At 33.8% G+C, this 72,089-nt stretch overlaps 2 protein-coding genes across 7 annotated transcripts; one reads left to right on the top strand and one right to left on the bottom strand.

Annotated features, from left to right (window-relative positions):
* The first annotated feature begins 41,444 nt into the window (after positions 1 to 41,444).
* On the top strand, positions 41,445 to 49,867 carry LOC139897475 (GCN5-related N-acetyltransferase 6, chloroplastic-like). 4 transcript variants are annotated; one of them, XM_071880173.1, is made up of 10 exons: positions 41,445 to 41,603; positions 42,443 to 42,698; positions 42,879 to 43,101; positions 45,464 to 45,516; positions 46,129 to 46,171; positions 46,538 to 46,609; positions 47,229 to 47,333; positions 48,023 to 48,179; positions 48,488 to 48,564; positions 49,627 to 49,867. In XM_071880173.1, the coding sequence occupies exons 2-10, from the start codon at positions 42,586 to 42,588 to the stop codon at positions 49,681 to 49,683; spliced, it is 900 nt and encodes a 299-aa protein (XP_071736274.1). In that variant the 5' UTR covers positions 41,445 to 41,603; positions 42,443 to 42,585; the 3' UTR covers positions 49,684 to 49,867. The 4 variants fall into 4 exon arrangements, with proteins under 4 accessions (XP_071736274.1, XP_071736275.1, XP_071736276.1 ...); XM_071880174.1 differs by having other exon boundaries at positions 48,026 to 48,179; XM_071880175.1 differs by having other exon boundaries at positions 46,135 to 46,171.
* Positions 49,868 to 50,224: 357 nt separating this feature from the next.
* Positions 50,225 to 57,159, bottom strand: LOC139897476 (CBL-interacting protein kinase 32-like). 3 transcript variants are annotated; one of them, XM_071880178.1, is made up of 15 exons: positions 57,004 to 57,159; positions 55,185 to 55,376; positions 54,965 to 55,027; positions 54,769 to 54,840; positions 54,548 to 54,655; positions 54,384 to 54,464; positions 54,238 to 54,291; positions 53,583 to 53,708; positions 53,406 to 53,495; positions 52,884 to 53,006; positions 52,077 to 52,187; positions 51,519 to 51,632; positions 51,386 to 51,442; positions 51,193 to 51,267; positions 50,225 to 50,502 (listed from the first exon to the last, which is right to left on the bottom strand). In XM_071880178.1, the coding sequence occupies exons 2-15, from the start codon at positions 55,356 to 55,358 to the stop codon at positions 50,428 to 50,430; spliced, it is 1,323 nt and encodes a 440-aa protein (XP_071736279.1). In that variant the 5' UTR covers positions 55,359 to 55,376; positions 57,004 to 57,159; the 3' UTR covers positions 50,225 to 50,427. The 3 variants fall into 3 exon arrangements, with proteins under 3 accessions (XP_071736279.1, XP_071736278.1, XP_071736280.1); XM_071880177.1 differs by lacking the exon at positions 57,004 to 57,159 and adding an exon at positions 56,732 to 56,949; XM_071880179.1 differs by lacking the exon at positions 57,004 to 57,159 and adding an exon at positions 55,656 to 55,672.
* Positions 57,160 to 72,089: the final 14,930 nt, after the last annotated feature.

The following is a 72,089-nucleotide window of genomic DNA, read 5'->3' on the forward strand; positions in this document are numbered from 1 at the left end:
TCAAGAACTTTCAAGCCATCCAAGATCCTTTGAAGCTAGATCATTTCTTGTCACTTCCAGTAGGTTTACCTACTAAACTTGAGGTAGTAATGATGTTCATAACATCATTCGATTCATATATATAAAACTATCTTATTCGAAGGTTTAAACTCGTAATCACTAGAACATAGTTTAGTTAATTCTAAACTTGTTCGCAAACAAAAGTTAATCCTTCTAACTTGACTTTTAAAATTAACTACACACATGTTCTATATCTATATGATATGCTAACTTAATGATTTAAAACCTGGAAACATGAAAAACACCGTAAAACCGGATTTACGCCGTCGTAGTAACACCGCGGGCTGTTTTGGGTTAGTTAATTAATAACTATGATAAACTTTGATTTAAAAGTTGTTATTCTGAGAAAATGATTTTTATTATGAACATGAAACTATATCCAAAAATTATGGTTAAACTCAAAGTGGAAGTATGTTTTCTAAAATGGTCATCTAGACGTCGTTCTTTCGACTGAAATGGCTACCTTTACAAAAACGACTTGTAACTTATTTTTCCGACTATAAACCTATAATTTTCTATTTAGATTCATAAAATAGAGTTCAATATGAAACCATAGCAATTTGATTCACTCAAAACGGATTTAAAATGAAGAAGTTATGGGTAAAACAAGATTGGATAATTTTTCTCATTTTAGCTACGTGAAAATTGGTAACAAATCTATTCCAACCATAACTTAATCAACTTGTATTGTATATTATGTAATCTTGAGATACCATAGACACGTATACAATGTTTCGACCTATCATGTCGACACATCTATATATATTTCGGAACAACCATAGACACTCTATATGTGAATGTTGGAGTTAGCTATACAGGGTTGAGGTTGATTCCAAAATATATATAGTTTGAGTTGTGATCAATACTGAGATACGTATACACTGGGTCGTGGATTGATTCAAGATAATATTTATCGATTTATTTCTGTACATCTAACTGTGGACAACTAGTTGTAGGTTACTAACGAGGACAGCTGACTTAATAAACTTAAAACATCAAAATATATTAAAAGTGTTGTAAATATATTTTAAACATACTTTGATATATATGTATATATTGTTATAGGTTCGTGAATCAACCAGTGGTCAAGTCTTACTTCTCGACGAAGTAAAAATCTGTGAAAGTGAGTTATAGTCCCACTTTTAAAATCTAATATTTTTGGGATGAGAATACATGCAGGTTTTATAAATGATTTACAAAATAGACACAAGTACGTGAAACTACATTCTATGGTTGAATTATCGAAATCGAATATGCCCCTTTTTATTAAGTCTGGTAATCTAAGAATTAGGGAACAGACACCCTAATTGACGCGAATCCTAAAGATAGATCTATTGGGCTTAACAAACCCCATCTAAAGTACCGGATGCTTTAGTACTTCGAAATTTATATCATATCCGAAGGGTGTCCCGGAATGATGGGGATATTCTTACATATATATGCATCTTGTTAATGTCAGTTACCAGGTGTTCACCATATGAATGATTTTTATCTCTATGTATGGGATGTGTATTGAAATATGAAATCTTGTGGTCTATTGTTACGATTTGATATATATAGGTTAAACCTATAACTCACCAATATTTTTGTTGACGTTTAAAGCATGTTTATTCTCAGGTGAATACTAAGAGCTTCCGCTGTTGCATACTAAAATAAGGACAAGATTTGGAGTCCATGTTTGTATGATATTGTGTAAAAACTGCATTCAAGAAACTGATTTCGATGTAACATATTTGTATTGTAAACCATTATGTAATGGTCGTGTGTAAACAGGATATTTTAGATTATCATTATTTGATAATCTACGTAAAGCTTTTTAAACCTTTATTTATGAAATAAAGGTTATGGTTTGTTTTAAAAATGAATGCAGTCTTTGAAAAACGTCTCATATAGAGGTCAAAACCTTGCAACGAAATCAATTAATATGGAACGTTTTTAATCAATAAGAACGGGACATTTCAGTTGGTATCAGAGCGTTGGTCTTAGAGAACCAGAAAATTTGCATTAGGGTGTCTTATCGAGTTTGTTAGGATGCATTAGTGAGTCTGGACTTCGACCGTGTTTTCTTTAAAAATGATTGCTTAACATTTTTGTTGGAAACTATATATTTTTAACATAGGAATATTATGTGATATATTAATCTCTTAACGTGTTTGATATTATGTGATAGATGTCTACCTCTAGAACAAGTCCCATTGACTCACCTAATAATAATGAAGAGTCAAATGTAAATTGGAATGATTCGTGGACTGATTCACAAGTTCCCGAAGAGGAACCGGAAGAAGAGTCGGAACCGGAAGAAGAATCGGAACCGGAAGAAGAATCGAAACCGGAAGAAGAAATAGAACCGGTGGGGGAAATAATAAAACGGTTAAGTAAAAGAGAATCCTCAACCAACCGACCAAGGTTAATTATGGTCAATGGTGTTTCCGCCAAGGAAGCAAAATATTGGGAGGATTACCAATTCTCCGATGAATCGGATTCCGACGAGAATTCCGATGATGTTATAGAAATTACCCCAACTGAATTTAAAAAGGTAAAAGAAAATAATAAGGGAAAGGGCATAAAAATAGAAAAATCTAATTCCAACCCCGATGAACTTTATATGTATCGTCAACCCCCGAAGTCCTTAAGTTGTAACAATGACCCGGGAACCTCTAAACCACCAGGTTTTTCTAAACCAATGTGGACAACGACGGCTCGTATTAGGGGAACATCATATATCCCTAGAAACTTGGCAAAACGAACCAAAACCGAACAAGAAGAAACGAGCGAGTCGGAATAAGATAGTTGTATTCGTGTGGTGTAATATATGTAATATAGTGTGCTTATGCTTTATGATATATGTAAAAATTGCTTGTATTAATAAGTATTTTTTTTATGAATCTAACTCTTGTCTATTTTACAGTATAAAAACACAAAATGGATAGACAACCCAATATTTTAAGAGACCTACCCGGAGACATGATTGATGAAATCTTGTCTAGAGTCGGTCAGAATTCCTCGGCACAACTATTTAAGGTGAGATCAGTTTGTAAGACATTCGAAGAACGTTCCAAGAATGCCTTGGTTTATAAAAGGCTTTCGTTCGAAAGATGGGGGATATCACATTGAGAAATCCATAAGTTACGATGTGTTTACTTTGACGCATATATTGCGGGGAACCCAAATGCTATTTTACGCAACGGGTTAAGAAATTATTTTGACTCAGTATATCCGAATATAGGACTTCGTGATTTAGAAAAAGTGGCTAACATGCAACATAAAGAAGCATGTTATGCTTACGGGTTAGTAATGTTCGCTTCTCACCAAAGTGAGAACAAGAACATCGGGCTACAACTATTAAACAAAACGTTCCCACAAGTGACGGAGTCGGTAATTGGAGTAAGAAATGAGGTTTTTAGGTTATTACGAGACTGTTGGTCATTACGTAACCCTCGTCCCTTTGACGACGTTACAACACGCTGTCTTATCAACAGCCATAACGGTTATGTTCCACAAGACCAAGGATGGGAAGTAGTCCTAGTAAAACCAGAATGCATGACTTGTTTCTGGACATATGAATTACGTGTCTTTATTGCCTTTGCTGAACGACTTGTGTACTAGCTAGAATTATCTTCACAACTATCATGTATCAAAGTTATTGTGTGCTATATTTCATGCTTTATGTAAAATAAGCGGTATTGTAAGTTTGTAAAATATTGTATAAAAGTTTGAACGCGAAATATTATTACAATCAGTTTTTCATATAGAATTGTAGTAGTTGAATTGTATATTAGCTACTAAGTATGAACTTAACGGGTAGGTACTACCCGAATTTAAACTTATAAAACGCTAATATGAAGAAAAAGCTTTTATAAATGAGTTCATATTATGCTACGAAATACTATTAACTACTCTTAATATTCTGTATGATTAACTTGTTCCATTTGACTATTTTGAAGGAAATGGCACCGACTACTCAACACACCGTGAATATGAATGAAGAGGAATTCCGTACTTTTCTAGCTTCAAACATAGCCGCAGTACAGGCTGCGCTACATACCAACAATAACCTTGGATCTGGCAGTACAGGAAATCGTGTAGGATGCACCTACAAAGAATTCACTGCCTGCAAACCTTTGGAATTTGATGGAACCGAAGGACCGATCGGATTGAAATGGTGGACCGAGAAGGTCGAATCGGTGTTTGCCATAAGTAAGTGTACTGAAGAGGACAAAGTGAAGTACGCTACGCATACCTTCACAGGTTCTGCGTTAACATGGTGGAATACCTATCTAGAGCAAGTGGGACAAGATGATGCGTACGCACTACCGTGGTCAGCATTCAAGCACTTGATGAACGAGAAGTACCGTCCCAGAACCGAGGTCAATAAGCTCAAGACAGAACTTAGAGGGTTACAAACCCAAGGATTTGATATTACCACGTACGAAAGACGATTCACAGAATTGTGCCTATTGTGTCCGGGAGCATTCGAAGATGAGGAAGAGAAGATCGACGCATTTGTGAAAGGATTACCGGAAAGAATCCAAGAAGATATAAGTTCACACGAGCCCGCCTCCATACAACAGGCATGTAGAATGGCTCACAAACTAGTGAACCAGATTGAAGAAAGAATTAAAGAACAGACTGCTGAAGAGGCCAATGTGAAGCAAGTCAAAAGAAAGTGGGAGGAAAACGGTGATAAGAATCACCAATACAACAACAACAGCAATTACAACAATAATTGCAACAATTATCCCAACAATCTCAACATCAATCGCAACTACAATAAATGGCCCAACAACAACAACAACAACAACAACAACAATAACAACAGCAACTACAACAATCATCCCAACAATAATAATAACCGCAACAACAACAACAATCAGAAGCAGCTATGCCAAAGGTGTGAAAAGTATCACTCGGGGTTCTGCACCAAATTTTGCAACAAGTGTAAAAGAAATGGTCATAGCGCGGCGAAGTGTGAGGTCTACGGACCAGGGGTTAATAGAACGAAAGGAACAAATGGTGTCGGAACGAGTAATGGCAGAGCAAGTAGTGTCGGAGCAAGTTATGCCAATGTAGTTTGTTATAAATGTGGAAAACCGGGCCACATTATTAGAAATTGCCCGAACCAGGAGAACACGAATGGACAAGGCCGCGGAAGAGTTTTCAATATTAATGCGGCAGAGGCACAGGAAGACCCGGAGCTTGTTACGGGTACGTTTCTTATTGACAATAAATCTGCTTACGTTTTATTTGATTCGGGTGTGGATAGAAGCTATATGAGTAGAGATTTTTGTGCTAAATTAAGTTGTCCATTGACGCCTTTGGATAGTAAATTTTTACTCGAATTAGCAAATGGTAAATTAATTTCAGCAGATAATATATGTCGGAATCGGGAAATTAAACTGGTTAGCCAAACATTTAAGATTGATTTGATACCAGTAGAGTTAGGGAGTTTTGATGTGATAATCGGTATGGACTGGTTGAAAGAAGTGAAAGCAGAGATCGTTTGTTACAAAAATGCAATTCGCATTAAACAAGAAAAAGGAAAACCCTTAATGGTGTACGGAGAAAAGGGCAACACGAAGCTACATATTATTAGTAATTTGAAGGCACAAAAACTAATAAGAAAAGGTTGCTATGCTGTTCTAGCACACGTCGAGAAAGTACAAACTGAAGAAAAGAGCATCAATGATGTTCCCATTGCAAAAAAATTTCCCTATGTATTTCCGAAAGAATTACCGGGATTACCCCCACAGCGATCCGTTGAATTTCAAATAGATCTTGTACCAGGAGCTGCACCAATAGCTCGTGCTCCTTACAGACTCGCACCCAGCAAGATGAAAGAACTGCAAAGCCAATTACAAGAACTTTTAGAGCGTGGTTTCATTCGACCAAGCACATCACCGTGGGGAGCTCCTGTTTTGTTTGTCAAGAAGAAAGATGGTACATTCAGGTTGTGTATCGACTACCGAGAGTTGAACAAACTTACCATCAAGAACCGCTACCCACTACAGAGAATCAACGACTTATTTGATCAACTACAAGGCTCGTCTGTTTATTCAAATATTGACTTACGTTCCGGGTATCATCAAATGCGGGTGAAAGAAGATGATATTCCAAAGACTGCTTTCAGAACACGTTACGGTCATTACGAGTTTATGGTCATGCCGTTTGGTTTAACTAATGCACCAGCTATGTTCATGGACCTTATGAACCGAGTGTGTGGATCATACCTTGACAAGTTTGTCATTGTTTTCATTGATGACATACTTATTTACTCAAAGAATGACCAAGAACACGGTGAACATTTGAGAAAGGTGTTAGAAGTATTGAGGAAGGAAGAATTGTACGCTAAGTTTTCAAAGTGTGCATTTTGGTTGGAAGAAGTTCAATTCCTCGGTCACATAGTGAACAAAGAAGGTATTAAGGTGGATCTGGCAAAGATAGAAACTGTTGAAAAGTGGGAAACCCCGAAAACTCCGAAACACATACGACAGTTTTTAGGACTAGCTGGTTACTACAGAAGGTTCATCCAAGACTTTTCCAGAATAACAAAACCCTTGACTGCATTAACGCATAAAGGGAAGAAATTTGAATGGAATGATGAACAAGAGAAAGCGTTTCAGTTATTGAAGAAAAAGCTAACTACGGCACCTATATTGTCATTGCCTGAAGGGAATGATGATTTTGTGATTTATTGTGACGCATCAAAGCAAGGTCTCGGTTGTGTATTAATGCAATGAACGAAGGTGATTGCTTATGCGTCTAGACAATTGAAGATTCACGAACAAAATTATACGACGCATGATTTGGAATTAGGCGCGGTTGTTTTTGCATTAAAGACTTGGAGGCACTACTTATATGGGGTCAAAAGTATTATATATACCGACCACAAAAGTCTTCAACACATATTTAATCAGAAACAACTGAATATGAGGCAGCGTAGGTGGATTGAATTATTGAATGATTACGACTTTGAGATTCGTTACCACCCGGGGAAGGCAAATGTGGTAGCCGATGCCTTGAGCAGGAAGGACAGAGAACCCATTCGAGTAAAATCTATGAATATAATGATTCATAATAACTTTACTACTCAAATAAAGGAGGCGCAACAAGGAGTTTTAAAAGAGGGAAATTTAAAGGATGAAATACCCAAAGGATCGGAGAAACATCTTAATATTCGGGAAGACGGAACCCGGTATAGGGCTGAAAGGATTTGGGTACCAAAATTTGGAGATATGAGAGAAATGGTACTTAGAGAAGCTCATAAAACCAGATACTCAATACATCCTGGAACGGGGAAGATGTACAAGGATCTCAGGAAATATTTTTGGTGGCCGGGTATGAAAGCCGATGTTGCTAAATACGTAGGAGAATGTTTGACGTGTTCTAAGGTCAAAGCTGAGCATCAGAAACCATCAGGTCTACTTCAACAACCCGAAATCCCGGAATGGAAATGGGAAAACATTACCATGGATTTCATCACTAAATTGCCAAGGACTGCAAGTGGTTTTGATACTATTTGGGTAATAGTTGATCGTCTCACTAAATCAGCACATTTTCTGCCAATAAGAGAAGATGACATGATGGAGAAGTTAGCACGAATGTATTTGAAGGAAGTCGTCTCCAGACATGGAATACCAATCTCTATTATCTCTGATAGGGATGGCAGATTTATTTCAAGATTCTGGCAGACATTACAGCAAGCATTAGGAACTCGTCTAGACATGAGTACTGCCTATCATCCACAAACTAATGGGCAGAGCGAAAGGACGATACAAACGCTTGAAGACATGCTACGAGCATGTGTTATTGATTTCGGAAACAGTTGGGATCGACATCTACCATTAGCAGAATTTTCCTACAACAACAGCTACCATTCAAGCATTGAGATGGCGCCATTTGAAGCACTTTATGGTAGAAAGTGCAAGTCTCCGATTTGTTGGAGTGAAGTGGGGGATTGACAGATTACGGGTCCGGAGATTATACAAGAAACTACCGAGAAGATCATCCAAATTCAACAACGGTTGAAAACCGCCCAAAGTCGACAAAAGAGCTACGCTGACATTAAAAGAAAAGATATAGAATTTGAAATTGGAGAGATGGTCATGCTTAAAGTTGCACCTTGGAAAGGCGTTGTTCGATTTGGTAAACGAGGGAAATTAAATCCAAGGTATATTGGACCATTCAAGATTATTGATCGTGTCGGACCAGTAACTTACCGGCTTGAGTTACCTCAACAACTCGCGGCTGTACATAACACTTTTCACGTCTCGAATTTGAAGAAATGTTTTGCTAAAGAAGATCTCACTATTCTGTTAGATGAAATCCAAATCAACGAAAAACTCCAATTCATCGAAGAACCCGTCGAAATAATGGATCGTGAGGTTAAAAGACTTAAGCAAAACAAGATACCAATTGTTAAGGTTCGATGGAATGCTCGTAGAGGACCCGAGTTCACCTGGGAGCATGAAGATCAGATGAAGAAGAAATACCCGCATCTATTTCCAGAAGATTCGTCAACACCTTCAACAGCTTAAAATTTCGAGACGAAATTTATTTAACGGGTAGGTACTGTAGTGACCCGAACTTTTCCATGTTTATATATATTAATTGAGATTGATATTTACATGATTAAATGTTTCCAACATGTTAAGTAATCAAACTTGTTAAGACTTGATTAATTGAAATATGTTTCATATAGACAATTGACCACCCAAGTTGACCGGCGATTCACGAACGTTAAAACTTGTTAAAATGACATGACGATATATATATGGATATACATATGGTTAACATGAGATTATGATAAGTAAGTATCTCTATAAGTATATTAACAATGAGTTATATACATATAAACAAGACTACTAACTTAAGGATTTTGAAACGAGACATATATGTAACGATTATCGTTGTAACGACATTTAAATGTATATATATCATATTAAGATATATTAATATATCATAATATCATGATAATATAATAATTTAACATCTCATTAGATATAATAAACAATGGGTTAACAACATTAATTGAGATCGTTAACTTAAAGGTTTCAAAACAACACTTACATGTAACGACTAACGATGACTTAACGACTCAGTTAAAATGTATATACATGTAGTGTATTTAGATGCATTAAAATACTTTTGGAAGACTTCAAGACATATATCAAAACACTCATACTTAACGAAAATGGTTACAGTTACTTTTCCATTCTTTTCTTTCATCAAGAATTCTAGTCGTATTCTTACCCGTATTATACACAGCTTCAAAACGTACTTACTATGAGTATATACCAATAGGAACTAGCATGGGATTCCACTCTTGATTATGTCATGTATGACTAATCAATTTTAACTTCTACCATGAGCTAGTCAACTAACTAGAACTCCTTTTAACCCCACTCACCACTCACCAATTACCACTCATCATTCACCCCATTTCACTTCCAATTCTCTTTCTAATTCTCTCTCAACACACACACACACACACACTATTATGAACGTATTTTTCCAGTAGTTAATCATCATCTTCATCAAAAATCACTTCAAGAATCAAGCTATAATCATCATAGGAAGAACACTTCAAGAACACTTCAAAAATCCCTTCAAGTTTACGAATTTACTTCCAAGCTTTCTAATCCATTCCAAGTAATCATCTAAGATCAAGAAACCTTTGTTATATACAGTAGGTTATCTTTCTTATTCAAGGTAATATTCATATTCAAACTTTGATTCAATTTCTATAACTATAAACTATCTTAATTCGAGTAAAAATCTTACTTGAACTTGTTTTTGTGTCATGATCCTACTTCAAGAACTTTCAAGCCATCCAAGATCCTTTGAAGCTAGATCATTTCTTGTCACTTCCAGTAGGTTTACCTACTAAACTTGAGGTAGTAATGATGTTCATAACATCATTTGATTCATATATATAAAACTATCTTATTCGAAGGTTTAAACTCGTAATCACTAGAACATAGTTTAGTTAATTCTAAACTTGTTCGCAAACAAAAGTTAATCCTTCTAACTTGACTTTTAAAATTAACTACACACATGTTCTATATCTATATGATATGCTAACTTAATGATTTAAAACCTGGAAACACGAAAAACACCGTAAAACCGGATTTAAGCCGTCGTAGTAACACCGCGGGCTGTTTTGGGTTAGTTAATTAAAAACTATGATAAACTTTGATTTAAAAGTTGTTATTCTGAGAAAATGATTTTTATTATGAACATGAAACTATATCCAAAAATTATGGTTAAACTCAAAGTGGAAGTATGTTTTCTAAAATGGTCATCTAGACGTCGTTCTTTCGACTGAAATGACTACCTTTACAAAAACGACTTGTAACTTATTTTTCCGACTATAAACCTATAATTTTCTATTTATATTCATAAAATAGAGTTCAATATGAAACCATAGCAATTTGATTCACTCAAAACGGATTTAAAATGAAGAAGTTATGGGTAAAACAAGATTGGATAATTTTTCTCATTTTAGCTACGTGAAAATTGGTAACAAATCTATTCCAACCATAACTTAATCAACTTGTATTGTATATTATGTAATCTTGAGATACCATAGACACGTATACAATGTTTCGACCTATCATGTCGACACATCTATATATATATTTCGGAACAACCATATACACTCTATATGTGAATGTTGGAGTTAGCTATACAGGGTTGAGGTTGATTCCAAAATATATATAGTTTGAGTTGTGATCAATACTGAGATACGTATACACTGGGTCGTGGATTGATTCAAGATAATATTTATCGATTTATTTCTGTACATCTAACTGTGGACAACTAGTTGTAGGTTACTAACGAGGACAGCTGACTTAATAAACTTAAAACATTAAAATATATTAAAAGTGTTGTAAATATATTTTAAACATACTTTGATATATATGTATGTATTGTTATAGGTTCGTGAATCAACCAGTGGCCAAGTCTTACTTCCCGACGAAGTAAAAATCTGTGAAAGTGAGTTATAGTCCCACTTTTAAAATCTAATATTTTTGGGATGAGAATACATGCAGGTTTTATAAATGATTTACAAAATAGACACAAGTACATGAAACTACATTCTATGGTTGAATTATCGAAATCGAATATGCCCCTTTTTATTAAGTCTGGTAATCTAAGAATTAGGAAACAGACACCCTAATTGACGCGAATCCTAAAGATAGATCTATTGGGCTTAACAAACCCCATCTAAAGTACCGGATGCTTTAGTACTTCGAAATTTATATCATATCCGAAGGGTGTCCCGGAATGATGGGGATATTCTTACATATATATGCATCTTATTAATGTCGGTTACCAGGTGTTCACCATATGAATGATTTTTATCTCTATGTATGGGATGTGTATTGAAATATGAAATCTTGTGGTCTATTGTTACGATTTGATATATATAGGTTAAACCTATAACTCACCAACATTTTTGTTGACGTTTAAAGCATGTTTATTCTTAGGTGAATACTAAGAGCTTCCGCTGTTGCATACTAAAATAAGGACAAGATTTGGAGTCCATGTTTGTATGATATTGTGTAAAAACTGCATTCAAGAAACTGATTTCGATGTAACATATTTGTATTGTAAACCATTATGTAATGGTCGTGTGTAAACAGGATATTTTAGATTATCATTATTTGATAATCTACGTAAAGCTTTTTAAACCTTTATTTATGAAATAAAGGTTATGGTTTGTTTTAAAAATGAATGCAGTCTTTGAAAAACGTCTCATATAGAGGTCAAAACCTCGCAACGAAATCAATTAATATGGAACGTTTTTAATCAATAAGAACGGGACATTTCAGTTATGATGGTCAAGACTTGGTTAAGATGATGTAGATACATCAATGAGTTGTACACTTGAAGCTATATGCATCAAGGACGAGAACCATGATGAACATCAAGCACCAAGACCACCGGAACTCACTTAAACTTACTGTTTCTGTCCAAAACCTACTGACCTGCTATTTCTGTAACAGAACAGTAGACTTGGGCTATTCTAACCATGATTTTCAAATATATATTTTCGAGTAGATAACTTTTCATATAGGACTCGTCTTAATCCGGGTTACGGTATATGATTTATGGCCCTCCGATCGTCACTATGTCCTTTAACGTTGTGCAGAAATTTCTGACCTACTCGCACTTTGACCGTCGCCACGGTCAAACCAAGACGAGTTAGCTTCTGAAATTTTTACCACACTTAAGGGACTCATAGACGGAGCCATGGCCACTGGTCTCACCTTAATTCAGTAAGGGTAGAGGCCGTGGTGACTGACTGAAGTCAGCCTTTGTTGTAAACTACTTTCATAAACGAAACTTACTTTACGCCTTTTGTTTGATGATGAATGATGATGACCCTTAAGACCTTATTTACATACTTTTAAACCTATTAAGACGATTTACTGACTTAGTACTATTTGACTTAGGTTGAGGACCTTCGGACCGATTACTTGCACACCTTTTTCGAACCGACTTTACGACTACATTATCATTGTGAGTTATAGCATTCCCTTTTTTTACTTTAACTTATTTTGGAAACTGAGAATACATGCGGATTTTATGTTTTACATACTAGGCACGAGTACTTAAACTTATATATGTGTGGGTTATACAACGGCATAAACATTCCCTTTAGCTCGGTAACGTTTAATCATTGGTTTTTAAACCGTGAACGCGAATCTTAGATATGGATCCATAGGGTTTGACATCCCCACTCGGGCTAGTCGCGCTAGCATTTAACGAGTGTTTAATACTTCGTAAACATACACACTTACCAAGTGTACTTTCAGAGGGTATAAATGTTAAGTTAGTTACCAAGTGCCCACGGTTAACATATACTTTATCATACTGTTTTGAAACGCTCTTTGTAGCACTGAAATCTCGTGGCCTACCTTACATACTGTTATACTTAAACTATAGCTCACCAACCTTTGTGTTGACGTTTTTAAGCATGTTTTTCTCAAGTGCTTGAGGTTAGCTTCCGCTGTACACTAGTCGTGCTGTAGACACCCGCTGCTTAGAGTTGCTATCGCATGAACAACTTTATTTTGCATTCAAACATTCGTACTTTTGAACTATGACTTGTAACGACCATTGTGGTCACATACACTTGTTATTTGCTTCTACTTAGTGAAGCATGCTTTTGGATTGTATAACATTCGATGTTGGTTTAGACATCACTTTATTTATGAATGCAAACTCTTTTTGAAAACGCATATAGTACTTAACCTTGTAATGATCCTGTTGTTGATGATTCGTACACGATGGTTTTGTACGGGGCATCACAATAATGAAAATACCTTCAGTTTATTTTTAAGGGCAATGATATATACACTTAGGAGACCCAAAAGGTAATGTATAGTTGTATACCATAGCATCTTTCTTTTATTACTTGTGATAATGTCTTTATCATATCGTTAATTTTTTTATTTTTCGGCAAAAATAGAAATATCATTAACAAAACGAGAAACATATCAAAAGTGTAACACCCCGTTTTTCCTTTGGCATGTTGCTTTGGTCGACATACGAAGTCCAAAGGTGCGTATTCGATCTTTATCGGGTAAATCTTTGAAAATCTAAGAACTCGGTGATCCATGGGTTGTACTTTCAAAAACTCTAACTTATTCGTGATAGGGCCCATAATCATTTGCTAAAAACTCTTGACATCTTTGATTTCAACGACATAACCAAATACACCCCAAGTCGAAACTGAAACAATTGGATGTTTCGACTTCTCAACCATTTAAATAACTTAACCGCTTTTGTAACAACCCTCACTTTTCGACTTCTAAATTACTGAATTAACTCTAGGGTTATATGTCTGACTATATGTATTAAGGGTTGTTATATACAATTAAATATTGACCGAATAGTAATTTTTAGTCAACAATGTACGCTTAAATAAATAATATATTATTAATTTATATAATTTGACATAATTTAACTAAGTATATAAACTTTGTATCACTTTTATTATTTAGTTAATGTGTTATATATTTAACTATATAATAAATCTAATTATATATAAATGTAATAATATTTACAAACTTACTAAAACTATAGTTTAATAATTAAAATCATAATTATTATTAAAAATATAAAATACCGAATTATTTATTATTTTTATTCAAAATTTGTATTTATTAATTAAATAAAATAAAAAAATTAAAAAAAATATTATTGACAAATATTCTTGAAAAAGCATTAAATCAATTTGTTTATTTATATAAAAAAAATCCTTAAAATAAATGAAAAAAATAAATAAATAAATAAATAAATAAATAAATTACTTTTTAATTAAAAATTGTAATGGAAAAACTACTTTTATTATTTTATTTTGTGCATTATCCCATGACCTAACATTTAATACTTTTTAATTTTAAAATCCCATTAAGAATTAAAATCCTTCTTTTTCTTTTAATTATTTTATTCTTTTTACCTAATTTTTTCAAGTATAAATACCCCTCATTTCTCATTCAAACTCACACCAAAATTTCTCTCATTCTCTCTTTGAAGAATTACTACTAGTAAGTATTCTTTTCTTACTTTTTATTTTTTTTACTTTTTACTTTTTACTTCGGTTATTATTTTTACCGAAATATGTAAATAATGTTATAAATTATATGCAATTAAAAATAAAATAAATAACATGTATACACTATTACTATTACTAGCACCTATAATCTACTACTTATATTGTAACATAAAAACATTTTGGGATATGTATTAGAGATGTATAGATCTTCGAACTTTCTTGACGAATGGTTTCTATGAGATTCTAGGCAGAGGGTTTGGATTTCCGATTTAAAGGGTCCTATGACTCAAGCCCCTAGATCTAAATTAGCCATTCGAAGGAAAAGGGGTGATTGGAAGCTTATCTAATACGGCAAGTATCCTAAAATGGAAAACATTGATAAAAGTAGAAACTCTCTAGTCATAGAAACTTAGTAAAATAAGAAACTTTCTAAAAATGAAAACTTTATAAAAATAGTAACTTACTAGAAATAGAAACTTAGTAAAACAAACTATACTTAAACACATACTTAAACTTAAACATGGGCAAAACACTTAACTACTCTTAAATGTCAATAGGTTGACTTTCCTGCTCACTCGTTCAACTCTTTATTCCGAGGAATAACTCTCTCTCTACTTACTAAGGTGAATTCATAGCCCCTATTTATTGCTAGCAAACTTACTTACTTTTACTTGGGGTGAGACACATGCTGTTTTTACTTTTTACACTTTAGACACAAGTACCAAACTGTTAAACTATGCTATACCCGGCTATGTCCGACTAAGTCCCTACAGTGATATTTTTAATTGCTGTGGCATGCTTAATTATTGGGGTTAGGCCTATCGGGAGTAACGTCCCTGATACATTTGACCAAGTCATTGTATTACTTAATAATGAAATTAAACCGACAAGGACAGACACAACTTGTCATGGGGCAAACTTGAACGTTTAGTCTAAATATCACGCATTGGCATAACTTTTTGATCCTGCGGGAAATCAACTTTACAAACTAAATCTTGTGGTCTAAAAAAAAAACGACAAACTTTTTGTTAAACCTATGAACTTCACTCAACCTTTTTGGTTGACACTTTAGCATGTTTTGTCTCAGGTGTTGTTTGATTTAAACTCTTATACTTACTGCTTATGTGATGCTACTTGGACATAAGATCAAGAGATATCGCATTTATTACTTCTGTATGTGAACATTTACGATATTGTTATTCCTGTCATTGTAACGACATTTCATTTTCCGATGCGTACTCATTAAAGTTAAATTCATCATTTAGTATTGTTCTCGTTTATTATAATATGTTGGTATGTTTTGATAATAGTGACGTTTTTTCCAGACCCTATTGGGAGGACGTTACAGATTGGTATCAGAGCATAACCAGGCTGTTATAGAGAACCAGGATTGCATTTTTATGTGTGCCTTACTTGTTAGCTAGGGTGCCTTAGCAATCTAGGAAACTATAACCTTTCCTGCCTTAGAATTAAAGCACTTAGGATTGCCCCATAATCTTAACGATTATGCTTTAATAAACTTGACTTAAAGATTCTAATCAAAATATCCTTCCTAATGTTAGGATGTCTAATTATCATCAAACGACCAAAATGAATCTTTTCAAGCCAACCGAAAAAGATACTGAAAGGTCTTCCACAGAAAGACCAGTCCAAAGTCCACCTTATGGCTTTGGTGGTCCTCCCTCACTAAATTATAGCCTAAATACTACTCTAAAGTTACATGGGTCTCCTGAATACTATCCAACCCCGAGGAATAAAGACAAGAGGAAATTTTTTGAAGAAACTGGGCCGCCAAAGAAAAGATCCCGATCTCCTTTCTACGATGAAGTTGATGCCAAGTACGAGCTCATGAATCTGCGAAAAACTACCGATGACCTAATTCGCCATATTGCAAGGATCGATTTTCAAATGAAGGAAAAAGACCTAGCAATCAAGAAGCTCATGGAGGAAAATGCTGAACTAAAGAAAGAGATAAAGTTGGTGAAGTATGAAGGTGATAGAAATACCCGATGGGGGAAGCAATCTCTCTCTTGCCTAAGAGAAGATGTTGACCTTAGATTGAAGATGGAGGAAAACCGTGTGAATAATCAACTTTCTATAAGGGACCACAAGTACCATGTAATCAACAATGAAGTTTCTAACCTTTATGATAATCTCGAGTTCCTGCATGAGAAACAAAAGGCGAAGAATGAGAAAGTTGAGAAGTTTATGAAGAAGGTTGAGGATGAGAAGAAGGAATATGAATCTTAATATTCTTTAGTTATCTTTATATTTTCCATCTATGTAAAGGTTATGCCTTAAAACTATTTCTATTTCCGAATCATATATTAAAAGGCTTATTTAATGCCTAGTTCCTTAATAAAATAAAGTGTTATATTTATATCATGTGATATTAATACTTTATCTTATTCCTACTTGTAATTGCTCAAATTTGTTAACTTATCCGACTTATGTTCACTTTTATGTAGTGACATCATGGTTCGTTCAGCTGCACCTACCGTTAACAATGTTGTGTTAACTACTGAACAATTCCAACAGTTACTCGCTGCCGCCCAAGGCAACGCCCAAGCTAATCATGCTAATACTCAACCGAAACCTTGTTCCTACAAGGATTTTTCAAACTGTCATCCTCCTGCATTTAAGGGGACTGAAGAAGCTGTCGAACTAGTCCGTTGGTTCGAGAAGATGGAATCTATTTTCCGTATTTGCAACTGTGGTGATAACGATCGAGTAAAGTATGCCACTAGCTCATTGGGTGGCAATGCTTTAACTTGGTGGACTGCTCATGCCAAGTCCGTAGGAATTGATAATGCTAATGCAATTCCATGGGATGAACTCAAAAGCATGATGGTCAACAAATTCTGTCCTCGAAGTCAAGTTCAGAAACTTGAAGCTGAGTTCTGGGAACTCAAGGTCAAGGGTACTGACATTGAGAACTATACCAATCGTTGTCTGGAGCTTTCTACTCTATGTCCTGAAATGTTTCCTACTGAAGCTAGAAGAATTGAGCGGTATATTGAAGGTCTTTCCGAGGATGTTCAAGGGAATGTTATTGCTGCTGAGAAGGTTACTTTGGATGCTGTGATTCTCATGGCACAAAATCTCATGTTGGCCAAGAGAAGAAGGGCGTCGACCAATAAGCAAGTTGAAACCAAGGGTAATGATGGTAAGAGGAAGTTTGAGCCATCTCAAGGTTCGGCTCAGAATGATAATAAGAAGCATGCGGATGGTACAAGGTCGAATTATAAGGGTACTTATCCTTTCTGTATTCGTTGTGAGAGGCATCACCCGGGGAAGTGTACTGCGGTTTGTGCGTTGTGTAAGAAAGTGGGACACGTTGCTAAGACATGTAAGACTCCTCTGAAGGATAAGGCTATTGTTCCGACCAAAGCTCCTCCTACATGCTATACTTGTGGAGAGAAGGGACACATTAGTCCGAATTGTCCTAAGAAGAAAGATAATCCCGCTACTGGAGCTAATGCTACTGCTGCGAAGGGTCGTGCGTTTGTTATTACTGCTGCTGAAGCCCGAGATGAAGATGAAGTTATCACGGGTACGTATCTTGTCAATAATTTCTATGCAACTATTTTATTTGATACTGGTGTCGACAGAAGTTACGTGTCTAGTGATTTTTGTACCCTATTTGCTGAAAAGCCTCAACCCTTAGAAACTAAAAGATTAGTAGAAGTAGCCAATGGAAAGGTCATGCAAGTCGATAAAATCTATAAAAACTGCAACCTAATCTTAGCCGATAAAGAATTTAAGATAGACCTTTTGCCGGTCAAACTCGGAAGTTTTGACGTCGTAGTTGGTATGGATTGGTTACGTCCATTACATGCTGCTATCATGTGTTACGATAAAACTGTTAATGTTCCATTGGGGAATGGAGATACTCTCATCATCCAAGGTGAAAAGAGTGGTTCTAATCTCAATATCATCTCCTATATCAAAACCCGCAAATACCTTATGAAAGGTTATCCAGCCATTCTAGCCCACGTTAAGCTGATCGAATCGGAAGAGAAGCGTATTGAAGATGTACCAGTGGTTAGAGACTATCCCGATGTGTTTCCCGAAGATCTTCCTGGTCTTCCACCTCCTCGACAAGTTGAATTTCAAATTGATTTAGCTCCCGGTGCTGCTCCTATTGCTAAAGCACCATACCGTTTAGCACCTTCCGAAATGAAGGAACTTTCCAACCAGCTCCAAGAACTATTGAATAAAGGTTTCATTCGTCCAAGCTCGTCCCCATGGGGAGCTCCTATTCTATTTGTTAAAAAGAAGGATGGTACGTTAAGGATGTGCATTGATTACCGCGAACTTAACAAGCTTACTATCAAGAACCGTTATCCGTTGCCACGTATTGATGATCTATTCGACCAACTTCAAGGGTCAAGTGTTTATTCAAAGATTGATTTGAGGTCCGGATATCACCAACTTAGAGTCAAGGAATCTGATATTCCTAAGACTACTTTTCGCACTCGTTATGGGCACTATGAATTCTGTGTCATGCCTTTTGGTTTGACCAATGCTCCTGCCGTTTTCATGGATCTCATGAACCGTGTCTGCAAACCTTATCTCGATAAATTCGTCATTGTTTTCATTGATGACATTTTGATCTACTCCAAGAGTGAGAAGGAACATGAGCAACATCTGCGCGTGATTCTTGAACTCTTATGAAAGGAACAACTCTACGCTAAGTTTTCTAAGTGCGAGTTTTGGCTCAAAACCGTACAATTCCTCGGACACGTTGTTGATAGTAATGGTATACATGTCGATCCAGCTAAGATTACCGCTATCCAGAATTGGGAGATATCAAAGACTGCGAAGCATATTCGTCAATTTTTGGGACTTGCCGGTTATTATCGGAGATTCATAAAGGATTTTTCCCTTCTTGCCAAACCTCTTACGAAGCTAACTCAAAAAGGGAAGAAGTTTGAGTGGTCCGAAGAACAGGAATCCGCTTTCAAGATTCTGAAAGAGAAGTTGACCACAGACCCGATTCTATCTTTACCTGAAGGTACTGACGATTTTGTTGTTTCCTGCGATGCCTCAAAGCAAGGCTTTGGTTGTGTTTTAATGCAACGTGAAAAGGTTATTGCCTACGCATCTAGACAGTTGAAGAAACACGAGGAGAACTATACCACACACGACCTTGAGTTAGGTGCCGTGGTATTTGCATTAAAGATATGGAGACATTATCTATATGGTACCCAGTTTACGGTGTACACTGACCATAAAAGTCTTCGACACATCTTTAATCAAAAACAGCAGAATATGAGGCAAAGCAGATGGCTCGAGTTATTGAACGATTATGACTGTAAGATGGAATATCATCCTGGCAAGGCAAACGTAGTTGCCGATGCCCTCAGTCGAAAAGACGATGTTAAACGTGTTCGTGCCTTAAACCTGAAAATCAAATCAAATCTTATATCAAGAATCTGTGAAGCTCAACTGGAAGCTATTAAACCAACACTCATCGAAGGTGAAGGACCTATCGGTTTCGAGAACCAACTCCAAGTGAAAGCTAATGGTATACGGTACTTTGGCAACAGAATTTGGGTTCCTCGCTTCGGTAATCTCCGTGAACTAGTCTTGGATGAAGCGCATAAGACTAGGTATTATATTCATCCGGGTTCCAGTAAGATGTACCACGATGTGAAGGAATTCTACTGGTGGCCTAATATGAAAGCCGACATTGCTACTTATGTTAGTAAGTGTCTCACTTGTTTGAAAGTCAAGGCTGAACATCAAAAGCCTTCTGGTCTGTTGACACAACCCTTTATTCCGCAGTGGAAGTGGGAATGTATCGCTATGGACTTTATTACTAAATTGCCTAAGACTTCTAGTGGCAATGATACTATATGGGTCATAGTAGATCGTCTTACTAAATCTGCTCATTTTTTACCGATCAAGGAGAATGACAAGATGGAGAGATTGTCACAATTGTATATCAAAGAAATTGTCTCTCGTCATGGTGTTCCTATATCAATCATATCCGATCGCGATAGTAGATTCACTTCCAGATTCTGGAAATCCTTACAAACTGCTCTTGGAACTCAACTCGACATGAGTACTGCTTATCATCCGCAAATCGATGGTCAAAGTGGATGAACCATTCAAACATTGGAAGATATGCTTCGCGCTTGTGTTATCGACTTCGGCAAAGGCTGGGATAGACATTTGCCTTTGGTTGAATTCTCTTACAATAATAGTTACCACTCAAGTATTAAGGCTGCACCTTTTAAGGCCTTATACGGACGAAAATGTAGATCCCCACTGTGCTGGGATGAATTAGAGGACAGACAGTTAACTGGTCCTGAAATCATACACGAGACAACCGAAAAGATAGTTCAGATTAAGAAACGAATAGAAACTGCCCGCAGCCGACAGAAGAGCTATGCTAATAAAGGTCGGAAAGATTTGGAATTCCAAGTTGGTGACAAAGTCATGTTGAAAGTATCCCCTTGGAAAGGCGTCGTTCGTTTTGGTAAACGAAGCAAACTAAGTCCGCGTTTTGTTGGACCCTTCAAGATTACTGAAAGGATCGGACCCGTGGCTTATTGATGTTATGCGAGGTGTATATAAAATAGTTATTAATTTTAGCAGAAAACACTATTAAATACGATACAATTTTACACAAGATATTTATTTATTTATAGAATGGATATACTTAAACCTTGCTACAACACTTATAGGCAGTGTACCTAATCGTACAGTAGTGTAGTTTTTAGTAAGTCCGGTTCGTTCCACAGGGAAATCTTTAAACAAAGCTCAACGCTATATTAGTTTACTTTTATTAAAAATACAAATATATATATAAGTAATATTATTATTATAAAGGGGGGTTTTTACCGTTTAATGACCGATTTGTCGATTTTAAGACTTTAGTCGCAGTTAAAACCTAATTTAAAATATAAAATAAATACAAGACTTAAATTAAAGCGTAAAGTAAATAACGATAATGAAATTGCGAATAATAAAAGTGCGATAAAATAAACTTACGATAATTAAAAAGTACGATAATTAAAAGTGCGATTAAATAACAATAAATAAAAGTGCGATAATTAGAAGTGCAATTAAATATAAAATAAAGGAAATTAAATATGAAATAAAAGAATTATGCTTATTTAAACTTCCGTAATCATGATGTTTGACGTGTTGATTTTAGTTTTATGCCCATGGGTTAATTGTCCTTTGTCCTGGATTATTTAATATGTCCGTCTGGTTTTTGTCCATAACAGTCCATCAGTCATAAATATAAATTGCAAGTGTCCTTGTCAAATTATTATTATACCCGAAGTTAAATATTCCAACTAATTGGGGATTCGAATTGTAACAAGGTTTTAATACTTTGTTTAATGAATACACCAGGTTATCGACTGCGTGTAAACCAAGGTTTTACTACTTTGTTAACAATTACACCAATTACCCTTGAATGTAATTTCACCCCTGTTTTAATTATTCTAGTGGCTATTAATCCATTCCCGTGTCCGGTTAAATGAACGATTATTCGTACATATAAATACCCCGCCCATCGTGTCTGATTGAGTGTATATGGTAATTTATAGGGACGCCCAATTGTAAATCTTTATATTAACATTAACAAACTTTCATTTAGTTAAACAAATATAAAGCCCATTAATAGCCCATAGTCTAATTTCCACAAGTGTCGTTCTTTTGTCCAAACCCCAATTATTGTACAAAGCCCAATTACCCAATTTTAGTAATTAGCCCAACATCATGATTACTTCATTTTAAATAAGCATAATAATAACTTAGCTACGAGACATTAATATAAAAAGGTTGAACATAACTTACAATGATTAAAAATAGCGTAGCGTTACACGGACAGAATTTCGACTTACACCCTTACAATATTCGCTAACATACCCTTATTATTAGAATTATAATTAAAATTAAAATTAAAATATAAATTATATATATATATATATATATCGTATAGATAGAGAAGAGAGAAAATAGAATATGAAAATTGATCAGAATTCGGTTTGCTTTATAGCCAGAGTTGAAATTTGGGGCTCCGCGACTCGCGGCAAAATGCTCTTCAAACTCCGCGAGTCGCGGAGAATGTATTTACAGCTCACACCCTTGGAGTTTCTTGCTGCCGACGGTTTTAATAATATATATATATAATATATATATAATTAATATAATTAATTATATATTATATTATATTTATATACATAGTTAACTTGTAATTTTTAGTCCGTTGCGTCGAGCGTTAAGAGTTGACTCTGGTCCCGGTTCCGGATTTTCGAACGTCCTTGCGTACAATTTTATATTTTGTACTTTGCGTTTTGAATCTTGTACTCTTGTAATTTCGAGACGTTTCTTATCAATAATTGGAACCTTTTTGATTGTCTTTTGTACTTTTGAGCTTTTTGGTCGTTTGCGTCTTCAATTTGTCGAATCTGTCTTTTGTCTTCACCTTTTATTATTTAAACGAATATCACTTGTAAATAGAACAATTGCAACTAAAAGCTTGTCTTTCTTGAGGAATAATGCTATGAAATATATGTTTGTTTTTAGCATTATCAAATATTCCCACACTTGAGCGTTGCTTGTCCTCAAGCAATATCGTCTTGAAATACAAGAATCACTTCTTTATTCTTCACACTTTGTACATCAGTGATTTCTATACGGCGGTATAAACAATGGTAGTAACGATATGGTTTACAGTCCCACATGACTATAAAAATTTAGATCCATTAAGGAAATTGGATCTTTATGAAAACATTTGATCTTTTGAAATCTAGTTTTTACCCTAGATAAGTTTTCTGGGATAACCCTTTACCGGTGTTTGCAAAATATTTTTGTGGGTTTGGTGGGTTTTAGATTTGAAAATTTTAGCTCAAAACTTGCGGTTTTGTGTCACCCACTTGCTAACCTTGTATTAGGAAAGCAACACGTCCAGTTTACTTGTTCCGTATATTACCTTTCGGCAAACTACCGTCCGGTTGTAAAGGAAAGCGTTGAACAAGCAACTGTTAAGGCAATGTCCCGTGACATGCTTTTGATTATGGTCTATAACATGTCGGACGCAATTACTATCCTTGGTAGGAGCAATAGTAAAGCTCACCCTTATAATTTTTCGGTCTGGCACAAGGTCCTGTCTTTGACCATGCTATGCAACCACCGTTCTTACGCTTGACACCCGATTTGGTTCAGGTGACCTAATGAATTCCAGGTGAATTCCTAGGATTTTACGTTCAATGGTAATGAACGCATTGAAAATAGGGTTTTCAGAAAACAAATCGGTTTGTAATTTTGATCAAAATATTTTCTCGTTTAAGCTCGAGTTTAGATATCATTGAATTCCATGAGTTTGTAATTCTCAATCTTTAAGGTCAATCTCTAGGATTGAGTAATATCAGTCTTAAAAGCTGATTTTTAATCTTTAAGGAGATTATCCTTTCTGGGGATCTGATTCATTAGTCTTATCAAGCTAATTTGCACGGTGCCTCCCCATTGTACGAGATAAATCCTTCTCATGGTTAGGATAAATCTGACCACTTGGCGACCCTGTTTAATGCTGAGGTCCGTGGATTTCCTGCTGATTTTAGAGATGACTTTTCTAGATTTTTCGTCAACCTACAGCTGGTCTGGACGACAACTTCATGACCTAAATCAAGAAGCGCGTTTCTTTTTCGGAAGACTTTACTTCCTTTTAATGATGGAATTGATTCATCATGTAGATCCATCTCTTCTTTTCTTTCATCGGGTAAAACAGTTTAGTTTAGTCCAAAGCAAAAGTATTTTCAGTTATTTGTTACAGATATATGTGACATATGTTTAAGATAACTTGGTAAATTTTCCCACACTTGGCTTTTTATTTTTCCTTTTTATCGTCCTCTATTCCATTTTAAATGAATTTTAACATTTTAGTTTGTTTCTCAATTTATGTCCTTTCCGAGGTAACAATAATTTCGGTGTTAAAACCTAGTTTTATCGTTCATAAATATGTATAAACATGATTTGAATTCATTTAATTGAAAAATTTTACTAGAATTGGGTAGTCAGTATATAAGACTAGGGCTGTTCTTTTTTATCAGAGAGCACTAGATTCTAATACAACTACTGCTTTACTAGTATTTTTAATGGTAACCAAGTGTATAAAGTAAAAAAAATTTTAAAATCCGAAAGAATTTAACCCCTTCCCACACTTAAGATCTTGCAATGCCCTCATTTGCAAGAAATCAGTAACAATTTAAATTATTGAGGGTGATTTGTGTGAAAATGATTAAATTTTTACCAAAGTTTCCAAATATATTGGCGTTTGTTTGCTGAATAATAAATGGTGCACATCATTTGTTCATTCCGTCTTGTTGTTATTTCACATATATTTTGCATCTTGTCGTCAAAATTAGTTGCTTTTGCTGAACTTAATGCCAGTCTTTGAAAATGCGTTGTTTTACCCTGTTGTGTACATAAGATAAACTGCAAACATATATACATATTTTTGAAGTTTGGTATATTACCCCACATTCAAAAATTATTAAAGTCTAAGAATAAAAGTTAGATAATTATAAAAATGATTACAATATTAACAAAAGTATTAAACATATCAATAATTACAAATTACAAAATAAAAAAAAATAATAAGTAAACTAAGGATGATATTGGTACCAATAGGGGTTCCAGGCATAACCATAAGTGCTATAGAATGCTTCGGCAGGGTCATACGTAGGATATGGTGGCTGCATCTCTATAGACCAAGGAGGGAAGATGGGTTTCGGTGTAGGAATATAGTTTCTACCTATATGTTGGCAATGAGCTATGATCTGGTTCTGATGAACTTGCCAATCTTCAAATGCTCTCTGTCTAGCATTTTCGTATTCCTGAGAAGCTATAAACCTATGCATTTCTTGCATCTCATTCCCCCCTCCTACATTACCTTGCTGCTGGTTTCTCTCCACCTGTGGATGTCTACCATGGTATCGTACTGCGGCGTTATTTCGCCTCTTCAAAACTTTCACACCATGGTATACATTTAAACCTATAGTATCGCGGGGTTCCGGCTCTTCTAGTAATAATCCCCCCCGACTTATATCCACACCGAGATATTCACCAATCAAAGTAATAAAAATACCACCTCCTATTATGCTATGTGGTCGCATCCCCCGAACCATAGCTGATAAATAATAACCCACACAATATGGTATACTTACAGCGCTCTGTGGGTCTCGAATACACATATGGTAAAACAAATCCTGTTCATTTACTTTTTCTTTGTTCTTACCCCTTTGTGTAATCGAATTAGCTAAAAACCTATGTATCACTCTTAATTCGGCTCTATCTATATCCAAATAAGAGTAATTTCCCCCTTTGAAACGGTGATGGCTTGTCATTTGACTCCACACACCGTGTGTATCAAAATTCTCATCTATCTTTCTACCGTTTAGTATCAATCCTCTACAATCGGCAGACGCTAACTCCTCAGGCGTATATATACGTAAAGCCTGAGCCATGTCCAGTAAAGACATGTGGCGCATCGAACCGCCTAACAAAAATCTAATAAAAGAACGATCGGTTAAACTAGCTACCCGATCATTCAACTCTATACTACATAACAATTCTTCACACCATACTTTATATACAGGTCTGCGTATGGTGAATAAACATATCCAGTCATTAAAAGAAGAATTACCATACCTCTGTACAAGTAATTCCCTAATTGGCCCGGCCAATTCTACAGCTTCTAAGGGTACCCATTCTATAACCCTCGGTACCTCAACAACCTTAGAGTGAAGAGTATGCAAACCCCGTTGATATTTTGGATAATCTATCCAAAGTCTGTCAAATCTCAGGTTCGGGTGCAACTCTTCCAAGTGCATATCGGAAAAAGTCATGACTGGATGAGGTACATCCTGCTTGTAGTAGTTATCCACCTCCTGTTGTTCCAAATTCTCAGCAGGAGCATTGCGGGCTTGGGATGAAGATTCACCCCTTTCATTCTGCAAAACACATCAAACACAAATTTTGTGCATCCAAATATGCATTAGTGTCAGCAAAATCATCAATCAAAATAATTACAATGACATTATCAATTTATATCAAACTTAAGCTCATTTTCACATTTTTTTCAAATCTACACTTTTTCAAATAAGCATATTCGAAAATTTTCGCCAAGTTCATAAGCATTCAATTCAAATAACATGTCAAAATAATCATTACTAGCAATCAAACAAGTCTCAAATGGCATTATCTTTCAAGAATCAAGTTCATGAATTTTGGACTTGAAAAAGTCCACTTTAATTCTCAAAATCATGTTTAGGCTCAAAGTTTGGATCATTTAACTATCTAAACATGTTACACTACTTAATTTAGCAACAATTCATGACAAAAATCAGCCATAACCTGTTTATATCAAAAAGCCCCAAATTTGCTCAAGAACACAAACCCTAGATTACTCAAAATTTGAAGTTTAAGGCTTCTAATCATGTTAAACAGCATCAATCTAGGTTATACAAGCATAATACATAAACAATTTAAGCCTAATTATACTAAAAAGCATCAAAATCAAATTGGGGAAAAAATAGCTCAAGAACACCAAATTTCGGATTAAATGGTGTTTAGGTGTAGAAATTTACCGTTTTTCTTGAGTAATTCTTAGATAGCATCCTTCTCAACATGAATTTAGCAAAAGATTTGGTGATTAACGGTTAAAAATGGTGATTTTGGGGTTGTTTTTGCGTGGTTTTTCGGGGTTTTTTTCGCAGCAGTTTTCGGGTGTTTTTGTGTGGGGGAGTGAACTGATCGTGCAGCTCTTTATATTTTTTTTTCTGATTTTCGGTCCCTCCGCGAGTCGCGGAGATTTCCCTTTCAAACTCCGCGAGTCGCGGAGTTTGCTCTTTTTTTTTTTTTTATATATAATCTTTAACTTATAAAACAATTAAGTATTTAATTTTAAAATTTTGTTTCCCTTGTTATTTAGGACGAGGTCGTTTCGGATCGATGTCCTAGTCCGTCCTTCGACAAAATTTTAAAATTTGTCTTTTTGTAGCGATTGTTTTAAAAGCTAAGATTTTTTTTGATTTTTTCAATGTTTTTGGCATACTTTAATTCAATAAGATTAAAAATAATGATAATAAAAGTTCTCGTCCCTCCCTCGGGTAAAGCAATTTCGGTTCAAAGACCTAGTCTTCAACTTACGACGAATTTTAAAAATCATATTCTTAACTTAATGATATAAAGTAAATTTTTGTTTTTAAATTCACACAACTTAAATATAAAATTCAAAATTATTATTAAAAATTCACACCAAACTTAGAATTTGAAATGCATAAAATTAAAAATTAATATTTTAAAAATTAAAAATTCACACCAAACTTAATTTAAAAATTTATAAATTCATATCAAACTTATATTAATTTTTCAAATATTTACAATTTTAAATATATTATTTTTATAAAGTTTACAATATTAATTTAAGATTTAAATATTAATTTTAAAAATATGGTAAAATAAAATTAAAAATCTTTTTGTCTTTTTATCCCACTTTAATCAATCAAATATTATCAAAAATATGCGCCCCTCTTTTCGGTAAAGTAATTTCGGTTCCAAAACCTAATTTAACTCATGACGAATTTTTGAAATATTTTGGGTTGATTGTTTAAAGATATTTATACCTTAAGAATAAACGTTAAATTTCGCAGTGATGTAATAAATTTTTTTGAATGATATCAATAATTTCGGTCGCCAAACCTAATTTTATTTAATACCAATTTAATACTTTTTAGCGAACAAATTAGCGTTTATTATCAAAAGGTTAAAAATAAAAATAAAAATAAAAACTGTACAGACATACCTGTGAAATAGATTTCTTAGTTATATGATCTATTCCATTCATAAGATAGTCGGTTTAATTGGTTTTCCATGGCTACATAAGCGTAACCTCGAGCATTCAGTGTCTTTTCTTCTAAACATATGAACGGTCCGTCTCTGCATAAAGTAACAAATTCGGTATTTGAATAGGTTTGATTGTTTGAACATTTACCTCCATGTGACCATTTTCCGCATTTGTGACATCGTTCTAGGTGTCGTGCTCTTCTTTTCGCTGCGGATTTTGATTTTCCTTTACCAAATTGTAACTTATTATCTTCGCATCTGGATTCTTTTCTAACTCCGTCCATTCTTTCTCTGATTACTGATACTAATTCGCTCGGTAGTATGTCATTATTACGTTTAGTGATCAAAGCGTGTAGCATTAGACCATGGTTTAGTTCACAGGCAGTCTTCATTTTGTAAAAACCTAAAAAAAAATAAAAATTCAGAATGGGGGGAGAAGACTAGTTCTTTAGGGTCTGCTAGGGAAAGACCATTCGGGTTCCATTTTCGAGAACTACACGAAAACAGACAATCTAACTCTAACAGAAATACATATTATCCTTTAAAGACTTGATTCTCCCCACACTTAGTTAGCTGTGGTGTCGAAATTGTGATTAACTTCGTTGTCGACTTCCATCGGACCATGTATGTAATGTTTAACTCTGTGACCATTAACTTTAAATTCAATCCCATTTGAATTTATTAATTCTATCGTTCCGTATGGGAAAACTCTTTTGACTATGAATGGTCCAGACCATCTTGATTTCAATTTTCCAGGAAATAGCTTGAATCGTGAATTGAAAAGAAGAACTCTGTCTCCTTCTTTAAATTCTTTTGAACTTCTGATTCTTTTATCATGCCATTTCTTCGTTCTTTCTTTATAGATTAACGAATTATCGTATGCTTCATGTCTTAATTCTTCTAATTCGTTTAGTTGACTTAATCGTAGACGTCCAGCTTCATGTAAATCAAGATTACATGTCTTCAAAGCCCAAAATGCTTTGTGTTCAATTTCTACTGGAAGATGACATGCTTTTCCATAAACAAGTCTAAAAGGTGTGGTTCCAATTGGAGTTTTGTAGGCTGTTCTAAAAGCCCAGAGTGCATCCTCCAATTTAATGGACCATTCCTTCGAATTTGATCCTACGGTTTTCTCTAGAATACGTTTTAAAGCTCGGTTGGTATTTTCAACTTGTCCACTTGTTTGTGGATGATATGCGGTGGAGATTTTATGAGTTACTCCATATCTTTTAAGAACTTTCTCAAGTTGATTATTACAGAAATGAGTACCCCGATCACTTATTAAAGCTTTCGGTGTTCCAAACCTTGCAAAAAGACGTTTTAAAAAGTTGACTACAACTCGTGTATCGTTAGTTGGGAGAGCTTGTGCTTCCGCCCATTTAGATACATAATCAATGGCTACGAGTATATATAGATTATTATTAGATTTTGGAAATGGACCCATAAAGTCAATACCCCAAATGTCAAATACTTCACATACTTGGATGACATTTTGTGGCATTTCATCACGTTGACTTATTTTTCCGGCCCTTTGACATGCATCACAGGATTTGCAAAGAAGGTGTGCGTCTTTGTAAATTGTAGGCCAATAGAATCCAGCTTCATAAACTTTTCTTGCTGTTAGTTGAGGCCCATAATGCCCTCCTGTTGGTCCTGTGTAACAATGGTTTAAAATTTTACTAGCTTCATCTCCAAATACACATCGGCGTATTATTCCATCGGGACAACTTTTAAACAGATGTGGATCTTCCCAGAAATAGTGTTTTATATCACTGAAGAATTTCTTTCGTCTTTGGTACGATAATCCTTTTTCAAGGAATCCACAAACTAAGTAGTTTGCATAGTCTGCAAACCATGGGATTTCTTTATAATCTATCTTCAATAGATATTCATCAGGAAAGTTGTCTTGTATGGCCGATTCATTCAGAACTTCTAACTCGGGATTTTCAAGACGAGAAAGATGATCAGCGGCGAGATTTTCTGCTCCTCTTTTATCTCGGATTTCAATATCAAACTCTTGTAAGAGTAAGATCCAACGGATTAATCTTGGTTTAGCATCTTGTTTTGAAAATAGGTATCTAAGAGCAGAATGGTCGGTATAGACCACCGTTTTTGCTAGAACGAGATATGATCGAAATTTGTCAAAAGCAAAGACAATAGCAAGGAGTTCTTTTTCAGTAGTTGTATAGTTCGTTTGTGCTCCTTGTAATGTCTTACTAGCATAATATATAGGTTGAAATCGTTTTTCAATCCTTTGTCCTAAAACGGCTCCCATTGCAAAATCACTTGCATCGCACATTAGTTCAAATGGTAGATTCCAATTTGGTGTTATCATGATCGGTGCATTAGTGAGTTTTTCTTTAAGAATATTAAAAGATTTGATACATTCATCTGAAAAGATGAATGGCGCATCCTTTTCTAGGAGTTTATTCATAGGAGTGGCAATTTTAGAAAAATATTTTATGAAACGTCGGTAAAAACCGGCATGCCCTAGAAAACTCCTAACTCCTCTAACATTTGTGGGATGTGGAAGTTTAGCAATTACATCTACTTTAGCTCTATCCACTTCAATTCCTTCTTTTGAAATTTTATGTCCAAGAACGATGCCTTCTTTAACCATGAAATGGCATTTCTCCCAATTAAGTACTAGATTTGATTTTTCGCATCTAATTAGCATTCGTTCCAGATTAACTAGACATGATTTAAATGTATCACCGAAGACTGAAAAGTCATCCATGAAAACTTCCATGCATTCTTCTATCATGTCGTGAAAAATCGCCATCATACACCTTTGAAAGGTTGCAGGGGCGTTACAAAGTCCAAATGGCATGCATTTGTAAGCAAAAGTACCATAAGGGCACGTGAATGTGGTTTTCTCTTGATCTTCGGGTGCTATTGGAATTTGAAAATATCCGGAAAATCCATCTAGAAAACAATAGTAACTATTTCCGGCTAATCTTTCCAACATTTGATCTATGAAAGGTAAGGGAAAGTGATCTTTTCTGGTGGCGTCATTTAATTTTCTATAATCAATACATACACGCCATCCTGTTACAGTCCTAGTAGGAATAAGCTCATTTTTCTCATTTGTAATGACAGTCATGCCACCCTTCTTAGGCACACATTGAACTGGGCTTACCCATGGACTATCAGAGATTGGATAAATTAAACCTGCATCTAGCAGTTTAATAATCTCTTTCTTAACTACATCTTGCATATTAGGATTTAGTCTTCGTTGGCGTTGCACATACGTTTTATGACCTTCTTCCATAAGGATTTTATGTGTGCAATACGAAGGACTTATTCCTTTAATATCATGAATCTTCCATGCAATGGCTGGTTTATGAGCTTTCAACACAGAAATGAGTTGTGATTTCTCATTTTCAGTAAGAGAATACGATATTATTACAGGTAATTCAGATTCACCATGTAAATAAGCGTATTCCAAATGGTTTGGAAGTGGCTTTAACTCTAATTTCGGAGGTTCTTCTATCGATGATTTATATCTATATCTGTCTTCTTCTTTTAGCATTTGAATTTCTTCTGTTGTTGGTTCATATCCATTAGCTATAAGTGTAGCTAACATTTCAGCTTCATCAATTGGTTCATTACCTTCTCCTAAAGAACATTCTCCTGTTCCTTGTAATTCTGGAAATTCTTCTAATAATTCTGCATGTGCATCTATAGTTTGAATATAATAACATGTATCATCTGCAGATTGTGGTTGTTGCATTGCTCTATCAACTGAAAAGGTAACACTCTCATCCTCTATACTTAGGGTCAGTTTCTTACCGAACACGTCTATCATTGCTTTAGCCGTGTTTAAGAATGGTCTTCCTAATATGAGAGGAACTTGAGAATCTTCTTCCATGTCCAAAACAACAAAATCTACTGGAAATACTAAATTACCAACTTTAACTAGCATGTTCTCCATTATCCCTCTAGGATATTTTATTGATCTATCGGCTAGTTGTATGCTTATTCTGGTTGGTTTCAATTCTCCAAGGTCTAGTTTAGCGTATAGTGAATACGGCATTAGATTTATACTAGCACCTAAGTCTGCCAATGCTTCTATTGAACTAAGACTACCCAGAAAACATGGAATTGTGAAACTTCCTGGATCAGATAGTTTTTCTGGTATCTTATTCAACAGCACTGCTGAACAATTAGCATTCATAGTAACAGCCGAGAGTTCTTCCATTTTCTTTCTATTTGAGATTAGATCTTTCAAGAATTTAGCATATCTTGGCATTCCTGAAATCACATCAATGAAAGGAAGATTTACATTTATCTGTTTAAACATATCCAAAAATTTGGATTGCTCGGCTTCAAGTTTTTCTTTCTTCATTTTACTCGGGTAAGGAAGTGGTGGTTGGTATGGTTTAACATAAGGTTTATCCTTAACTGTGTTATCTTCATTAACCTTCTCAACTACCGGTTCTTTTTCCTTATCTTGATCAGGTTGTGGTTCTTGAGGAGTAGGAATAGTTTCATCAGAAGTTACAGGTATTTCAGGTGATTTAAGTGTTGTACCACTTCTTGTGGTAATGGCTTTAGCTGTTTCATTTCGGGGGTTAGCATTTGTATCACTAGGTAGACTTCCCGGTTTTCTTTCACCTATTAATCTTGCTAGGTTACTTACTTCTTGTTCCAGATTTTGAATAGAAGCTTGTTGATTTCTAAATGCTTGAGCATTTTGTTCATTGGTTTGTTTTTGAGATGTGAAAAACTGTGTTTGAGTTTCAACTAGCTTCGTCATCATATCTTCTAAATTTGGCTTTTTATCATCGGTTTGTTGTGGTGGTTTGTTTTGAAAATTAGGTCTTTGCTGATTATAAGTATTATTGGATACTTGTTGATTGCTAGGACCTTGTTGGTTGTTGTATGGAATATTTCGGTTATAATTCTGGTTTTGATTGTAAATCGGTCTTGGCGGTTGATAATTATTCTGATAATTATTTCCAGGCCTTTGGTTTATGTATGAAATATTCTCTCTTTGTTCCATTGTTAATTCAATACTGAGACAATCTTTTGTCAAATGTGGTCCTCCACACTGCTCACAACTAATTCGTATTGAGTGAATATCCTTAGTCATCTTTTCCATTCGTCTCTCTACAGCATCTATCTTTGCGAAAATGGAATCTAAGTCATGGCTAGAATCGGCTCTAGCTGCTTTAGATGATCTAATGATGTCTTTTTCTTGGTGCCACTCATGTGAGTGGGAAGCAGTGTTATCAATAATTTTGTAAGCATCAGTTTCGGTTTTCTTCATAATAGAACCACCAGCTGCTATATCTATGTCTTTTCTTGTAGTGATGTCGCATCCTTGGTAGAATATTTGTACTATTTGACAGGTGTCTAAACCATGTTGCGGACATCCTCTTAATAACTTTCCATATCTTGTCCACGCCTCATATAGAGTTTCATTTGGTTTCTGTGTGAACGTAACAATTTCTGCTTGAAGTCTTACGGCTTTAGATGCAGGAAAGAATTGTTTAAGAAATTTGTCAATTAAAACGTCCCATGTATCGATCGCCCCTTCAGGTAACGATTCCAACCAATCTTTGGCTTCTCCCTTTAAAGTCCAGGGAAATAACATGAGATATATCTGTTCATCCTCCACTTCTCGGATTTTAAATAGTGTGCAGATCCTATTAAAGGTACGTAGATGTTCATTTGGATCTTCCTTCGGCGCACCACTAAATTGGCATTGATTAGTCACCATGTGTAAAATTTGTCCTTTGATTTCATAATCTGGCGCATTAATGTCTGGATGAGTAATTGCGTGACCTTGGCCAGTGCGTTTAGCTCTCATTCGGTCTTCCATACTTAAAGGTTCCAGATTCTCCATAATTGAATTTGTTGAATCGGTATCAATAGATGATTCTGATTTAATAGTTCGTTCCTCAACAATCTCTGTTTGAATGATTGGTGGCTCCGGAGGAAAGTTTAATGGTTCAGGATCTACGAACCGTTCCTGAATATTTTCCGGATTCTCAATTGTGAGGTCGGGTTCAAAAAATGGATTATCGGAAATTTGAACTGAAGTACTTGGTTGACTGGATGACGATTCTAAAGAAAAATCAACGGCGGTTATATTTGTTAAACGATGTCTTGATCGAGTTACAGGTGGTGAACGTACAAAAGGTGATGAACGTCTTGCTCGGTGCATTCACTGAATATCCTATTAGTTTTTAAAAGGAAAGAAAAATTATAATAAGTTATCCAATCAATAGACTTTTCTGATTTTGCCCACGTTTCGAATAGCCAAAAGATGCAGCAGAGGGGCAGGATTCGTTTGGTCTCAATATAATTGAGGACTGTTTGGCTCCAATAACCCGGTCCACGTACAAATCCAACTATTACTACGAACCAGAAAATTTTGATGTCTATTAATTTAACCACTTAAAATAAATTTTCGTAATTTTAAGAAATTTAGATAAGAAGTAGAATAAAAATCTATGTCCTAAAACTAGAATAGCGAGAAATAAGAGAGAAGAAGAGTTCGTCGCAAAAGGTAGAAAAAGAAAAAAAAATGGTTGAAAAATAAAAGGTGACGGAAAAATAAAAGAAAATTATAAAAACTTAAAAATACTTGACTAACCTAACCTTATTACTACAACTAACTTAAAATTATAATCGCAAATTGAGATTACTAATTGGAATGATAATTGATACATAGTAAAAGGTCTAAAAATATTAAAGCTTACAGGAGAAACTAAATCCCAAATGGAAATAACTTAAAAAGAAACTAAAACTTAAAAAGGCGTCGCAAAATTCTAAAGCACCTAAATCTTAGTCTAAAGAAAAAGCACTTAAGGAATTCTACGGCAAAGCCTAAAAATCTAGGAGTAAAAATGACTATAGCAAATACTAAGTTTAAAATTAAATATGAGCGAAAAATACAAATATTACGCTACAACGATTAAAAAGGGACAAAATATAAAAATATACAAAAAGTTGTAAAAAGTACAATTTTTATAAAAATATTATTTTTATATTATTTATTTAATAAAACTATTAATTTTACAATTTAATAAAACTAATTTAACTAAAATATATAAATAAAAAGTAAAAGTAAAAATAAAACTAATAATAATAATAATAATAATTAGGTTTAAATAATAATAATAATTAATTAAAACCCGTAATTAATGCAGGATTAGGGTTTCTGTTCGCGCGTCAGAGTGGCTCCGCGAGTTGCGGTAATTTATAAAGAAAACCCCGCGAGTCGCGGGGTTCCAGAATTCAGCTGACAGATTTAATCAAAAACGCGTTTTCCTTTATTTATTTATTTATTTTATTTTCTGTTTTTAATTTTTTTCTGTTTTAAAAAAAAATAATATGTGTATAAATAAAACTTATATTTTTATAAACTAAAATAGAAATAAAGAAACTTATAAAACTCAAATATTCTTAAAAATACTTATATTTTTGTTTTTCTTTTTATATTTTCGAATATTTAAAACGTATTTTTACAAAAACGAATTTTTAATAGAAGTAAGCTAAAAATCTTTTTTTTTATATATATTAGCGTTGCGCTTCCGGCGTTTAAGAGTGTCCCCGGCAGCGGCGCCAAAAATACTTGATGTTATGCGAGGTGTATATAAAATAGTTATTAATTTTAGCAGAAAACACTATTAAATACGATACAATTTTACACAAGATATTTATTTATTTATAGAATGGATATACTTAAACCTTGCTACAACACTTATAGGCAGTGTACCTAATCGTACAGTAGTGTAGTTTTTAGTAAGTCCGGTTCGTTCCACAGGGAAATCTTTAAACAAAGCGCAACGCTATATTAGTTTACTTTTATTAAAAATACAAATATATATATAAGTAATATTATTATTATAAAGGGGGGTTTTTACCGTTTAATGACCGGTTTGTCGATTTTAAGACTTTAGTCGCAGTTAAAACCTAATGTAAAATATAAAATAAATACAAGACTTAAATTAAAGCGTAAAGTAAATAACGATAATGAAATTGCGAATAATAAAAGTGCGATAAAATAAACTTACGATAATTAAAAAGTACGATAATTAAAAGTGCGATTAAATAACAATAAATAAAAGTGCGATAATTAGAAGTGCAATTAAATATAAAATAAAGGAAATTAAATATGAAATAAAAGAATTATGCTTATTTAAACTTCCGTAATCATGATGTTTGACGTGTTGATTTTAGTTTTATACCCATGGGTTAATTGTCCTTTGTCCTGGATTATTTAATATGTCCGTCTGGTTTTTGTCCATAACAGTCCATCAGTCATAAATATAAATTGCAAGTGTCCTTGTCAAATTATTATTATACCCGAAGTTAAATATTCCAACTAATTGGGGATTCGAATTGTAACAAGGTTTTAATACTTTGTTTAATGAATACACCAGGTTATCGACTGCGTGTAAACCAAGGTTTTACTACTTTGTTAACAATTACACCAATTACCCTTGAATGTAATTTCACCCCTGTTTTAATTATTCTAGTGGCTATTAATCCATTCCCGTGTCCGGTTAAATGAACGATTATTCGTACATATAAATACCCCGCCCATCGTGTCCGATTGAGTGTATATGGTAATTTATAGGGACGCCCAATTGTAAATCTTTATATTAACATTAACAAACTTTCATTTAGTTAAACAAATATAAAGCCCATTAATAGCCCATAGTCTAATTTCCACAAGTGTCGTTCTTTTGTCCAAACCCCAATTATTGTACAAAGCCCAATTACCCAATTTTAGTAATTAGCCCAACATCATGATTACTTCGTTTTAAATAAGCATAATAATAACTTAGCTACGAGACATTAATATAAAAAGGTTGAACATAACTTACAATGATTAAAAATAGCGTAGCGTTACACGGACAGAATTTCGACTTACACCCTTACAATATTCGCTAACATACCCTTATTATTAGAATTATAATTAAAATTAAAATTAAAATATAAATTATATATATATATATATATCGTATAGATAGAGAAGAGAGAAAATAGAATATGAAAATTGATCAGAATTCGGTTTGCTTTATAGCCAGAGTTGAAATTTGGGGCTCCGCGACTCGCGGCAAAATGCTCTTCAAACTCCGCGAGTTGCGGAGAATGTATTTACAGCTCACACCCTTGGAGTTTCTTGCTGCCGACGGTTTTAATAATATATATATAATATATATATAATTAATATAATTAATTATATATTATATTATATTTATATACATAGTTAACTTGTAATTTTTAGTCCGTTGCGTCGAGCGTTAAGAGTTGACTCTGGTCCCGGTTCCGGATTTTCGAACGTCCTTGCGTACAATTTTATATTTTGTACTTTGCGTTTTGAATCTTGTACTCTTGTAATTTCGAGACGTTTCTTATCAATAATTGGAACCTTTTTGATTGTCTTTTGTACTTTTGAGCTTTTTGGTCGTTTGCGTCTTCAATTTGTCGAATCTGTCTTTTGTCTTCACCTTTTATTATTTAAACGAATATCACTTGTAAATAGAACAATTGCAACTAAAAGCTTGTCTTTCTTGAGGAATAATGCTATGAAATATATGTTTGTTTTTAGCATTATCACTTATCGATTAGAATTACCTGCTGAACTTAGCAGCGTACACAACGTATTTCATGTCTCGAATCTTAAAAAGTGTCTCGCTGATGACACTCTCGTTATTCCTTTGGATGACATTCGCATTGATGATAAAATGCACTTCATAGAGGAACCCGTAGAAGTCATGGACCGATCTGCTAAACGCTTAAAACAAAGCACCATACCTATTGTTAAGATCTGTTGGAATTCACGACGTGGCCCCGAGTATACCTGGGAACGTGAAGACCAAATGAAACAGAAATATCCCCATCTCTTCTCAACCGCTGATGCATCCGAGAAGTCTACCTAAAACTTCGGGACGAAGTTTTTATTAACGGGGAGGTACTGTAACAACCCTCACTTTTCGACTTCTAAATTACTGAATTAACCCTAGGGTTATATGTCTGACTATATGTATTAAGGGTTGTTATATACAATTAAATATTGACCGAATAGTAATTTTTAGTCAACAATGTACGCTTAAATAAATAATATATTATTAATTTATATAATTTGACATAATTTAACTAAGTATATAAACTTTGTAACACTTTTATTATTTAGTTAATGTGTTATATATTTAACTATATAATAAATCTAATTATATATAAATGTAATAATATTTACAAACTTACTAAAACTATAGTTTAATAATTAAAATCATAATTATTATTAAAAATATAAAATACCGAATTATTTATTATTTTTATACAAAATTTGTATTTATTAATTAAATAAAATAAAAAAATAAAAAAAAATATTATTGACAAATATTCTTGGAAAAGCATTAAATCAATTTGTTTATTTATATAAAAAAAATCCTTAAAATAAATGAAAAAAAAAATAAATAAATAAATAAATAAATTACTTTTTAATTAAAAATTGTAATGGAAAAACTACTTTTATTATTTTATTTTGTGCATTATCCCATGATCTAACATTTAATACTTTTTAATTTTAAAATCCCATTAAGAATTAAGATATTTCTTTTTCTTTTAATTATTTTATTCTTTTTACCTAATTTTTTTAAGTATAAATACCCCTCATTTCTCATTCAAACTAACACCAAAATTTCTCTCATTCTCTCTTTGAAGAATTACTACTAGTAAGTATTCTTTTCTTACTTTTTATTTTTTTACTTTTTACTTTTTACTTTTTACTTTTTACTTCAGTTATTATTTTTACCGAAACATGTAAATAATGTTATAAATTATATGCAATTAAAAATAAAATAAATAACATGTATACACTATTACTATTACTAGCACCTATAACCTACTACTTATATTGTAACATAAAAACATTTTGGGATATGTATTAGAGATGTATAGATCTTCGAACTTTCTTGACGAATGGTTTCTATGAGATTCTAGGCAGAGGGTTTGGATTTCCGATTTAAAGGGTCCTATGACTCAAGCCCCTAGATCTAAATTAGCCATTCGAAGGGAAAGGGGTGATTGGAAGCTTATCTAATACGGCAAGTATCCTAAAATGGAAAACATTGATAAAAGTAGAAACTCTCTAGTCATAGAAACTTAGTAAAATAAGAAACTTTCTAAAAATGAAAAATTTATAAAAATAGTAACTTACTAGAAATAGAAACTTAGTAAAACAAACTATACTTAAACACATACTTAAACTTAAACATGGGCAAAACACTTAACTACTCTTAAATGTCAATAGGTTGACTTTTCTGCTCACTCGTTCAACTCTTTATTCCGAGGAATAACTCTCTCTACTTACTAAGGTGAATTCATAGCCCCTATTTATTGCTAGCAAACTTACTTACTTTTACTTGGGGTGAGACACATGCTGTTTTTACTTTTTACACTTTAGACACAAGTACCAAACTGTTAAACTATGCTATACCCGGCTATGTCCGACTAAGTCCCTACAGTGATATTTTTAATTGCTGCGGCATGCTTAATTATTGGGGGTAGGCCTATCGGGAGTAACGTCCCCGATACATTTGACCAAGTCATTGTATTACTTAATAATGAAATTAAACCGACAAGGACAGACACAACTTGTCATGGGGCAAACTTGAACGTTTAGTCTAAATATCACGCATTGGCATAACTTTTTGATCCTGCGGGAGATCAACTTTACAAACTAAATCTTGTGGTCTAAAAAAAAAACGATAAACTTTTTGTTAAACCTATGAACTTCACTCAACCTTTTTGGTTGACACTTTAGCATGTTTTGTCTCAGGTGTTGTTTGATTCAAGCTCTTATACTTACTGCTTATGTGATGCTACTTGGACATAGGATCAAGAGATATCACATTTATTACTTCTGCATGTGAACATTTACGATATTGTTATTCCTGTCATTGTAACGACATTTCATTTTCCGCTGCGTACTCATTAAAGTTAAATTCATCATTTAGTATTGTTCTCGTTTATTATAATATGTTGGTATGTTTTGATAATAGTGACGTTCCTTCCAGACCCTATTGGGAGGACGTTACAGCTTTGATCGGAGCTTTGCCAATAATTATAGCGGAACGTTTCATTCTATCTTTAATATCTCGCTCCACTGTTGAAAAGATATCCGAAGTTAAATTTCCAGTTTTGTTAGAGATATTACCTTTCTTGAAATCGTTGACCACCATTTATGACTTCGCGAACCCAACATAAATTGTCTTTCCGTTCATCGTTGTACCGTTCATACTTGAAATGGCATTAGAGTCCTGAGCTACACCGTTGTATTTTACAAATACAAAGCTTTGACCTTGTTTCCATGCTATTCCTTGAATGAGACCAAAATGTTTAAAAACACTTTTGATGATGTTTGGATTTTAGAATTTAGACATCCCGCTGACGAAGATGGTGGATTTTTCAGGAAAAAAAGAGTGATGAGTACTGTTATGAAAAGGGATATCTTGACGTTTATTATGAAATTGTTGATGATTAAAGTACTTGATTGGAATCGAATTAGGATATGAATGTTTGAAACTGTGAAAGTGAGACATATCAAAAGAGACGACGGTTAACGTCGGTTTTAGGGCAGTGAAAGGAGGTAAAAGATGTAGAATTTTGAAAAATCCGATTAGATGCCGTTAAGCACGGCTTCTAAAGTTAAGGGGCCTTTTCTTTTTATGTAAGTAGATAGTAATGCTCAAATGACTGACATACTTTCATATCGTTAATTAATATAACATTTTACGATTTGAAGAGTCCTACTTTGATATCTTTAATTGATATAATATTTTACGATTTGAAGTAATAAATAATATGGGTTGTTCTGGTATGGGAGCTGGTACACCACTATTTTTAACCATACACCACTAAACATGCACTAGACCAGTTGTACTACACAGTGCTTTAAAGCAGAACTAGTAGTGTTCGGCTAAAATTTAGTGTTCTACCGATCAGTAACCTTCTGGTATTAGTTGTTTTCTTTGTTGTTTTCTGTCGGTTGCATAGTTGGGTCAGAAATGGGTCGTCGTCAACAAGCTTCATCTTAGTTTCTGTACATCGCTTTGAGATGGTTCGTCTAATACTCAAATTTCAGGTTTGTTTATGTACGGACTATTATTTACCTTCCAAATGCCGCCTATAATTATTCTTTCATTATTTCATTATATCTGTAATAGGCGTTAAAGGGGGTTGATTAAATTTAGGGTTATTTGTTAATTTTTTTTATTTAATTTAATGATTGATGATGTTAGTCGGTTTGCATCTGAGCGAGTATAGATTACCCATTATAATTTTAGGTTCTCATGGGAATCAAGTCTGATCCCAAACAATAATTTTGTTGTGGTTGTGTTTTTATATTTATTTCATTTTATTTTTTGGTCTTGTGGGATAAAAGCATTATTTTTGAATAAAATTTACTCATCCCACAGTACTGTAGTTATTAGGGCAAAATCATAATATGATATAATAATAAGCTGTTAGTTAGTACTAAAGATGCAATGGGAAAAATGATCTGTATTGTTAACAAATTAACATTGATTTTATATAGCTTTTAGGGTGTGTTTGGAGCAAGGGATTATAAGGGCTTATAGGGGATTGATATTCTAGATTTGTTTCCAAACACATCCTTAGTTTATACTGAAACCTAAAGGAAATGAAGTTTGTAATGGGTCGAACTGATTTGAGTTGCAACCCGCTTGACTCTGTTTTGAAATATCTTGACCCGAGCACGTACAGACCGGTACCTGACTACCTGCCGAAGAGAATATAACGAAGACAATATAACGAGGAGAATATAATATAACGATCTGATAAATATCTTCACAATTGGCTTATGAACAACACCTTTCTCAACACAGTTCATCATTGTTTTCAAACGCTTTTTGATTATGACTAGTTATTGCTTCACTCACAGTTATATTTTATTGTTGTCAGGAATTGAGTTGATTTTTGCAAAATTATATGATAGTTCTTTCACGAATCTGGAGTATGTATTGGTGTGGTTTTTCGTTCTCACCCTTGGTTATTCAAGAAAGTTCCGGATACAGGTTAGAGTACCGTTTGTAATTGTAATCAAAATGGCGTTATTAGAAGGTAGCTTAATCCCTAAATTCAAAATTCGACGATCAATTTTGGTGTTTTCTAAGCAAATCACGAAAAAGGATTCTATTGTAGTTGTCAACCTTTTTAGGTATTTTTGTTACTCTTTTCAATTATATTATTCAACCAATTCGTTCATTGATGTATGTAAATATGATCTTATTTAATGTCTATTTCTAGAAGTTGAATAGATTGATTTGAAATTTGTCTTGTTTGTTTGATTTGACTCAATATTAACTCTCATCCATCTTTTTGGTTTCAATTTTTCCAGGGAGAATTACCCAATTTCGTACACTCGATGTAAAACCCTCGAGACCCATTGGGATGATACCCAAAGCATTCGACACACTGTTGTTTCTGGTAACGATGAATCGAAACATCCCGAGTTGATTTTCAATCGACTACAAGTCAGCGATGAGGAATACATTGACATGCATAAACGTAGCTTTGGTCGTTACATTGCTCGTGAAGCAGTACTGAATGAAGAATACTGGGTTAGTTTTCTACTCATTATTGCCCGAACATCGGAATAAGATTAATTTAGAATCAGTCTATTCAACTTTAAAAAATACCTAAATTTAATACTAATAATCAGGAGAATATTTATCCGACCACCATATAGGTTAATATAATATGGCCTGCAATCTATATCTTTCAAGTTATCGTCCCGTCCATCAAAATGAATATGACTAAACAAATAGTTATGACAAACATCTTGTTTTTTTAGGAGTTGGGTAAATTTTGAGACTTTCAGTTAGGGTTGGTTCACCCACTATGACATAAAAAAATCTCGCTTTTATAGGGACAACATATTCACAACATTATGATTCAACATTATGATACAATGATGATAACTTGTTTGTTTCCATATGATGAAGGTAATGAGAAATTATAGTTATCGGCTAAATTGTGGTCGTCATGTTCATTTTTCACTATCCTTAATTCAAAATTTTCAACTCTCTTTTTAGCACAAACCGTATCCATCGGCCTGTTTCTTGAAACTGTTCATATATTTAAATCAAAACAAATACGGAAATCTTGAACAATTGGGTGCTTAAGATGGAGGTTCTTGATTTCAGAGCAGGTTAAGTTTACCACTTAGGTGAACAATGTTTTCCGACATCACGAACACCTAATTGTTCAAGATTTTCGATTTTTTTTTTTTTACTTAGATAAGAACATTTTCTAAGAAATTGACTGATGATTACACTTTGCGCTACAAGATAACGTTGAAAATTTTAAACTAGAGTTAGTGAAGAATGAAGATGACGATTTAGTCGATAACTATAATTTCTCATTACTTTTGTCGGATGGAAACAAGCTACAATCATTGAATCATAACGTTGTGAACATGATGTTCTTAAAAAGGCTCGACTTTCTTTATGTCATCGTGAGTGAACTAACCCAAAATGAAATTTTAAAAAATCGTGACATCTTGAAAAACTATATGTTTGTCGTGGCTGTTTGTTTAGTCATATTCCTTTTGGTGGACGGGACAGTAACTTGAATAATATGAGATTGCATGTTTAACCTCTCTGGTGGTCGGATAACATACTGTTTAGATTCTTGTGTTTTATTTTGGTCTACTTATTCTTTTTGTTGCGGATTTGTCGTTACATTGCTCGTGAAGCGGTACCAACTTTAGAATACTGGTTACTTTTCTACTCATTATTGCCACTAATTTTGAATCAGTCTATTCAGCTTTAAAAAATACCTAAATTTTAACTATTAATCAGGATAGTATTTTATCCGACCTCCATATAGGTTAATATAATATAGCCTGTAATGATATCTTTCAAGTTAGTGTTCCGTCCACCAAAATGAATATGTTTAAACGAATAGCCACGACAAACATATAGTTTTTTATGATGTGGCGAACTTTTAAGAATTTCAGGTAGGGTTGGTTCACAAATAATGACTTAAAAAGGGTCGAGCTTATTAGGGATAACATGTTCACAACATAATGATTCGATGATGATATCTTGTTTCCATATGATGAAGGTAATGAAAGATTATAGTTATTGGTTAAATCGCTATCGTCATGTTCTTTTTTCACCAACTCTAGTTGACGATTTTCAATTATTTTTTGCGCAAAACCATATTCATCGATCCGTTTCTTGTAAATCTCTAATCCAAAGCAAAACAAATCTGAAAATCTATCTGGAACAATTGGGTGTCCAAGATGAAGGTTCTTGTTGATTTCAGAGCGAGTTAAGTTTATCACTTAGGTGAACATTGTTTTCCGGCATCATGAACACCTAATTGTTCACGATTTCCGGATTTGTTTTGATTTGTATAGAAACATTTTTCAAGAAATTGACTGATGGATGCAGTTTGCGTTAAAAAGAATGTTGAGAATCATGAACTATAATTTGGGAAAAATGAACACGATGACCACGATTTAGCCGATAACTATAATTTTTCATTAACTTTGGAAACAAGCTACCATCATTGAATTATTATGTTGTGAATATGTTGTCCCTAAAAAAGCTTGTGTCAACGTGAGGGAACCAACCCTAACTGGAATTTTTGAAAAATTGCCTCAATTTGAAATACTATATGTTTGTCGTGGTTGTTGTTAGTTATTAGTCATATTCATTTTGGTGGACGGCACATTAATTTGATTGATATGAGATTGCACGCTTACGCTTAACCAATCTGGTGATCGGATAACATACTGTTTAAATTCATGTGTTAAATTTTGGTCTACATATTCTTTTTTTTTGTGGATTTGGTCTTTACATTGCTCGTGAAGCAGTACCAAATGAAGAATACTAGGTTAGTTTTTTATTCATTATTGTCAGACATATATTCTTCATTTGAGTTAGTTTCCTGAAAAAAATATTTGTGTGACAGATGGCAGCATGGTTGCGCGCCGAAGCCCATTGGGAAGCCTCAGCCTACAAACGGTTAGTGATTTCAATGAAATGTGCAAGGTTGTAAAAGTCGTGAGTCGGGGACGCATCGGTCGAGACCTAAAAAGGACGCGTCGGCCTAGTCGGGGACGCGTCGGGACGCATCGGTCGTTGACCAACGTTGACTTTATTAATAATCTCTTGAATATATATTTATATATGTATAAAATAGTTGACTATGTACCATAAATTTCTTAAATAAGAACTTGAATTTGAATAAAATCAAACTTCAAACTTAATTAATGTTACCGAGTACATAATCAGTAAGGACACAAAAGAGCGGCCTAAAAAATGAAAACAAACCCTAATTTTAAAACACATCACATCTTGACGAAAATTTGATTGATTTTGACCAACTTTGACCGCTTTGACAGACTTTGACCGAACTTTTAGCTTTGACCGTCTTTTGAGTCGTTTTCAGAAAAAACGGGGCGGAGAACCAAAAAAAACGACGCATCGGCCGACGCGTCAGCCAAGTCGGCCGACTTTTACAACACCGGAAATGTGCATAAACCTTGATCTACTTGTAAAGGGTACCTAATTGGGCATACTAACGGTCTTATAATATAATATATACGATTGATCTTTAATGTATCCACTTTGTAGTTTCAGGCATGCTGAGATTTTCAAAATGAAGTTTGCTGATCAGGTAACAAATTGACAAAAACATCTTTGATATGTTAAATTCACAATAAACAAGTGATGATTATATGAAATATTCTGCAACTTTATAACAACTGCATATTTTGGGTTTATGTGTAAAGTTCTTTTTTTCTTCCTTCCAACTCGAGAACACAAAAGTATTCTTCCTCTTCTCTTATTTTCCACCAAAAACTTAGGAGCAAGCCCTAATTCTGCAATAGTGCTTAATACAGAGTAGTTAATAAACTCACCTTGCCTGATGATTTTTAGCCTGCTATTTAACATATGAACTGATTCAAATGTCTTACTGTTATTTAGTTTTTAAAGCTATATTATGAATATTTAGCTCATTGGTTTTTTCTACTTTTTGCAGGAGTTCAAAGCTTTGAAAAAAAGATGTTCAGGACAGGAAGGGAACTCTTTGCAATCTTTCTGTCTTGTTGCTGTAAGTATAACTAATTTTACGTATTTATCTTCAAATAAAAGATGTTCAAAGCTGTAACACTCGTGCACACGCACACACCCATTATTTGCCAAAAGGTATAATTTTTACGATTTAATGACTTTTTTGATCTTGGGTATTAAACTGGACACTTACTCTGGGACAACGCAAAACAGAATTGTGGACACTTTCAAATGCCACTGAGGAAGTATGAATATTCACAATATCTTAACTGTTTGTATATAATTAGTTGAATTCTTGGAATATATGGAGAGGGGGGAGTGTAGCGTATAACATTGAGGAACAGTTTTTGGATTATTTTGTATAATGATAAAAATTTAAAATAGGGCATTATATCGCTACTTGCTCAGGTTTTGTCATACATGGACAGAAACTTATCACAACTCATGTAAGTTTTGGTGCATGTATACATCCTCGGACATTATCTGACCGCTTTTGTGTTTCCAATATGATTGAATAACAGTTAACGACATTATGCTTGCTTGAAGAATCATCTGAAAACCTAGATTAATATACTGCATCTAAAATACATACATTTATTCTGTAATATCATGTGCTTATCACTTTAGTGGTTGTTGATTTCTTTTTGCGACATTTGTAGGTCAAAAAGGAAGTGAAAAATATAAAAAGAACAGTCTTAAATAGTATCGTTGGGACAATGGACTTGAGCATCCGACAATATTTGCAAGGAGAGACATATCCGGGGGTATTCATTCTTATCCCAATAAATAATATTGTTATGACTGATATTAATGGTGTAATTGCAACGAAATGTGCTGCCATGTTTTTTTACATCTTAAAAGATTAATATGTCATTTGTTTGCAGTTTTTAATGAATATGTCAATCCGTCTTATGTTTATGTTCAATGGGTGATAAAATTAAAATTGGTTACTTTGATAGGAAATACGTCGAAAGAGCTAAATCATTTAAACTGGTACAAAGTCTTCCAGGGTGTACTTTAAAAGAATAAAGCCCTTGAGTGAAAATGAAATACTATTTACAGTATCATTTTCTAGTCACATATAGCACATTTTATTTATTTATAAAAATTAGAGATATATGAACAGATATGAATAACTGTGAGACGCGTAAAGGTTTAGTCCCACTTCATATACAGGGTCTATGGTTTAGGCTAGTTATTTCTATATATACTAGTCAACGTCCAATCTTTTTTAACAAATTTTAATACACAGAAAAATTGTGGTTTTTTTCTAACTTTCACGGTTTGCGATTTTAGTTGTCATGCATAACATATTTTATGCAATTCGATACACCTAGCGAATTTTGCCGCAACAACATTACATGCAACCATACTTGTGTGCATCTAAAGGTTGTTTGGAGCGTTTTTAATCTATTTTTTTTTTTATTATTATTTTGTTTTCTTTTCATGAAAGGAGTTAAAGAAGCAGTGCTATGTTTTGGCAAGTAAACAACCTTATGATGCACACAAGTATGCTTACATTTCAAATGTTGTTGTGGCAAAATATGCTCGGCGTTGTGGAATTGCGTCAAACATGTTATGCTTGGGTACTCATATTGCAACTGCTGTAGGTTAGTTTTGCGACTTACTTTTTACCTAGAGGTGATTTTTACTTATTACTTGTGGATGAAAATGCTTATAATATTTTAACTTTAATCTCTAATGGTAATATATAAAAAAAGTTTACATTTTGGATACATAAACTTTTCACTGGGATAGCTAGATTATTAATTCACATATGAAACTAATTGTTTATTACTTATCTTCACAGTATCTGATAACTGACCACCTGTAGTGCAACCTCTAGTCCTAACCTTCTGTTTGGTCACACGATTTGTATTTGAATTGTGATGGTCATATGATTTTGTAATGTCAATAGGTATGAAGAAACTATTTGTTCATGTAGACACAGACAATGAGCCCGCACGGGAACTGTACAGAAAAGTGGGCTTCCAGGTTTGTACATAACTAATTCCTTTAGTAGAATTGTTAATAACTATATTTGTTTTAGATTTTGACATGACAACTTTGTTTTATATGAAATGATGTACTATTTTAGTCCCGGCCAATCTATGTGAAATAGCTGAGTTTCTAAGAGGGATAACATGTTGACCTCTTTGCACATTGTACACATCGTCCTAGGTTAATTAGTGTATCGCGACCCACTCGGTACTCCCCGACTTGCATAAAAGTGTACGTTGATGGTCTTTGACTTACTTAAAAGGCGCAATAATATCTACGCACATTTTTAGTAATTCAGGGATTATCAACGTGAACTTTATGTAAGTCAAGGACTATCGGTGTAAGTTTCAAAATATAAGGTAGTTCTGGTGTAATTTCATGTAAACCACAGAGACTATCGGTGTGATTTATTAAAAGATAAGGACGGCTGGTGTAATTTCATGTAAACTAGTAGGATTATTGGTATAATTAACTCTTAATTATATAAGACTAGTTGTAATGGCAACTCCAAACGCCATGGCCATCCTATGTGGCAACCAACCCACACCAACTTTTGATGTATCAAGGCGTGGGTGAGGGGGCGTGGGGGTTTGTGCGTGGGTCTGCAACGGGGAAGGCCACGGGTGTGGCTCAATTTTTTTCAATTTTTTTATTAATTTAAAATAATATTTTATACCCTTTTTAATACTTAACCCAATTATATTTTAACACATCATCACAATACTCCCAACTCACACCAAAATCTCACACCACCACTACTCCACAAAAACAACCCACAAGTCCTAGTCATCAAAAAGCAACCCACGCTCCCAACCCACGCCCCCTACCGTTACGAATGGTCTAAAAGAAAGAAAATGAAATTGAACAGTAATTGTACTTTAAAATGGTGACGTGTCAGCCTAATACGGCCCATTGTGACTCCTCACCTAACGCTCGCAGTCACACACAAGTTCATTCTGTTACGACTATATTCCTGTGGTGACGTTATTTGCCTGCTTATGTTTTTCATTCCGAGGTATACTTTTTTTTAGGCTCATTGCAGTCTGTTTTTTGCAGTTTGTTACAACTGATGATACATCAAACAATAGGCTACTAATGTGGATGAAACTGTAAGCTGTATGCTATTGTACTATTGAAGTCCAAGGTTACATAAACAATATTCTTTGTTTTCTTTACATGATTATAGTATAGTATATCTGCAACCCTCTACATTGTAAATTTATGTGTGAATAATGTATAACTATAGTATATGTAAATATAGTTCATCACTGGTGTATTATATTATAATACACATTCACAAGTCTTTTTACAAATTTAAAAGATATACTCCTGATTTCATTTGCCTTCAGAATCAAGACACCATCACAAATTTTCTCCCAACGCCCTTGCGGGTTTCAGTCTGTTGGTCACGACTGAAACTAAGTACTCCGTAACTTAAATTAGTACGACACATTAGGAGATAGAGCAATAATGAAGTAATTTCTACGTTTTATTCTGAGTTAGTCGAGAATCAGGTGGTCATACTGTCAACGTTAGATTGGCATTATACTTTGTGTTGATTTGGACACACAATAGTAATAAAATGAAAATTTGAAACATACAAAGTAAACATATATAACTTGATACAAACTATTAAAGTTAAATATATATTCCCCAACTTTGCGTATCAAATCGTTGTTTAATACTTGGTTCAAGGGACAAAAAGAAAAAAAATTAAATGTAGAGAATTTTACTTTTGCCTTTAGCTACACTTGATATTCATTCATATAAGTGAAAATTGTCCATTAATATACGATGATAAGACAACATAATATGCAGCAGTGAAGGAGAAAAACTGCATAAAAATTTCGAAAGTTGCTACTTGGGTTCTTGCATTTCCTCTTCTGTCTTCCAAACAACGTGTTTGAGGCTACTGGAAAGGCGTTTGTAGAACTGCAACAAACAGAGATAAAACACAAATTCAGAACCTAAGAATATAGTCGCAGAATGTATATAATTAATTAATTAATTATAAAACGATTAGTCAAACGCTGACTAATAATAATTGACAACGTAATGCCTAAACCTATGAGCATAACCGTATAATATATTTATTGTTGGTTATTAATTAAAGGAAATCAAATGTAACAAATATGGAGAGCTTTGGTCAGCAAGACTCATCTGAACCCTGATACCCAACTAGTCGTCTAGTCCAACCAGCCCAATTTGCTACCTCAATCAATCAATTAAATATTATATCAAGAGAAATTAACAATAAACAAAAAAGGTGCTACGCACTTTTCAAATAGAGGTGTACCACGATACAAAACCAACCAAAGAGAAGTAGTGAACGTAATAAGTGAAACAAAAACGGGAGAAATGACTCCTATAAATCCTCAATAAAGGGAGTTTTATTACTACATTTAAACACTTATATTATATTATATTATATTATATTATATTATATTGTATAGTTCCTGAAGAAACTATGTAAACCATACAGCTTTCTGACTGGAAAAAGATATAAAACATATAAACTTTAGATTCATAGTGATTATATGTACATGATTAATATTTTGTTAAACAACCATAATCATGTACAAAAGAAAACAAATTGCTACTCGAATTAAATGAATAACATACCTTATGAAATTCTAGTGTATCTCCTTTTGCTTTTCTCACTTCAACCATGTGAAGAGAGGGTGCTACTTGAAATACCTAGTAAACGGGTACAATATGTAATGCGAATTTGAGAAAACGAACCGAAAAAGAATATCTTTCTGTCAAAATTAATTCATAATTATTGATTACGCATCACAGCATCACAACATCGTACCTCGGTGGAAATATTCAGATTTCCTTTTCTCCCAGCTTTGATATTATTAAGCCTTAACTGAGATGAGAAACAGAGAGTGATTACTCACCAAAAATATTAAAGTTGAAGTTTAAAGTAAAGGCAATTGAAATACCTTATAGTTTTTCTTGTGAACATCAAAACCAAGAGGCTTTGCCGCTTCTTCGATTTTACTAACTATCTCATTTGCAGGGCATTTCGATGTGAATCTTGTCTCCCTTTTGAATCCCTACAAACACAAGTATTACACTTTAGATACAAGTTTGAATGACCCACATAGAATTTTACTTTGACCATGACTACAGTCTACAGGTGGCATTTTCAACCCATTTACTTATGGATGGTCGTGTTGTAGCTCTAACAGGTCAAGCTGGTCAAAATGGCTTAAACGAAAACAGGTGGAAAGTCGCCTGACATGTAATTTCAGTACATAGAAATTCCTATGTTATTATAAACTTTAAAATATAGTAACACTTTGCAAGTAGCCTAAATTTGTAAATGATATTTGACTAGCACCATATAACACCTATTATTACCCATTACTCAACCCGGCCATATTGCCACCTCTACTCTTGAAGATCCTTGATACGCATAGTGATTCACAAAACATGAGTAAGAATCTGAAATATCAATAACAAAAGGCTACAGAGATAAATAAAAAAGTATAATTAACCTGTTCTATCTCAAAAAGATTCCCAAGGTTAAGCCCCTTAGACATTGAAATAAGCTCGAAAGCATTCATGGCAGCTGGATGTTCTTCTTTCTTTTCTGTCACATGATACTCCTGTTGGAAAACAAATATATTTATTAACATTGTGAAAGCGTGTTAGGCATTCGAAGGTTTAACGGGTCAGAAAAGCTTGAATTTAATAATCTGGATTAAGGCATGTAAAGTTAAGAAGAAAAGAAAATAAACTTAATAATGCAACAACTTAAAAAAAAAAAAAAAAAACATCAAACGATATGTCGAGTACATTTCAGGCCAAAATCTTACACATGTGACGCCAATGCACCTCCATCAAATTAAACGAACAATATCCTATTCCTCCAACCAGATGTTGAAACTAGACGTGGCAACTTTGACCCATTCACTTATGAGTGGGTGGTTCTGCTTTACCTCAAATGGGTCAAATATCAAGGGTATAGTAAAAAGGGGAATGGTCAAATGGGTCGAACGATATGCAAATCTCCTAATGTCCATCGTCAGTGCTAAGACCTTATAAGTCAATTAACTCCCTGATCTAGATTAACCGATGGTCAATCGTGGTTTTAGTCTTACAAGCCTAGTGGTCTGATTCCATTTAAATTAACGTGAGCAATAAATACCACCTCGGGCTAAGAATCTGAGATAGAAAACCTTATGAACTAAACTGGACATTTCTTTACATCTAAAAAAAAAAATATCACTTGGTGACGTTCTTTGAGATTATTGTATGTAATAATATAATATAAATATAATAGAATGAAGTTGGTAACTCACTTCTGAATCTTGAAAAGCTGCTTCTACATCATCAAAATTTGCCTCTTCTTTCTCGATAAATTCAGGCTGTTTAAAATCTTTTTTAAACCAATCATCATTCAAAAGCTCAGGTATTGTGATTCGCTGCAGTAAAAAAGGAGGGTGCTAAATTAAGGTAGGCATACTTATTGATTTGTATATAGGCTTTGATCAATGTGATGCAAACATTTTAAGGAGCCTAACAACTCGTTAATAAAGAGTGTAACAGTTATATTACACATCATTTGGTGAAAGCTAAATCAAAATTTCCAATGATTTTTACTTTCTTACCTCTCTTTTAACAACATTTTTAACTTGAAGTTGCAATAATAAGTTTTTAGTTTTTTTTTATACAATGAATGATGGTATTAACATTATCTAACTAATTAGGGGTCAATCATCAGTTTCATACCAGCTGTTAAAAATTATAACTATGTGTTCAGTACATATTTTTAGTATAATGACGATGTTTTAAAACTGAAATGCAGTTAATTATATACTGACCGTCATGGGATTGGGATCCAATATCCGAGCTATTAACTTCATGGCGTTAAAAGAGACCCATGGAGGACAAGTAAACTCTGCAGCCGAAATCTATAAATGCACACCGCCAAAGTAGTTTATAGTAAGATAAATGCAATAGGGGACCAACCGTACAACACACTTGAATACGATACTAACTTTTTTATAAAGGTTCATAAGATTTGAATCATCAAATGGCAAGTAACCTGCAAGCAGTACAAACAGTATGACCCCACACGACCATAAATCTGCAGTAGCACCATCATACCCTCTATCATTCAAGACCTGAAATTACCAAAATGAAAAAGTTTGTTATTTAAAATTTATTTTGACAAACATTATATTAATAAGATTGTTCTTATAACAAATACTTGAGTACTTGACACATAACTTATGGATGAAAAAGTATTGAAAAAAAACAGCTCAACCTGACCAGACCCATTAAGGTGACATAGAAGCCACAATTTCCCAATAAATAAAATATCCTTTTTTTTTTTTTTTGTGCCCATAAAGGACTATGATTACAATTTGGTGCTTAAAAGAGTCTCTGATTTGAAAATGGTTGCAATTGAGGTAATATCCGAAAATGGTTTAGAACCAGAGATTCTTTTATACACCAAATTGAAATTGTAGTTCTTTAGAAGCAAAGGAAAAAATGATATCCCTTTTATCGGGAATTGTGATTTTTATGTTACTTTTTTGGGCAATTTGCCCGACCCGTTTTGACACATTACCCAAATGGCTTGACCCACTTTTTTCCATCTCAAGTATGGATAATGAAAATGGTTGCAACATAATGAATAGTTGTTTGTACCTCAGGAGCGACATAATTTGGAGTCCCACAAGTTGTGTGAAGCAAACCGTCATCCTTTAAAATGAAAAAATAATAAATATTAGACATTTCGTCTATGAAATAACCCTGAAATTGATGAGTTTATATACGAATAGTTTGAATTTTACCCGAACTTGTCGAGAAAGTGCACTTAATCCAAAATCTGAAACTTTTAGGTTTCCAGAAGCATCTAGAAGCAAATTTTCCGGCTGCGGTGAAAAAGAATGTTCAGAACTAGTGAAGTGAAACAATAAAATACGTATCGAAATCAATTAATATTTATATTTACTACCTTTAAATCTCTATGATAGACACCCCTACTATGGCAATAATCAACAGCATTGATAAGCTGTTGAAAATATTTTCGAGCTTCATCTTCCTGCATTCGCCCATGGTTCACCTTCACAATCAAACTTTAACATTAAGGCGACTCCAAATAAAGCAACATATATATCAACAAGCTTTTTTTATATATATTTTTAAGAAAAAGAAAATATACAAATATTAAATTACAATTTTATCAAAAAGCTCTCCCCCTGTGACAAACTCCAGTACAATAAAAATCTTGGTCTTGCTCCCCATAACCTGAAAACACAGAACACTGGCTGTTAAAGGGTACATTACAAAATTTCAAAGTTACATACTGTTTAGCTGGACTCCATAGATATTACACAAAAAAAAAAAAAAAAAGAAAAAAAGAAAAAAAGACCTCGAATAAGCGGACGACATTTGGATGCTTTATCAACTTCATAGTTGCTATTTCCATTTTTATCTGCATCATGGAGATAAATCAGACAATACATAAGGAAGAAACAGATTCGAATCTAACTTTACAGAAGATGTTGAAAGCTTATAAGAACATCGATACGTGATATTGTTAAAATATATTAAGAATTGATAACAAGTATCATTAAAGATTATGAAATAACCTGTTCAGCCATTTTATGTTTAACAACTTTTTCCTTATCAAGAATTTTGATAGCAACAGGTTCACCAGTTTCAGAATTTCTCGCAAACTTCACTTTTGCAAAAGTTCCTTCACCGATGGTCCTTCCCACCTCATATTTACCAATTCTTCGCTTAACTTTTGTCACAGCATTCATTATATTCTTGCTTATTATCTGAATATAAAAAAAAAAACAAAATTCTCGTATCAGAGCTTCAACAATACCAACTCACATGAAGTTTACTTCTGAATCAGTTCTAGAACATTTTTATATTACATTTTTTTTCTTTCTTTTTTTTTTTTTTTACTTTTTCGAGATATAGAAGGATGGCGCCTAAAGAAAAAACATGTTATTAATCTGATTACAGTAGAAAACTACATTAGAAAACTAGATAATTACTAAACATAATACATCTAATCCAAATAATATATTCTCTAGAATATTCTCTAATACCTTCTATCCTCTATATGTCAAATCTAAAACTTCATGAGAATAAAACACATCTTATTCTATTTAGAATTGATTTCATGTCCTCAAATATGGCATCTCTAAACGGGTAAACGGATAAGATTTTCCGCTACCCCGGAAGGGGAGTATCTTTTGCTCAGATGCACCCTTCACTAAGATTTTGCTAAAAGATTTGATCACATCAATGGCTAGAGGTATGAGGTTTATGATGTTTAACCACTTAATATACATTGTAAATTATGATAATTAAGAATAAACAATCTACTATCAAATAGAACACAACTTACTCAACTCACTAATCCCAATTAACAAATTAAACATTCAATCACTTTTACATCCACTACAAAGTAAAAATAATCAATTCAAAGTCCATATCTTGCAAGAACTTCACTTTTTTTTTCTTTTCTTTTCTACAAGTACAAGAAACAATAACCTTAACAATAAAATCATTTAGATCGTTACTTTTAGAACACACAAGAATAACTTCATAACAAGTAAAAAAAATTGCCGTTCAAAAAAAAAATTTAAAAATAAAATAAAATAAACTATCATATTCTATTTAGAATCGATTTCGTGTCCACATATCTGGCATCTCTACTAGAAAACTACACCCTTCACTAAGATTTTGCTTAAAGATTATACTTTTCTAAAAATTTACATGATCTGCATGCAGTGATTGAATCGAATCAAATCAAATAGCAAGAGGTATCAGGTTTATGATCTTTAACTATTAATTATGCAATGTGAATTCTGATAATTAGGTGCCCACACAACATACTTAACTCACTAATCCCAATTAACAAATTAAACATTCAATCACTTGTTCATCCACCATAAGAAAGTATCAATTCCAACTCCATATCTACAAAGAATTCACTTTATATTTTTCTTTTAAGAACACACAGGAACTACTTCATATCATAACAAATAAACAAAACAAAATAAATAAACACTTATAACTTGGGAAAAAAAAAACAAATAATTAACAAATAAACACAAACACAAACTTAATACTCCCTAGTACATAACTAGTTAAAGTAAAGAATTTGTGTTAGATATAACCTGAGAATCTAGATGTAGAGGAAACTGAGATGAAACAGAGCACAACAGAAACAAAAATTTTGAATGATGATACAACACAACAGAAAACAAGTATGATTTGAAAGGGAAATTGCTAACTAGTGATGATTATGATTGTGTTATTGAAAGGAACAAAGAGAAGGTGAATCTTAAAATAGATATAACACTGTAAGTTTTATAAGTTGATATGATGATATGATATACGGAGTACGATACTATATGCTATATTTATACTTTTATACTACATACATACATGTGAGTGATGATTTAAGAGACGAGTGAATGAGCAAGAGACCGTCCAAAAGAGTCCAGATATGAAATGACACCAGGCCACCACCAGTTTGAGGTGGGTTCCATGTGACACAACTACTGTTATGTTCTTGGATCTTGTACGGATACGGATATATGATCATATGATATGTGCGCCTACCTTTTACCTACCTGTCTATATTATTTTATTGGATGGATATAATATACTCACTCATATACATCATCTACGAACAGTCATATAATCTTATCTATATACTTACTCCTTTAAAATAATATATATAGCGTATACATACACGTATTTACAAATTTATATTCATCTAATTCTAATATTTATTTATTTGTTTTGAACTATATATATCCATTTATCTATCTATCTATCTATATATACATTATTATAAAGCGCGTGCTTATAATCCTACGTGTCAATTTCTCAATTAATCTGAATTAAATAATCTTACGTGTCATTTTCTTAATAAACCTGAATTAAATAATCATACATGTTATTTTCTTTAATTAAACTGAATTAAATAATTATAACTCTCTAAAATAACTCAGAATTACTCTTCCTTAACTAAATATATGCTTTATATACGTAAATAATAATCATCTTACAAATATTATAAATATAAATATTATATACGTAAATATTAAGTCCATAATCATCTTATCTTAATTTTATAAATATTATATACGTAAATAAAATACTCCAATAATTATCTAAATTAAATACTTATACGTAACATAATAATAATAATAATAATAATAATAACTATTATTTTTATTATCTTAATTATATGACTTAATTATCTAAATTTATATGATTATAATATTTTCCGTAACATTTATAAGTAAGATTCATATTCAAATAATCATAAAATTGTTTCAACGGACGGGTTCATTATCTATGCGTTAGTATTTAATACTAAAGTTTTCGATACAAATGTTATTGATAATAAATGGATTTTTTCAATTGTATATATATTTTACATTTGATAAGTATGAATACTAGCGTTATCGAATACTAATTTTTACAGCTTTCGTGCAACGCACGGGCTCATAAAACTAGTATATATATATATATATATATATATATATATATATATATATATATATATATATATATATATATATATATATATATATATATATATATATATATATATATATATATATATATATATATATATATATATATAGAGGCAGGATCAATGGGGAAGTAACCAATCGGGGGAAGCGGGGGGAAGCAAAATTTTTTTTTCTTCATTTTTTTGGAATTTTTTTCCTGCATCAAGATCACACGAAAATATGAATATTTAGAAAAGACACTTCGTGATGAATGTTATTATTTAAGCGGGAAAACGATCGACAAAAATAACATTCAAGATAATATTGTTCGTGAAGAATGTGAACGTTTTTTTTCTTCATGTTTTGTGAAGTAAAATTTAGCCCGATTTAGAGTTTAGGGTTTGGTGTTTTGGGTTTATTCCATAAACCCAAAACACCAAACCCTAAACCCTAAAAACCTAAACTCTAAACCATTCGTTTTAAAAACTCAATCTAAATCCTAAATCTGAACTCTAAATCTAAACCCTAAACCCTAAATTTTTAAACCCTATAAACCCTAATATCTAAACCCTAATAGCTAAAGCCTCGACATACGCTCGAAAAACACGATAATTGTTATATATTACTTCTTCGAGCGTTTTTCCGCCAAAATAAAAATATTTATCACAAAGTGTCTTTATTAAATGTTCATATTTTCATCCCATCTATAATGTTCGTGAACAAAGTTTTTTCAAAAAATGAAAAAAAAAGTTTTTGCTTCCCCTCTTTACCCCTGATTGGTTACTTCCATCTTGATCCTACTAATATATATATATATATATATATATATATATATATATATATATATATAGGGGCAGGATCAATGGGAAGTAACCAATCGAGGGGAAGCGGGGGGAAGCAATTTTTTTTTTCGTTTTTTTTAGAATTTTTTTCAGACATCAAGATCACACGAAAATATGAACATTTAAAAAAGATACTTCGTGATGAATGTTATTATTTAGGCGGGAAAACGATCGACAAAAATAACATTTAAGATAATATTGATCGTGAAGAATGTTGACGTTTTTTTTTTTTTTTTTTTTTTTTTCATGTTTTGTGAAGTAAAATTTAACCCGATTTAGGGTTTAGGGTTTGGTGTTTTGGGTTTATCCCAAAACCCTAAACTCTAAACCATTCGTGTTAAAAAATTAATCTAAATTCTAAATCTAAACCTTAAATCTAAACCCTAAATTTCTAAACCCTAATGTCTAAACCCTAATATCTAAACCCTAATATTTAAACCCTAATATCTAAAAGTTCAACATACGCTCGAAAAATACAATAATTGTTATATATTACTTCTTCGAGCGTTTTCTGCCAAAATAAAAACATTTATCACAAAGTGTCTGTATTAAATGTTCATATATTCATCCAATCTATAATGTTCGTGAACAAAGTTTTTTAAAAAAACGAAAAAAAAACTTTTTGCTTCCCCCCGCTTATCCCTAATTGGTTACTTCCCCCTTGATCCTGTATATATATATATATATATATATATATATATATATATATATATATATATATATATATATATATATATATATATATATATATATATATATATATAGGGTCATAATCAAGAGGGAAGCACTTTTTTGGGAGAAGGGGGAAGTAAAAATAATTTTTTATTTTTTCGTTGTTTTCAAATTTTTTTTCCAACATTAAGAGCACGCGAAAATATGAACATTTAAAAAATATACTTTGTGATGAATGTTATTATTTTGGCGGGAAAACGCTCGAAGAAAAAACTGATAACATGCATCATGCGTAATGTTATTCCTGAATGTTATTTTTTCGAGCGTTTTTTTCCCATCATTTGTGAAGTTTTTTTTTAAGATTTAGCCTAATTTAGAGTTTAGGGTTTAGGGATTAGGGATTAGGGCTTAGGGTTTAGGCCCTAAACTCAAAACCCTAAACCCTAAGCCATAATCCCTAAACCCTAAACTCTAAACCATTCGTGTTAAAAATTCAATCTAAACCCTAATTTCTAAATCCTAAACCCTAATTTCTAAACCCAAAACCCTAATTTCTAAACCGTAATAGCTAAACCCAAATTTTCAACCCCTAATTTCTAAGCCATAATTTTTTAACTCTTAAAAACAAACTCAGAAGCAAAACATTCATTGCAATGAATGTTATCATTTATTTCTTCGAGCGTTTTTCGGTGAAAATAATAACATTCATCACGAAGTATCTTTTTTAAATCTTCATATTTTCACGTGATCTTGATGCCTGAAAATTTTTTTAAAAACAAAACGAAAAAAATTGCTTCCCCCTACTTCCCCCCAAAAAAGTGATTCTCTCTTGATTAAAACACTATATACATATATATAAAACACATAGTTTTCGAAGCTTGTGATTGAAAGTTATTTATGGACATATATATATATATATATATATATATATATATATATATATATATATATATATATATATATATATATATATATATATATATATATATATATATATATATATTAATATTAAATTAATAGATACTCCATATATGCTTTCAAATTGAGATCTATTACTCTGTATTTCATAATTTCATAATCATTCTATTACTCCGTATTCTTTTATAAATGTAACCATTCTATAACTATGGAATGAGTACTTAGTACAATAATATAAGAAGTTCAAATTTTTTTTTCATTATCTTGCTTACAGTTATCTTTTTTTTTTTTTACAAAGTTAAGTGATTTTAATAAATATATTATAATACCTACGTCCCATCAATAGTGTCTTTATTCAAAAAATAATTGTATATAATAATTGTAAAATATTTTACCACCGTTCAATGCACGGACTCTAAAATCAACACAACAGGAGAAGTGTCTTTATTCAAAAAATGATTGTATATAATAATTGTAAAATATTTTACCACCTTCCAACGGACGGGCTCTAAAACCAACACAACCGGCTTTTAAACTCAAAAGAATAACGAAAAAGATATTAATTGTGAGAAATAAAAAAAATTGTAAACGTTAAGTTACTAACAACACTTTTAAAACTTATCAACACCACATGATCTTAAACTCAAAAGAATTTTTAAAATTTGTCAACACCACAGACTTTTAAATAATTCTTAGAGGAATATTTATTTGAATCCATAAATTAAGTTGAGATCCAAGGTACCAATGAGAGCGTGACATGTGGCGCGAAAATCACATATGACTGGAAAAAAAATTCAAATTTTTTTTTGAAATTTTTTTTAAAAAAAATATATTTTTTCAAATTTTTTTTCGAATTTTTTTTTTTCAAATTTCCTTTTTACAATAACATGTGATTTACCTGCACAATCACATGTGATTGAATTGTAAAATCACATATATGTGATTGAATTTGATATACATAATCACATGCGGTTGGGTTTACAGTCACATGTGATTGACATGCAGAATCACATGTGATTGTAAAAAAATTCGAAAAAAAAATTCGAATTTTTTTTATTGAAAAATAATATTTTTTTTCAATCACATGTAATTTTTGCGACACATGTCGTGCTCTCATTGGTTCCTTAGATTTCAAGAAAATTAATTGATCCAAGGGATTACAACTCATAATTCTTATACTTAATCTATTTTTTACTATCGCTATTTATATACCAATATGAACTGCAAATTACATTTTTTTGCACGGTTTTTTACACACCCGTTTACTGTACGGGCTCAAAAACCTAGTATATATGTATATATATATATATATATATATATATATATATATATATATATATATATATATATATATATATATATATATATAGGGGCAGGATCAATGGGGAAGTAACCAATCGGGGGAAGCGGGGGGAAGCAAAAAAAAAAAAAAATTCGTTTTTTGAAAAAACTTTGTTCACGAACATTATAGATTGGATGAAAATATGAACATTTAGAAAAGACACTTCGTGATGAATGTTATTATTTTGGCGGGAAGACGATCGACAAAAATAACATTCAAGATAATATTGTTCGTGAAGAATGTTAACGTTTTTTTCCATGTTTTGTGAAGTAAAATTTAGCCCGATTTAGAGTTTAGGGTTTAGGGTTTAGGGTTTGGTGTTTTGGGTTTATTCCATAAACCCAAAACACCAAACCCTAAACCCTAAACCCTAAACTCTAAACCGTTCGTGTTAAAAACTCAATCTAAATCCTAAATCTAAACCCTAAATCTAAACCCTAAACCCTAAATTTCTAAACCCTAATATCTAAACCCTATAAAACCTAATATCTAAACCCTAATATTAAAACCCTAATATCTAAAACCTCAAAATACGCTCGAAAAACACGATAATTGTTATATATTACTTCTTCGAGCGTTTTCCCGCCAAAATAAAAACATTTATCACAAAGTGTCTTTATTAAATGTTCATATTTTCATCCAATCTATAATGTTCTTGAACAAAGTTTTTTCAAAAAACGAAATTTTTTTTTTTTTGCTTCCCCCCGCTTCCCCCCGAATGGTTACTTCCCTCTTGATCCTACCACTATATATATATATATATATATATATATATATATATATATATATATATATATATATATATATATATATATATATATATATATATATATAGTGGTAGGATCAATGGGAAAGTAACCAATTGGGGAGAAGCAATTTTTTTTTTCGTTTTTTGAAAAAACTTCGTTCACGAACATTATAGATTAGATGAAAATATGAACATTTAAAAAAAAGACACTATGTGATAAATATTTTTATTTTGACGGGAAAACGGTCGAAGAAATAATATATAACAATTATCGTATTTTTCGAGCGTATTTTAAGGGTTTAGAAATTAGGGTTTAGGTATTAGAGTTTAGATATTAGGGTTTAGATATTAGAGTTTAGAAATTTACGATTTAGGGTTTAGATTTAGGGTTTAGATTTAAGATTTAGATTGAGGTTTTAAAACGAACAATTTAGAGTTTAGGGTTTTGGCTTTAGGGATTAAACGCAAAACACTAAACCCTAAACCCTAAACTCTAAATCGGGCTAAATTTTGACAAAAATTACTTCACAAAACATGGAAAAAAACTTTCGAAGATTAACATTCTTCACGATCAATATTATCTCGAATATTATTTTTGTCGATCGTTTTCCCGCCTAAATAATAACATTCATCACGAAGTGTCTATTTTAAATGTTCATATTTTCATGTGATCTTGATGCCTAAAATTTTTTTCGGAAAAAAACGAAATAAAAAAAATTGCATCCCCCCAATTGGTTACTTCCTCATTGATCATACCCCTATATATATATATATATATATATATATATATATATATATATATATATATATATATATATATATATATATATATATATATATATATATATATATATATATATATATATATATATATATAGTATTCATCATTTAAATTACTTCATTCACAAAACATATGCATTACTTAATTGTACAATATAACATATTAATACACAGTTTATAATAAAAGAAGTAATTTGAATTGTGATATATAAACTCTACCTTTCTATGTTGCATTTAGTTTAAAAAGAATATTTTATATGAGTCAATTTGGTCAATGCAAATTACATACTCACAATATTTTTTTCCCGAAAAAAGGAAACCTAAACAATCAAAGCATCGGGTATCCGTGGTCAAATTCACCGTACATAATTGACGGTGGCTAAAAATGGATACCGACTCACCGTCGGTCAATCGATCTCGACGTCGTTGGCCACCGTCACTCCCTCGATGGTGATTTCAACTTTTTTTTTTTGATTTTTTTCTTTTTTAATTATTCTATTTTATTATTGGCCCACGATTAAAATCGACCCTGAAATGAACACGGATATTGACGTTGAACGACACCACACTTTAAACAATTTCAAAGTCTAATTTCAACCTTGTAATGAACTACGGATACCTTGTGCACTCAAACCAACTTTCAGCGATACATATATTTATGAAATGAAGTCTAGGAAATTTATTAATTAGTCCCGTTTCACTACATATATTGGCTCTATTAATCGAGTCAACAACAAGCGTCGATTTATTGGCATCTTGACTATTGCTTAAAACCTAAATTGAATTCAGCCATATTTTAAAACTCATAGAAATTTGATGTTACCATTTTCATGGTGACTCTTACTTTTTTTTACCTACTTATGGGTCGAGAGTCCTTTTGGAATCAATCTCTTTATCCATAAAATATTAAGAGGGAGGAGTTTCTCTACTCTGCGAGATTGAGTTTTGTTGTTGTTGTTGTTGTATTCCGAAAGAATAATGTAACCTAAATTATCTTAACTGTTCAAAAAAAGATACTTAAATTACCAATAAAGGCAATACGATTCTTCCGGATGTCTAATAAGGTTGCTTTTCAATTTTTGACTAAAAATGATTACAATTAAAAAATGTGTGAAGTTGGAATAATATCGTCCATATGATAGTCACGTCATTAACACATAGAGGTCACATCATCATCTTTTTTGAAAATTACAAAAATATACTCCATAACATTTACTGGTAATTTTTTATATTTTACGTTACATTTTTCTGCTCATTGACTATTAACATCTATACATTTATTATTTTGATTAAAATTACCTTCTTAACAGTGGTTAGGAGCAACTGAAGAGGGGTCCGAACGCGATGTCTAAAGCCGCCCACCTGATCATTTACTGGGACGTACATTACAGTCCTACCGCCCCTTAGGAAAACCCCCACGGCGAATCAATTATAGCATCCGTGTGTGGTGAAACCCTCTCGTGTGAGGCTTGAATGCAAGACATCCGAGACCTCCGAGGCCCATGAAATGGGTAGGTAACCTCAAGAGAAATATTTTTGCAGTACATGAGAGTCGAATCCCTAACCTCCCTTATTGGAAGTCAGGTCACCATCAATTGTAACGACCCTGGATTTTCCAACGTTTATTTATTAATAATTATTATTATTAATACATGTGATTAAACGAATGTATGTTATTACATTTACATGTTGCCATGATTGCCCGTACTTGACTTTAATTGCCCGAAACGTCTTTGAGAAACACGAAACTTTCACGAATAATATTTTTAGAGTATTATTTACATTCATGATTAAGTTTTATTAATCATTTTAATTAACAAAGGTTACATGTTAATTACTTGGGCTTTAATTGGACTTATTTGTTAATTAATGGAACTTGGGCTTGTTTAATGTTAATGGACTCATGAATATAGACTTATAAGCCCACCCTACACCTTATTGGATTGACTAGCCCATTCTTACTACTTGTAAGTATTATTTAGATGGAAACTAGTTAGTTATTTACATAAGGAATCTAGTTACCATGTAATCCCCATGCAAACACATCTTATATCCAACTTTTATGACCTTTACATGCTAGTAACTTGTGAGTTTATCCCTTCCCCTTTTTTTGCTGCAAAACCGTGGCCTCCCAAGGGTGAGAGGGAGTTCAAAATCTTTTTTTTTATCCCTTGTTACTTACACTCTTCACTAATTCCATTCCACTTCACACACATTCATCAAACTTACTTTCTTTTCTCTCATTTTGCTCTCATTCTTATAAGCAACTTGAACTTCTTTTTCTCTTTTTCTTTCTTGCAAACCGTGGCCTAACACCACTCTCTCATCATCATCATTGTTTGTTTTAATCACTTGATCTTGGTTGTTGTTTAGTTACATGTAATTGTTAGTTAATTACTTACTAGTTTCAAGAATCAAACCTACTAGTTTCATTCTTCTTTTATCTTGTTTTTACAAGAACACTCAAGAACATAAACTTACTAGTTTATGTTCTACACTTAATATATCAAAAGATTGTAAGTTCATAGTTGCTAAACTCATACTTGTAATTCATGTTAGTAAACTTTAAAGTTTCCTTTCTTAAAGATCAAACTTTGGTTTGAATCTTTAAAGTATGAACAACAATGAACTAGTTACTTGTTTACTTAGTTTATGTCTTCATTTTATGCACTTTAATCTCATGTTTGTTGGTTGTTATTGGTCAAATGTTACTAGTTAACTTTGATCTCATTAATCTTGAACTAAAATTAACTTTAAAAGTTCAAGAACATGTAAGTAAGTTTCTTTAATTATAACTTGGTACACTTATGCTAGATCTAGACTTTTGAGTCTTGGATCGTCAAGATCAAACTAAAGAACTATGTTCTACAACTCAAGATCTTGATTTCATGAGTTTACTTTCAAGTTTGTAACTTATTATTAGTTTTAAAGTTCATGTATGTGTTGAATCTAAGACTTTGATGTAACTTTGGTTCATCAAAACACTTGCAACACTTAAGTGAGTTGTGCTTCATGTCTTAGACTTACACTTGGGTTATGATGGTCAAACCTTGGTGAAAATGATGCAAACACATCAACGAGTTGTATACTTGAAGCTATATGCATCAAGGATGAGAACCGTGATAAGCATTGAGCACCAAGACCATCGGAACCCACTATTTTTCTGTTTTCTGTCTTCTGCCTACTGTTTTCTAGTTTCTGTAACAGACCAGTATACCTGAGCTACTGTAACCTTGATTTTCAGATATATCTTTTCGAGTAGATAATTTTTCATATAGGACTCATCTTAATCCGAGTTACGGTTTAGGATTTATGGCCCTCCGATCGTCACTATGTCCTTTTAACGTTGTGCAGAAATTTCTGACCTACTTGCACTTAGACCGTCACCACGGTCAAACGAAGACGAGTTTGCTTCTATAAATTTTACCATACTTAAAGGACTCATATACGGAGCCATGGCCACTGGTATCACCTTAATTCAGTAAGGGTAGAGGCCGTGGTGACTGATCGAAGTCAGCTTTTGTTTTAAACTACTTTCATAAACGAAACTTACTTTACGCCTTTTGTTTGATGATGAATGATGATGACCCTTAAGACCTTATTTACATACTTTTAAACCTATTCGGATGATTTACGGACTTAGCACTATTTGAATTAGGTTGAGGACCCGTTTGGACAACCTTCATTACTTGCTTACTTTCCGAGTCATACTTTACCGCTACTTTATCATTGTGAGTTATAGCATTCCCTTTTTACTTTAACTTATTTTGGGAACTGAGAATACATGTGGATTTTATGTTTTACATACTAGGCACGAGTACTTAAACTTATATATGTGTGGGTTATACAACGGCATAAACATTCCCTTTAGCTCGGTAACGTTTAGTCATTGGTTTTTGAACCGGTGAACGCGAATCTTAGATATGGATCCATAGGGTTTGACATCCCCACTCGGGCTAGTAGCGCTAGCATTTAACGAGTGTTTAATACTTCGTAAACATACGCACTTGCCAAGTGTACTTTCAGGGGGTATAAACGTTAAGTTAGTTACCAAGTGCCCACGGTTAACATATACTTTATCATACTGTTTTGAAACGCTCTTTGTAGCACTGAAATCTCGTGGCCTACCTTACATACTATTATACTTAAACTATAGCTCACCAACCTTTGTGTTTACGTTTTTAAGCATGTTTTTCTCAGGTGCTTAAGGTTATTTGCTTCCGCTGTCGTGCTAGTCTTGCCGTAGACACCCGCTGCTCTAGTTTTATCACCGCATGAACTGTTTATCTTGCATTCGAACTTTAATACATTTGAAACTATGTTTTGTAACGACCTAAGGGTCACATACATTTATTCATGCTTGCTATTCGTAGAAGCATACTGTTGGTGTAAAACAATTGACGTCGGTTATGACGTCATCTTTTTATCGTGAATGCAACTTCTTTTATTACAGCATGTAGTACTTAACCTTGTAATGATCCTGTTGTTGATGATTCGTACACGATGGTTTTGTACGGGGCATCACATTTGGTATCAGAGCATTGGTTGTAGGGAATTAGGTTGCATTAGTGAGTCTAAGACCAACCCGAGTAGGATTCACTAATAGGACTAATCTACAACTTGCTAGTTTACGTGTTTCTGCTGAACTTACTGCATGCTGCTGCTTACTTTTACTGCTATATGCCGTATGCTATTACATGATTTCACTACTGCATGATATTACTTGCTTTAGATTGCATGCTACTTCTGTACGATTCGTTATTATTGCCATGCTACTTATTTTTATACATGATTTAAACTGTTGGCCTAATACGTGCTTGCTTTATGACTTACTGACATGGAAAAATTTATTTTTCCTTGTTCAGATGTCAGATACTCCACCTGCTATCGTTTTGGGCAGTCCAGACTCGTCAGTCGCCCCACCTGCTGCTGCTGCCGACACACCGATCCCGATACGCACCAGTGACCCCGGCGCTTCATCTTCCGGAGCTAGTAGTAGTGCGCCAGCACCAGTGGCTACTATTGACGGACACGTGGACCCTACGGAGATTCCAGCTCCGTCTGCTCCCGGACCCTCGGAGCCACAGCCCCTCATCGGTGGTGTTGTGATTCCCGCGGAATTCGGGGAAGGGCCATTCCGTAACCATATGCGCATGCCGTGCCGACGCACTCCTAATGGACGTTTAGTGCCGATTCCGCCAGGCAGATACAGACAGATGATGGCCGCCCACGGACTGCCAGTTCAGCCACCAGTGCCACCACCATATGATTCGGATGACTCATCATCCGCCGATTCTTCATCAGATGACTCTTCCTCAGACGACTCCAGTGATGATGAGGACCCTGCTGATGTACCTATTTAGCCACCCTCCACCCCGCCGAAGAAGCGGTATCGCTTTGACGGTACCATTATTCCGGGGATCAATGGAGGCCGTGCCTTCACTGACGCGTTTGGTCGACGTCGTAGGGTTACTGCTCGTAAGCGGCTTGTGCCGTACCCTGCCAACCCACAAGTGCGTAAGGCACCCTGTTACGTACTGACTATTTCTGGAGCCGGAACATCTGCACCTCGTTTCGTGAGGTCTGAACCACCCGCACCACCGGCACCACCTGCACCACCGGCACCACCTGCACCGCCTGCCCCACCATCTCCCACATTCGAGGAATTGACAAGGGAGGTGAAGATCCTCCGAGCTCGGATAGCTGAGCTTGAGGAGCAGATGTCTCAGGTTTTAGACATCCTACACCCACCTTCACCGTAGGACCTTTTTGTATTAGATTTCATGATGTAATCTAGTTGTAGTTTCATATTTCACTTACGTATTGTACGAATCTATCATGATGTATGAAACTTATTATTAATGAATGGAAACTTTGTGATGTTACTTTTTGCACAAGTGTTCTATTTACGTTACTGTATGGTGTTTTGCGGTACTTGTATCAACTTGCGTTACTTAATTAACATGTGTTGTGCTGTTTACACGTTGGTTGTTATATACTATATTATTATATATTGAATGCTGGATTTTGACTTGAGTCAAAATGTTTGTATAGAACACCATGGCTAAAGGTCGATCCACACCTACTGCTACTCAAATTGAAGAGATGATCCAAGAACGTGTAGCCGCAGCCATTGCGGAAATGCAACCCCAAGCTCCACCGCCACCACCACCGGTTATTCAACCCGTTTGAAATGGGTGTACTTACAAGGAATTCCAGAGCTGTAAACCACATAACTTCAGCGGCACTGAGGGACTGGTTGGTCTCACCAGATGGTTCGAGAAACTTGAATCAGTATTCCAAGTTAGCAACTGTTCGGAGGATAACAAAACCAAATTTGCTTCTTGCACGCTGTCTGACGGCGCGCTCACGTGGTGGAACACAATGGCACAGGCACAAGGCATTGATGAGGCGTATGCTACGCCATGGGAAGAATTTAAATATGCCATGATTGAGGAGTATTGTTCGAGAACCGAAATCCAAAAGATGGAAATGGAATTCATGCAGTTAAAGGCCATTGGGAACGACCTTGATGGTTACAACAGGAGATTTTTGGAACTAGCCCTGATGTGTCCGACAATGGTCACCCCAGAATTCAAGCGAATGGAGAGATACTTCTGGGGACTCCCTAAGAGCATTAAGGGAAACGTCACCTTATCCAAACCACCAAATGTCCCAGAATCGATGCGCATGGTGCATACTTTAATGAATCAAATAACCATCGATGAACCGGAGAAAACTAAGTCTGAAGCGGGTACTAGTGAGAAGCGAAAATGGGATAACCACAACAACAACAACAACAGGGGAAGGAACTATGATCAAAACCCGGCGAAACGTCATGAGGGTTTCAGAGGAAACAACAACGGTGGAAACCCCAACCCCAACAACAACACCAACTCCAACCCGAACTACAAGGGAACCCTACCTCAATGCAAGAGGTGTTACAAACACCACACTGGGTATTGCAATGTTGTCTGCGAGAAGTGCCAACGGTCTGGGCATGTTGGAAAGGACTGTAAGGTCACCACTTTGAATGGGAAGCCGAACCCCACCGGGCCAAGAAAGTGTTACGAATGCGGGCAGACAGGCCATTTCAGAAATGCGTGTCCAAATAATCGAAAAGATGGCGGACCACCACGCGCTAGAGCTTTCAATGTTAATGCAAGGGACGCACGCGAAAACCCCGACTTGGTGACAGGTATATTCAAAATCAACAATCTTTTAGCTTCGGTCTTGTTTGATACTGGTGCGGATAGAAGTTATGTATGTAGACATTTTTGTGATAAGATTAATTGGTCATTAGTCCATTTAAAAGAGAGTATGCTTGTCGAGGTCACCAATGGAAAACTTGAGAAAGTTGACCATATTAGTCGAGGAGCTATCATCAACATAGCTGGTGCAGATTTCGAAATCGATTTGATACCCATCAAACTGGGAAGTTTTGACGTGATAGTCGGTATGGATTGGTTGAGCAAGATAAAGGCTGATATTATTTGTGGAGATAAAGCTCTTCGTATACCACAAGGAGATGGCGAGCCACTGGTTATCTATGGAGAGAGATGTACCTCAAAGTTGAACCTCATTAGTTGCGTGAAAGCGCAAAAGATTATGAAGAAGGGACGTCTTGCTGTCCTAGCGCATGTGAAAACAGTAGAAACTGAGGTGAAGAGCGTGAATGACGTTTGAATTGTGAACGAATTTTCCGATGTCTTCCCTGAGGAATTACCGGGATTGCCACTGCAGAGAACAGTAGAGTTTCAAATTGACTTAGTGCCAGGAGCTGCACCTATAGCTCGCGCGCCTTATAGACTCGTACCTTCCGAGATGCAAGAATTACAGAGCCAACTACAAGAACTGTTAGACCGTGGATTTATCCAACCAAGTTTCTCGCCTTGAGGTGCACCTGTGTTGTTTGTGAAGAAGAAGGATGGATCCTTCCGTATGTGTATTGACTACCGTGAACTTAACAAATTAATTATCAAGAATCGGTATCCTCTTCCACGAATTGACGATCTTTTTGATCAACTACAAGGATCGAGTGTCTACTCAAAGATCGATTTGCGATCCGGTTATCACCAGTTGAGGGTGAAGGAAAGTAACGTGATGAAAACTGCGTTCAGAACACGTTATGGTCATTATGAGTTTCTTGTGATGCCATTCGGGTTGAAAAATGCACCTGCCGTGTTCATGGACCTTATGAATCGTGTCTGCAAGCCGTACTTAGATAAGTTTGTTATTGTCTTCATAGATGATATCCTCATCTACTCTAAGAGCGAAGAAGAGCATGAGCAACACCTCTGACTAGTACTTGAACTCTTGAGACAAGAGCAACTTTACGCCAAATTCTCCAAGTGTGAATTTTGGTTGAAGGAAGTACAATTTCTGGGTCATGTTGTGAGCGACCAGGGTATCAAAGTTGATCCCACCAAGATTGAAGCTATCAGCAAGTGGGAGACCCCCACTACTCCGAATCATATTCGCCAATTCCTAGGTCTCGCCAGTTACTACCGAAGGTTCATTGAAGGATTTTCTCTGATTGCGCGTCCTTTGACCGCGCTAACTCACAAGGGTAAAAAGTTTATTTGGGAACCCGCACACAAATCAGCATTCCAAACTTTGAAGAAGAAGTTAACCTCCGCACCTATCCTATCGCTTCCCGAAGGCAGTGACGATTTTGTTGTTTATTGCGATGCTTCGAAGAG

This window comes from Rutidosis leptorrhynchoides, chromosome 3 (genome assembly GCF_046630445.1).
Source record: "Rutidosis leptorrhynchoides isolate AG116_Rl617_1_P2 chromosome 3, CSIRO_AGI_Rlap_v1, whole genome shotgun sequence".
Classification (NCBI taxonomy): domain Eukaryota; kingdom Viridiplantae; phylum Streptophyta; class Magnoliopsida; order Asterales; family Asteraceae; genus Rutidosis; species Rutidosis leptorrhynchoides.

Excerpts from the sequence above, each read along its gene's own strand:
- LOC139897475 (XM_071880173.1), top strand. The coding sequence starts at position 42,586 with ATGGCGTTATTAGAAGGTAGCTTAATCCCTAAATTCAAAATTCGACGA. Across the intron at positions 47,334-48,022 it reads AAGGAGAGACATATCCGGGG|GAGTTAAAGAAGCAGTGCTA; the intron begins GTATTCATTCTT and ends TTTTCATGAAAG. Across the intron at positions 48,565-49,626 it reads ACAGAAAAGTGGGCTTCCAG|TTTGTTACAACTGATGATAC; the intron begins GTTTGTACATAA and ends TGTTTTTTGCAG.
- LOC139897476 (XM_071880178.1), bottom strand. The coding sequence starts at position 55,358 with ATGAATGCTGTGACAAAAGTTAAGCGAAGAATTGGTAAATATGAGGTG. Across the intron at positions 54,465-54,547 it reads TCTATCATAGAGATTTAAAG|CCGGAAAATTTGCTTCTAGA; the intron begins GTAGTAAATATA and ends TTTTCACCGCAG. Across the intron at positions 51,443-51,518 it reads TTCACAAGAAAAACTATAAG|TTAAGGCTTAATAATATCAA; the intron begins GTATTTCAATTG and ends TTCTCATCTCAG.